At 48.1% G+C, this 72089-nt stretch overlaps 7 non-coding genes across 7 annotated transcripts; all 7 read right to left on the reverse strand.

Annotated features, from left to right (window-relative positions):
* Nucleotides 1–11185: 11185 nt before the first annotated feature.
* On the reverse strand, nt 11186–11268 carry trnaf-gaa (transfer RNA phenylalanine (anticodon GAA)). The gene has a single exon. It is a non-coding gene; the product is annotated as a tRNA-Phe (tRNA).
* A 6834-nt stretch (nt 11269–18102) lies between these two features.
* On the reverse strand, nt 18103–18186 carry trnal-uaa (transfer RNA leucine (anticodon UAA)). The gene has a single exon. It is a non-coding gene; the product is annotated as a tRNA-Leu (tRNA).
* Nucleotides 18187–23511: 5325 nt separating this feature from the next.
* trnas-aga (transfer RNA serine (anticodon AGA)) lies at nt 23512–23592 on the reverse strand. The gene has a single exon. It is a non-coding gene; the product is annotated as a tRNA-Ser (tRNA).
* Nucleotides 23593–25475: 1883 nt separating this feature from the next.
* Nucleotides 25476–25556, reverse strand: trnas-aga (transfer RNA serine (anticodon AGA)). The gene has a single exon. It is a non-coding gene; the product is annotated as a tRNA-Ser (tRNA).
* A 4960-nt stretch (nt 25557–30516) lies between these two features.
* trnas-uga (transfer RNA serine (anticodon UGA)) lies at nt 30517–30598 on the reverse strand. The gene has a single exon. It is a non-coding gene; the product is annotated as a tRNA-Ser (tRNA).
* Nucleotides 30599–33330: 2732 nt separating this feature from the next.
* On the reverse strand, nt 33331–33411 carry trnal-aag (transfer RNA leucine (anticodon AAG)). Its single transcript has one exon. It is a non-coding gene; the product is annotated as a tRNA-Leu (tRNA).
* Nucleotides 33412–35295: 1884 nt separating this feature from the next.
* On the reverse strand, nt 35296–35376 carry trnal-aag (transfer RNA leucine (anticodon AAG)). Its single transcript has one exon. It is a non-coding gene; the product is annotated as a tRNA-Leu (tRNA).
* Nucleotides 35377–72089: the final 36713 nt, after the last annotated feature.

A 72089-nucleotide genomic window follows, 5' to 3' on the forward strand; every position in this document is an offset into this window, starting at 1 on the left:
TGACTGATGTACCACGACACGCAGCTCCCATTGCACCTCCCCTTTTCCTAATCTGCCGCCATACAGATAACATTCTGCCTTCGTGTTTTTGCCACCAAAGTGGATAACCTCACAATTATCCACATTATATTGCATCTGCCATGCCTTCGCCCACTCAACTAACCTGTCCAAGCCACCCTGCAGCCTCTTAGCGTCCTCCTCACAGCTCACGCCGCCACCCTGTTTGTATCATCTGCAAACTTGAAGATATTACACTCAATTCCTTCATCTAAATCATTAATGTATATTGTAAATAGCTGGGGTCCCAGCACTGAGCCCTGTGGCACCCCACTAGTCACTGCCTGCTTTTCTGAAAAGGACCCGTTTATCCAGACTCTCTGCTTCCTGTCTGCCAACCAGTTCTCTATCCACGTCAGTACATTAACCCCAATACCATGTGCTTTAATTTTGCTCACCGATACGTGTGTGGGACCTTGTTGAAAGCCTTTTGAAAGTCCAAATACACCACATCCACTGGTTCCCCTTATCCACTATACTATTTACATCCTCAATAAATTCCAGAAGATTTGGCAAGCTTGATTTCCCTTTCATAAATTCATGCAGCTTGGACCTATCCTGTCACTGCTTTCCAAATGCACTGCTATTTAATCTTTAATAATTGATTCCTACATTTTCCCCACTACTGATGTCAAGCTAACCGGTCTATAATTATCCGTTTTCTATCTCCCTCCTTTTTTAAAATGTGGTGTTTCATTAACTAATCTCCAGTCCATACGAACTGATCTAGAGTCCATGGACTGTTGGACAATGATCACCAATAAATCCGCTATTTCTAGGGACACTTCCTTAAGTACTTTCCAATGCAGACTATCAGGCCCCGGGGATTTATCGGTCTTCAATCCCATCAATTTCCCTAACACAATTACCTGACTGATAAGGATTTCCTTCAGTTCCTCCTTCTCGCTAGATCCTCGGTGCCCTCGTATTTCTGGAAGGTTATGCGTGTCTTCCTTCGTGAAGACAGAACCAAAGTAATTGTTCAACTGGTCTACCATTTCTTTGTTCCCCATTATAAATTCACCTGAATCTGATTGCAAGGGACCTACGTTTGTCTTTTCTAATCTTTTCGTCTTCACATATCTATAGAACTTTATTATGTTTCCAACAAGCTTCCTCTCATAATCTATTTTCCCCCTCCTAATTTAACCCTTTGTCCTCCTCTTCTGAATTCTAAATGTCTACCAGTCATCAGGTTGTGGCTTTTTGTTGCCAAATGATATGCCTCTTCCTTGCATTTAACACTATCCTTAATTTCCCTTGTTAGCTACGGTTGAGCCACCTTCCCCGTTTTATTTTTACTCCAGACAGGGAAATACAATTGTTGAAGTTCGTCTATGTGATTTTTAAATGTGTGCCATGGCCTATCTACCTTCAACCCTTTAAGTATCATTCGCCAGTCTATTCTAGCCAATTCACGTCTCATACCATCAAAGTTACTTTTGCTTAAGTTCAGGACCCAAGTCTCTGAATTAAGTGTATCACTCGCCACCTTAATAAAGAATTCTATCTTATTATGGTCACTCTTTCCAAGCGGCCTCGCACAACAAGATTGCTAATTTGTCCTTTCTCATACACACCACCCAGTCTAGGGTGGCCAGCCCTCTAGATGGTCCCTCGACATATTGGTCGAGATAACCATCCCTAATACGCTCGAGGAAATCCTCCTCCACCGTATTGCTTCCTGTTTGGTTAGCCCAATCTAGATGTAAAGTAAGGTCGTCCTTGATAACTGCTGTATCTTTATGGCACGCATCCCTTATTTCTTGTTTGATGCTGTACCCAACCTCACTACTACTGTTTGCTGATCTGTACACAACTCCTCTAGCGTTTTCTTCCCTTTGGTATTCCGCAGCACCACCCAAACATGTTCCACATCATCCAAGCTAATGTCGTTCCTTACTATTGCCTTAATTTCCCCTTTAACCAGCAACGCTACCCCACCACCTTTTCATTTCTGTCTATGATTCCTGAATGTTGAATTCCCAGCCTTGGTCACCCTGGAGCTATGTCTCCGTCATTCCAATTATATCATATTCAGTAATTGCTGCTTGTGCAGTTAATTCATCTGCCTTATTACGAATACTTCTCGCAATGAGGCACAGAGCCTTCAGGCTTGTTATTTTAATACATTTTGACCCTTTAGAATTTTGCTGTAAAGTGGCCCTATTTGATTTTTGCTGTGGGTTTCTCTGCCCTCCACCTGTACTTTTAATCTTTCTTTCTGCGCCCATTCTACTTCCCTCTGTCTCCTGTCGCCCTGCCATATTACTTTAAACCCTCCCCAACAACGCTAGCAAATACTCCCCCTTGGACATTGTTTCTGGTCCTGCCCAGGTGCAGACCGTCCGATTTAGTTCTGGTCCCACCTCCCCCAGAAACCTTTACAAAGTCGCAGGAACTTGAATCCCTCCCATCTGCACCACATTTCAAGCCACGTATTCATCTGAGCTATCCTGCGATTCCTGCTCCGACTAGCAGGTGGCACTGTAGCAATACTAAGTTTGCGACCTTTGAGGTCCTACTTTTTTATTTAACTCCGAGCTCCCTGAATTCAGCTTGTAGGTCCTCAGACAGAGTGAGTCAGAGATTGACAGAGACTCAAACACATAAAGATATACAGGGCTCTCTAAAGGCAGAGAGTGAGAGGCACAGATACATTTCACGATCCCATTTCTTTGTCAGTTGAGAGTGTGACAGAGTTACAGATTCAACAGAAGGCATTCGGGTAACACTGAGCAGGATGGGAGAAAATCGGTGCAAAATTCAAGAGTTACGAGGAGTGGGGTTCGAACCCACGCGGGTATAAACCCATGCGATCCTAACTGCAATGACTTCAACACTTGGCCATTCTGGATTTGTGAATCTTCACATTCTGTCTCGATGAGAATCTGGGCTTGAGCTCCACCCTCACAGATACACGCATACACACAGGTTTTCAGTGAGCATTTCAGAATATTTATATAAAAGTGACACAGGGACAACTCACTACTCTTTTTCGAATAATGTTGTGGGAAATTTCACATTCACCGGAGAGAGCAGACGGAGCTTCAATTTAACATTCATCCAAAAGTCAACAGCTTCAACAATGTAAAATTCCGGAAGTACTGCACTTGAGTGTCAGCCAAGATTATATGCTCAAGTCTCAGGAGTGGGACTTGAAGTCGAAAATGCTGCTGCTGAACCAAAGCCGATATCAAATGTCACAACTGTATTATTTTCCCCAAGTCTTTTTAAAAGTTCCAGTACATACCAAATTCATGGTGATGATATCCACAGACAGTTGCACATACACAGTGACATACATACAGATAGACAGACACAGAGACACACACACACATAACCAAAAATATAGACGCACCAATGGACATACACAGAGTGCCTTAGACATAAAGAAGGATCGACAGGCTGAATCACTGTCGCTAATTTGGCTGATTTTTGCGATTTTCTATCCGCATGTATCGTGAATATTGAAAATTAATGAACATGAGAAAAAATGTCTGTGTTGAAAGGTGTGGGACGTTATTCCACCGAACTCAGGATCCGTTTTGCAGGGATCTGGTTAAATTGTGAAATGGAATGAAAAATGCTGAAATCAGTAGTCGGCAGGATCGAACCTGCGTGGTGAAACCCCAATGGGTTTTTTGGACCATCGTCTTAATCACCCAGGCACGACGACTGGGTTTCTGCCTCTTTAAATGTTACTCAGATAAAACTCAATCATCCATCTCTCTGCATCAGAACGCCACAGAGTCCTGAAAAAGTCTCCGTTTCCTAAAAATCTGGAAGAGCCAATCTCCTCTTGCTGTATTTTTACTCTTCTATGTTGCTCTGGAACTTTTAATATGAATCTATACTGAATAACAGAAGTACAATTCTACATTTCGAAAATGCTTCCTCCTGCGTGACAGGCGGGGATACTCACGACTATACTAATGAGGTACTGACGGGTGTAGATTTTGAGACAGCAGGAATCGAGCTGTGAAAAGAACTGGACACCATGAGAAAGAGACAGACACATTGAGAGACAGACACAAACAGAGAAACAGGGAGAGACAGACAACGAGCTAGAGAAATAGAGAGAGAGAGCAAGTGTGAGACTGAGAGGGATAGCCAGACTGAGTGAGACAAAGACTCAAACACACACATACACAGAGATGTGCGTGTGTGTGTGCTCCATAAAGAGAGGGAGGCAAATAGTAATGGAAAACCAGAGACAAAGACAAAGACATGGACAAATAAAGCGACAAAGAGAGAGAGAGAGATAGTGAGAGAGAAGATAGAGAGAGAGAGACAGAGATAAAAACAGAAAATGACGGAAATACTCAACAGGTTAGAGACAGGATTGAACAGAGAGAGACAAAGAGAGACAGGCAGGCAGAGACATAGACAGACAGTAATGATGAGAAAGAGAGAGACAGTCAGACAGAGAGACTGAGAGAATCCCATTGCAACAGAACTGGACACTGTGAGAAAGACACGGGCAGATTGAGACACCGAGACAAACAGAGAAACAGGGAGAGACAGAGTGAGTCAGAGCGAGGCAGAGTGAGGGAGAAAAAGACTCAAACACGCAAACACATGCACAGATCTCTAAAGAGACAGAGGTAGAGAGTGAGGCAGAGACTGAGAGACACAGATACATTTCACGATTCCATTTATTTATCGGTTCAGAATGTCATAGAATTACAGTAAAATGCAGATTCAACAGATTCTTACTGCAGTTGTACAGGGCCTTGGTGAGGCCTCACCTGGAATATTGTGTTTAGTTTTGGTCTCCTAATCTGAGGAAGGACGTTCTTGCTATTGAGGGAGTGCAGCGAAGGTTGACCAGATTGATTCCCGGGATGGCTGGACTGTCATATGAGGAGAGACTGGATCAACTGGGTTTTTATACAATGGAGTTTCGAAGGATGAGAGGGTATTTCATAGAAACATAAAGATTCTGGCCAGAAATATTGCTAAGCAGATATTTTTCGGAAGACCCAAATAAAAACTGTTAGTGAATATCTTAAGTGAAGTATGGATCCAAAATTAGAGCCGGCCAAACAATAAGCTTTGTTGATTGAAGAGAGACTTTTTTGAATGTCTGTCTTTGAATGAAAGTGCTTCTGTGATTTTTGACTGCGGAATATTTGAGGTGGGAATTAATGAATTTTTCAAGTGTCTGAAAGCCTGCTTCAGCAAGTGGTGGAGCTGTCTGTTGTTTTGGCCCCACCCACTTTTTCAAACAGAGTGAACGTTTTTTTTAACCCTTTACAGTGTTGTCCTGTATGAGGGAAGTTTTAAGAAAGTATGAACCGAGAATTGAATTACATTTTGATTTAGAAATCCAGGTGTGGATTTATTCGGATGATATGTTATGGAGTTAGGAAATGCAAAAAGGATAGGTTTGTTGAGCAAAAGATAAAAAATGCGAGGTCCCGTTGGTGTAAATGTTTTTTTTCGACACGCTCACTTGTCAAAAGAAAACACATATGCATTGATTACATTTGTTTGAAAGACAATACATTTAGTCTAGGAATGAAATAAAGAACGATGAAGGGAAATTGTAATGCCTTAAAAAAAGAAGCCTGCGTGGGTGTCTCAAGGCTGTGGGCTGGGGAAATACGCCCCCATATTCCTTTGTGTAAAATCTTGATGTGAAAGCTTCTAGCTCAGTAAAACGATTTTTAAATAAAAGATTAGCAATACAATATTTGAATTGGGACTTTGAGATATTTCAGGTGATTCTCCTTGACAAAAATTTTGGTTGTATTGGAAAATATTGTGTTTGGAAGCCTTTTAATAAAAGTAAACATACTGCGTCAGAAGCTGAAGCTTAAGAAGAGGTAATTTATGAGATACTGTATCACAAAATTGAAGTTACAGCGCAAAAGATTCGAGTTTTTGACGTTCAGCTTCTAAAACAGAAGATAGGCACATAATTATAAAACAAGTACTTTGCATTCTGTGATCTGTGAATCACGATAAGCCTAAATGAGAAGTCCGATTAAAAAACAGTTTTACCATACTTGACATTTCATAATCCAATAATAAATACAAATACTACAAAAGGGGAGCAGAAATTAGGATGGGAGCAGTGAAGAGTTAATGTTGTTGTGAAAATTTCAAGTACCACTCTTTAAGAAATTATACAACAAAATGAGTTACATTTAACATAAAAAGTTAAATCTGATCTCTTAAAAAAAAAAGAAATAAAACTATAATGTTTCGAAACAATGTAGAAATACCTTCCGGCATCAGGTCAAACTCCTGGGCAAGTGGGGAGCTATCTGTGAAAGTTAAAAGGAATTTTGAAAAAATTAAAATGTTAAAACGGCAGGCTTTAGCAGTTTAGAACAAAGGAAAATATAAGTTCAACTTGTGAGTTCAGATACGGTGGTTGAAGAACCACAGAAAGTGAGACATAAAGGCTTTGAAACTGGAACATTTGAGATAACGGAAAGCAGTTATCAAAGCCTACATGTTAGACTCTGTTCTAGTTACGGAAAATACATTTGAGATAACGGAAAGCAGGATTTAAAGTAAATCCCAAAAAGGCACAAATCGGACAAGCTGTGGTACAGTACCTGGGACACGAAATATCCCAAGGAACTCGGACCATGTCCAATGACAGGAAGGAGGACATTAGGATTATGCCCCGACTAAAACCAGCCTGAGGAGTGTGTAAGATATTGGGGTTCTTTAGCTATTGCAGGAATTTTGTGCCTAACCACAGCAATTGCAGAACCAAGACAGTGGCTAGTGAAAGGAAACTCCGGTTGAAATGGAAATGGTAAGACTCTAACTAAAACCTGGAATATCCAGGATGTGTTTTATCAACAGAATATAAACGTGATCATCACCGTGCTTTCGATTCTACAAGGACAAGCTGCAAGGCCGCCCCTTGGGGGCCCAGAAGCAATTTACCACACCGGAGGGTACAGCAACTACGTAAAGCAGCCTCTAGGGGGCGGCATCTAAGTGTCAGGAGCGTTTGTCTTGAAGCCATAAGATAAGTGTGTAAAAAATGTGACCTGAATATTGTAAACCAGGGGAATTAACCTTGGGAAATTGCGTGGTAGTTAAACCTGGAACAGAAGTAATGTTGTTATTGACAATGTCCAGCATGAAATGTGACCTGTGAGCATAAGTTGAACAGCCAGAAAAAAATAGCCACAAGACTAAAGTATTGTAAATACGATTGCTAGACACAATCCTGAGAATAGCTAGTGACACATCAGGAGCAAGGGAGTAACACAAGCAGCTGAGACACAAAGAAGGAAGACAGAGGAGATCTATAGCAAATGACGTATTAACTGTACAGGGACATCTCTCGTGGATACACCAGATATACAGGCGATCCAGGCAGTTGCAGATAGTTTGAGGGGAACAACGGAGTTACTAATCAGGAAACAGACCAGGATTGGGATAGAATCTTCACAGTTAGGATCCAAAACATCCAAAAAAATTCTACAGGGTGTATCCGTATTGGAAGGCCATGCACGAACAATTAACGAGCTAAATAAGCAGCAATTGAGAGGACGATGCCGAGGACAGGAAAAGAGACACATGTCATGCCAATGGAGATGGATGATTGGTCAGGTGAGACACAATATGGATCAGATAGAAACCGGGCGAGTTACAGATTCAATAAATAGCACCCAGTTGAAAGAAATGGCACAACACACTGGGCCATTAGATGCATGCACCCTGAAACATAGAAACATAGAAACATAGAAAAAGGTTGCAGGAATAGACCATTCGCCCCTTCGAGCCTGCACCAACATTCAATAAGATCATGGCTGATCATTCACCTCAATACTCTTTCCTGCTTTCGCTCCACACCCCTTGATCCCATGACCTTAAGGGCCATATCCAACTCCCTCTTGAATATATCTGATGAACTGGCATCAACAACGTTCTGCGGAAGAGAATTCCACAGGTTAACAACTCTATGAGTGAATAAGTTTCTCCTCATCTCGGTCCTAAATGGGTTATCACTTGTCCTCAGACTGTGACCACTGGTTCTGGACTTCCCCAACATCGGGAACATTCTTCGTGCATCTAATCTGCCCAGTCCAGTCAGAATGTTTCTGAGGTCCCCTCTCATTCTTCTAAACTCCAGTGAATACAGGCCCGGTCGATCCTATCTCTCCTCATATGTCAGTCCTGCCATACCGGAAATCAGTCTGGTGAACGTTTGCTGCACTCCCTCAATAGCATGAACGTCCTTCCTCAGATTAGAACAAAACTGAACACAGTATTCCAGGTGAGGCCTCACCAAGGCCCAGTACAGCTGCTATATTCAAATCCCCAAGATATGGGGCCAACATGCTATTTGCCTTCTTTCTGTCTGCTGCACCTGCATGCCAACCATCAATGACTGATGTGCCATGACACCCGGATTTCGTTGCACCTCCCCTTTTCCTCATCTGCCGCCATTCGAATAATATTCTGCCTTCGTGTTTCTGCCACCAGAGTGCATAACCTCACATTTATCCACATTACACTACATCTGCCATGCAAGTGCCCACTCAGCTAAGCTGTCCAAGTCACCCTGCAGCCTCTTAGCATCCTTATCACATTTCACACCGCCATCCAGCATAATGTCATCTGCAAACTTGGAGATATTATACAAAATTCCTTCATCCAAATCATTGATGTATATTGTAAATTGCTGGCGTCCCAGCACTGAGCCCTGCGGCACCCAACTAGTCACTGCCTGCCATTATGAAAAGAACTCGTTTATCTCTGCTTCCTGTCTGCCAACGAGTTCTCTATCCACGTCAATACATTACCCCCAATACCACGTGCTTTAATTTTGCACACCAACCTCTTGTGTGGGACCTTGTCAAAAGTATTTTGCAAGTCCCACTACACCATATCCACTGGTTCTCCCTTGTCGACTCTACTAGTTACATCCTCACACAATTCTAGAAGATTTGTCAAGCATGATTTTCCTTTCATAAATCCATGCTGACTTGGATCAATCCTGTCACTGCTTTCCAAATGGGCTGCTATTTCATCTTTAAAAATGTATTACAACATTTTCCCCACCACTGATGTCAGGCTAACTGGTCTATAATTACCAGTTTTCTCTCTACCTCCTTTTTCAAAATGTGGTGTTACATTTGCTACCCTCCAGTCCATACAAACTGATCGAGAATCGATGGACTGTTGGAAAATAATCACCAATGCATCCACTATTTCTAGGGCCACTTCCTTAAGTACTCTGGGATGCAGACCATCAGGCCCCGGGGATTTATCGGCCTTTCGTCCCATCAATTTCCCTAACACAATTTCCCACAAATAAGGATTTTCTTCAGTTCCTCCTTCTCACTAGCCCCTCGGTCACGTACCATTTCCAGAAGATTATGCGCATCTTCCTTCGTGAAGGCAGAACCAAAGTATTTGTTCCACTGGTCTACCATTTCTTTGTTCCCTATTATAAATTCACCTGAATCTGACCGCAAGGGACCTACGTTTGCCTTCACTACTCTTTTTCTCTTCACATATTTATAGAAGTGTTTATGTTCCCAGCCAGCTTCCTCTCATACTCTATTGTCCCCCTCCGAATTAAACCCTTTGTCCGCCTCTGCTGAATTCTAAATTTCTCCCCGTCCTCAGGTTGATGCTTTTTCTGACCAATTTATATGCCTCTTCCTTGGATTTAACGCTATCATTAATTTCCCTTGTTAGCCACGGTTGAGCCACCTTCCCCATTTTATTTTTACTCCAGACAGGGATGTCCAATTGTTGAAGTTCATCCATGTGATCTTTATATGTTTTCCATTGCCTATCTGCCGTCAACCCTTTAAGTATCATTTCCCAGTCTATTCTAGCCAATTCATGTCTCATACCATCGAAGTTACCTTTCCTTAAGTTCAGGACCCCAGTCTCAGAATTATTGTTTCACTCTCCACCTTAACAAAGAATTCTACCTTATTGTGGTTACTCTTCCCCAAGGGGCCTCGCACAACAAGATTGCTAATTAGTCCTTTCTCATTACACATCAAGCAGTCGAGGATGGCCAGCCCTCTAGATGGTCCCTCGACATATTGGTCGAGAAAACCATCTCTAATACACTCCAGCAAATCCTTCTCCACCGTATTACTACCAGTTTGGTTAGCCCAATCTATGTGTAGATTAAAGTCGCCCATGATAACTGATGTACCTTTATTGCACACATCCCTACTTTCTTGTTGGATGCTGTCAGCCAACTCACTACGATTGTTTGGTGGTACACAACTCCCACTAGCGTTTTTTTCCCTTTGATATTCCACAGATCCACCCACGTAGAATCCACGCGAATGTCCTTCCTGACTATTGCATTAATTTCCTCTTCAACCAGAAATGCCACCCCACCTCCTTTTCCTTTGTGTCTATCATTCCTGACTGGTGAAAACCCCTGGATGTTGCGTTGCCGGCCTTCGTCACCCTGGAGCCATTTCTCCGTGATGCCAATTGCATCATATTCATTAATTGCTGCCTGTGCAGTTAATTTGTCCACCTTATTACGAATACTCCTCGCATTGAGGCACAGTGCCTTCAGGCTTGTTATCTTAACACACCTTGTCCCTTTAGAAGTTTGCTGCAATGTGGCCCTTTTTAATTTTTTCCTTTGGTTTTCTCGGCCCTCCACCCTTACCTTTCTGCCCCCAAAGGTTCCCATCCCGCTGCCATACCAGTTTAACCCCTCCCCAACAATAGGAGCAAACTCTCCCTCGTGGACATTGGTTCTGCTGAGGTGCAGACCGTCCGATTTGCACAGGTCCCAGCTCCCACAGAACGGTTCCAATGTCCCAATAAATTGAATCCCTCCCTTCTGCAACACACAGTCATCTGAACTATCCTGCGATTCCTACTCTGAAAAGTGGTAGCTATCCCTGAGATTGCTACCTTTGAGGTCCGATTTGTTAATTTAGCTCCCAGCTCCCTAAATGCAGCTTCTAATTCCTCAGACACAGAGAGTCAGACTCAAACACATAAATAGCACTCTAAAGACAGAGAGTGAGAGGCACAGATACATTGCACAATCCCATTTGTTTGAATGTTACAAAGTTATCGACAAATGCAGATTCAACAAAATAGATTCGGGTGCAACTGAGCAGGATGGCAGGAAATCGGTTTGAATTTAAAGATTTACCAGGAGTGGGGTTCGAACCCATGCAGGTACAAACCCATTGGATTTTCCGTCCAACGCCTGAACAACTCGGCCATCCTGGTTTTGTCAGTATTCGGATTTTGTCTCTGTGAGAATCTGGGCTGCAGCTCCACTCTCACAGACACAGGTTTTCAATGAGCATTTTCGAATATTTATAGTAATATTGACACAGGGGCAACTCTCCTGTTCTTTTTCGAGTAATGCACTGGGAACGTTCACATCCACCCGAGGGTGCAGACGGAGCTTCAATTTAACATTTTATCCGAAAGTCAACAGCTTCAACAATGCAAAATCCCCCAAATACTGCATTTGAGTGTCAGCCAAGATTATATGCTCAAGTCTCAGGAGTGGGACTTACACACACAACCTCCTTATTCAGTCGAGAATGCTGCCACTGAACCAAAGCCGATACCAAAGTTCACATCCGTATTAATTTCCCCAAGTCTTTTTATCAAGTTTCAGGACATACTGAAGTAATATTCAACATTTTAAAAAAGCTTCATCCTCGTCGGGGAATTGAACGCCTACCTCGCGCGTGACAGAGAGGGATATTAACTAAGACACGAATGAGGAGCTGACGGGTGTGGATTCTGTCAGTGCAGGAATCGAGCTGAGAACAGAAATGGACACCATGAGAAGTAGACAGGCACATTGAGAGACAGAGACAAACCGACAAACAGGGAGAGACAGACAGCAAGATAGAGACAACGTGAGACAGAAAGTGTGAGACTGAGAAGGAGAGGCAGACTGAGTGAGAAAAAGACACAAACACACACACATACAGATATAAAGAGAGAGAGGGAAACAGTGAGAGAAAGACAGTGATAAAGACAGTAACAAGGAGAGAGACAGATGAAGAGTGAGCGACAGATAGAGAGATATACAGAGATATAAACAGAAAATGATGGAAATACTCAGCAGGTTAGAGACAGGAACTAACAGCGACAGGCAAATAGAGACAGTCAGGTCGAGACATAGACAGGTAGAGATGATGGGAATGAGAGAGACAGTCAGACAGAGAGACTGAGAGAATCCCACTGGAACAGAACTGGACATCGTGAGAAAGAGACAGACACGTTGAGAGACAGACAAAGAGGGAAACAGGGAGAGACAGACAGCGAGATAGAGGCAAAGAGAGACAGAAAGTTTGAGATTGAGAGGGAGGGTCAGTCTGAATGAGAAAACGACTCAAACACATACATACACAGAGATATGTTTGTGTGCTCCATAAAGAGAAGGAGGCAAATATGATGCAATGACAGAGACAAAGACAGGGACAATGAAAGAGACAAAGAGGGAGACAGATAGAGAGAAAGACAGATAGAGACAATAATTCGGTTCTGTCTTTACAAAGGAAGATACAAAAATCCTTCCGAATGTACGAGGGGACTGTGCATCTCGTGAGAATGAGGAACTGAGACTTATCCTTATTGGCGGGAAATTGTGTTGGAGAAATTGTTGGGATTTTCAGCCGATAAATCCCCGGCTCCTGATAGTCTGCATCCCAGAGTACTTAAGGAAGTGGCCCTAGAAATAGTGGATGCATTGGTGATCATTTTCCAACAATCCATCGACCCTGGATCAGTTCCTATGGACTAGAGGGTAGCTAATGTGATGGCACTTTTTAAAAAAGGAGGGAGAGAGAAAGCAGCTAATTATAGACCAGTTAGCCTGACATCAGTCGTTGGGAAAATATTGGAATCAATCATTAAGGATGAAATAGCAGCCCATTTGGAAAGCAGTGACAGGATCGGACCGAGTCAGCATGGATTATGAAAGTGAAATCACGCTTGACGAATCTTCTGGAATTTTTTGAGGATGTAATGAGTAGAGTGGACAAGGGAGAACCAGTGGATGTGGTGTATTTGGACTTTAAATAGGCTTTTGACAAGGTCCCGCACTAGAGATTGGTGCACAAAATCATAGCACATGGTATTGGGATTAATGTACTGACATGGATAGAGAACTGGTTGGCAGACAGGATGCAGAGAATCGGGATAAACGGGTCCTTTTCAAACTGGCAGGAAGTGACTAGTGGGGTGCCGCAGGGCTCAGTGCTGGGACTCCAGCTCTTTACAATATACATGAACGATTTGGTTGAAGGAATAGAGTGTAATATCTCCAAGTTTGCGGATGACACTAAACTGGGTGGCGGTCCGAGCTGTGAAGAGGATGCTAAGAGGCTACAGGGTGAATTGGACAGATTAGGTGAGTGGGCAAATACATGGCAGATGCAGTATAATGTGGATAAATGTGAGGTTATCCATTTTGGGGGCAACAACACGAAGGCAGAATATTATCTGAATGGCGGAAAACTAGAAAAAGGGGAGGTGCAGTGAGACCTTGGTGTTATGGTTCATCAGTCACTGAAAGTGGGCATGCAGGTACAGCAGGCGGTAAAGAAGGCAAATGGTATGTTGTCTTCGTAGCTAGAGGATTTGAATATAGGAGCCAGGAGATCTTACTGCAGTTGTACAAGGCCTTCGTGAGGACACACCGGGAATATCGTGTTCAGTTTTGGTCTCCTAGTCTGAGGAAGGACGTTCTTGCTGTTGAGGGAGCGCAGCGAAGGTAAACCAGACTGATTCCAGTGATGGCAGGACTGTCATATGAGGAGAGATTGGATCAACTAGGCCTTTAATCACTGGCGTTTAGAATGATGAGAGGGGATCTCATAGAATCATATAAGATTCTGACGGGACTGCACAGGTTAGATTCGGGAAGAATGTTCTCGATGTTGGGGAAGACAGAACCAGGGGACATAGTCTTAGGATAAGGGGTAGGCCATTTAGCAGTGAGATGAGTAGAAACTTCTTCACTCAGAGAGTTGTTGACCTGTGGAATTCCCTGCCACAGAGAGTTGTTGAAGCCAGTTCATTGGATATATTCAAGAGAGAGTTAGATATGGTCCTTACGGTTGAGTGGATGAAGTGGGATGGAGAGGAAAACAGGAAAGGGTAACTGAAAGAATGATCAGCCATGATAATATTGAATGGCGGTGCAGGCTCGAAGGGCCTAATGGCCTACTCCTGCAGTTATTTTCTATGTTTCTATGTTTCAAAAACAGAAAATGATGCAAATACTCATCAGATTAGAGACAGGGACAAAATGAGACAGACAAAGACATGGACAGGGAGGATGGGAAAGAGAGAGATTGTCATACAGAGAGTCTGAGAGAATCGCATTGGAACAGAACTGGACACCGTGAGAAAGAGACAGATTGAGAGACAGAGACAAACAGAGAACCAGGCACAGACAGTGTGAGTCAGAGAGAGGCAGACTGAGGGAGACAAAGGATCAAGCACACAAACACACACACAGCTCTCTAAAGAGAGAAAGGCAGAGACTGAGATACACAGAAACATTTCACAATTTCATTTCATGATCGGCTTCGAGTGTAACAGAGTTACAGAAAATTGCAGATTCAACAGATGAAAATCTTGTATCACTGGGCAGGATGGGAAAAATCTCTGTTAAATAAAAGAGATTCTAGGATTGGGGTTCGAATCCACGTGGGAAAAACCCATTGAATTTTACGGCCAACGCGGTAAACACTCGCCCATCCTGGTCTTTGTAGCGTTTGGATTCTGTCTCTGAGAATGTGGCCTTCAGCTCCACCCCCACAGCAACATACACACATACACATCGGGTTTCAGTGAGCATTTACGAACATTTTTAGTAATATTGTACGGGCGCAACTCTCCTATTCTTTTTCGTGTAATGCTCTGGGAACTTTCACATCCAGCCGAGGTTGGAGACGGAGCTTCAATTTAACATTTCAGCTGATGGTCAACAGCTTCAACAATGCAAAATTCCCCAAGTACTGCACTTGAGTGTCAGCAAAGATTATCTGCTCAAGTCTCAGGAGTGGGAGTTACACACACAACCTCCTGATTCAGTCGAGAATAAAGCCAATGAAACAAGGTCGATACCAAAGATCACAACCGTATTATTTTCCCCAAGTTTTTAAAAAATTTCCAGGACATACCACGTTCATGGTGATGATTTGCATCGACAGTTGCACATACACAGATACATACATACAGATAGACATACACAGACACACACACACACAATAACCAAAAATATACACGCGTCAACATAGAAACATAGAAACATAGAAATTAGTTGCAGGAGCAGGCCATTCGGCCCTGCGAGCCTGCACCACCATTCTTTAAGATCATGGCTGATCATTCAACCTCAGTATACATTTCCTGTTTTCTCTCCATACCCCTTGAACCCTTGAGTCGTAAGGGCCATATCTAACTCCCTCTTGAATATATCGAACTAACTGGCCTCAACAACTTTCTGCGGTAGAGAATTCCACAGGGTACTGACTCTCTGAGTGAAGACGTTTCTCCTCATCTCGGTCCTAAATGGCTTACCCCTTATTTTTAGACTGTGACCCCTGGTTCTCAAACTCCCCAGTAACGGAAACATTCTTCCTGCCTCTCACTTGTCAAATTTCGTCAGAATTTTATTTGTTTCTATGAGATCCCCTCTCATTCTTCTAAACTCCAGTGGATACCAGCCCAGTTGATCCAGTCTCTGCGCATATGTCAGTCCTGCCATCCCGGGAATCATGCTGGTGAACCTTCGCTGTACTCCCTCAAAAGCAAGGACGTCCTTCCTCAGATTCGGAGACCAAAGCTGATCACAATATTCCAGGAGTGGCCTCACCAAGGCCCTGTACAACTGCAGTAAGACCTCCCTGCTCCTATACTCAAATCCCCTAGCTATGAAGGCGAACATGCCATTTGCATTCTTCACCGCATGCTGCACCTGCAATCAATGACTGATTTACCATAACACCCAGATCAAGATATACACAGGTTTCCTTAGACAAATAGATGGATAGACAGGCAGGGTCACTGTCGCTACTTTGTCTGGCTTTTGCGTTTTTCAGTCGAGGATGCTGCCACTGAACCAAAGCTGATACCAAAGTTCACAACCGTATTATTTTCCCCAAGTCTTTTTGAAAAGTTCCAGGACATACCAAATTCATGGTGATGATTTCCACAGACAGTTGCACATACACAGAGACATATATACAGATAGACAGACACAGAGACACACACATACATACATAACCAAAAATATACATGCACCAACGGACATGCACAGATGCCTGCGACATCTCGAGGGATCGACAGGCTGAGTCTCTTTCGCGACTTTGGCTGATTTTTGCGTTTTTCTATCCGTATGTATCGTGAATATTGCAGATTAATAAAAATGAGAAATAGATGTCAGTGTTGAAAGGTGTAGGACGTTATTCCACCTATCTCAGGAGTAGTTTTGCAAAAACCTGGTTAAATTGTGAAGACAATTGCTGAGAATCGTATTTGGCAGGATTCGAACCTGAGCGCCGAAAACCCAAAGGATTTCAAGCCAATTGCATTAACCACTCGACCACAATTACTGCGGATCTAGCACTTTAAATGTTACTCAGAAAAAGCTCAGTCATCCATTTCTGTGCAGCAGACGGCCACAGAATCCTGAAAAAGACTCTGTTTGCAAAAAATCTGGAAGAGGCAATCGCCTCTGGCTGTATTTTTACTGTTCTATATTGTTCTGGAACTTTGTAATATGAATCTATACCAAGAAACAGAAGTAAAATTAGACATTTTCAAAAAACTGCTTTTCCGTCGGGGAATTGAACCCGGTTCGATTGCTTAACAGGGGAGCAAAATCACGACTCTCCGGACGAAGATACGGGCGATGTCAGAGCAGTAATCGAGCTGTGAACAGAAGTCGACAGACACATTGAGAGACAGAGACAAACCGACAATCAGGGAGAGATCGACAGCGATAGAGGGACAACGAGAGACAGAAAGGATGAGACTGAAAAGTCAGGCAGACTCTGAGAAAAAGACTCAAAAACCTACATATACAGAGATGTGTGTGTGTGATCAATAAAGAGAGAGAGGGAAAGAGTGAAAGAAAGACAGTGATAAAGACAGTGACAAGGAGAGAGACAGATCGAGAGAGAACGACAGGTCGAGAGAGAGACAAAGATATCAACAGAAAATGATGGAAATACTCAGCAGGTTAAGACAGGAACTACCAGCGACAGGCAAAGAGAGACAGATAGGCAGAAATATAGAGAGACAGAGATGATGGGAAAGAGTGAGACAGTCAGACAGAGAGACTGAGAGAATCCCATTCGAACAGAACTGGACACCGTGAGAAAGAGACAGACACATTGAGAATCAGAGACAAACAGGGAAACGGGGACAGACAGACAGCGAGATAGAGACAAAGAGAGACAGAAAGTTTGAGACTGAAAGGGAGGATCAGACTGAATGAGAAAAAGACTCAAACACATACATACACAGATATGTATTTGCGTGCTCCATAAAGAGAGGGAGGCAAATAGTGATGGAATGACAGAGAAAAGGACAGGGACAAAGAGAGAGTAAAAGAGGGCGACAGATAGAGAGAGATACAGATAGAGAGAGAGACATAGAGACAAAAACAGAACACAACGGAAATATTTATCAGGTTAGAGACAGGGATTAACAGAGACAGGCAAAGACATGGACAGACAGAGATAATGGGACAGAGATAGGCAGTCAGACTGAGAGTCTGAGAGAATCCCATTGCAACAGAACGAGACACCGTGAGAAAGAGACAGATTGAGAGACAGGGACAAACAGAGAAACAGGGACAGAGAGAGTGTGTCAGAGAGAGGCAGACTGAGAGAGACAATGACTCAAACACATTCACAGCTCTCTAAAGAGAGAAAGAGACAGAGACCGAGTAACACAGATACATTTCACAATTTCATTTCATCGTCGGCTCAGAATGTCACATCGTTGCAGAAAATTGGTGATTCAGCAGATGAAAATCGGGTATCACTCGGCAGGATGGGAAAAATCTCTGTTTAATTAAGGAATCACCAGGAGTGGGGTTTGAACCCACGCGAGTATACAACCCATTACATCTTAAATGTAACGCCTTTACCATTCGGTCATCCTGGTCCTGATCCTGTCAATGGTTGGACTCTGCCTCTGAGAATCTGGGCTTCAGCTCCATCCCCACAGACACACAGACACAGAGGATTTCAGGGAGCATTTTTCGTAATATTGACACGGGCGCAACTCTCCTATTCTTTTTCGACTAAGGCTCTGGGAACTTTCACATCCACCCGAGGGTGCAAATGGAGCTTCAATTTAAAATTTCAGCCGATGGTCAACAGCTTCAACAATGCAAAATTCCCCAAATACTGCATTTGAGTGTCATCCAAGATGATGTGTTCAAGTCTCAGGAGTGGGACTCACACACACAACCTCCTGATTCAGTCGAGAATGTAGCCACTGAACCAAAACCGATACCAAAGATCACAGCAGTATTATTTTCCCCAAGTGTTTTAAAAGTTCCGGGATGTACCAAATTCATGGTGATGATTTCCACAGACAGTTGCACATACACAGAGACATACATACATATAGACATACACAGACACACGCACACACAATAAAAAAAATATACATGCATCAATATAGAAACATAGAAATTAGTTGCAGGAATATGCCATTCGGCCTTTCGAGCCTGCACCACCATTCAATAAGATCATGGCTCATCATTCAACCTCAGTACCCCTTTCCTGCTTTCTCTCCATACCCCTTGATCTCTTTAGCCAAAAGGGCCATATCTAACTCCCTTTTGAATATATCGAATGAACTGGCCTCAACGACTTTCTGCGGTAGAAAATTTCACAGGTTAACCACTCTCTGAGTGAAGAAGTTTCTCCTCATCTCGGTCATAAATGGCTTACCCCTTATTTTTAGACTGTAATCCTTGGTCTCAAACTCCCCAGCAATGGGAACATTCTTCCAGCCTCCAATCTCGTCAGAATTTTATATGTTTCTGTGAGATCCCCTTTCATTCTTCTAAACTCCAGTGGATACCAGCTCAGTTGAGCCAGTCTCTCCTCAAATGTCAATCCTGCCATCCCGGGAATCATGCTGGTGAACCTTCGCTGTACTCCCTCAATAGCAAGGAAGTCCTTCCTCAGATTCGGGGACCAAAACTGAACACAATATTCCAGGTGTGACCTCACCAAGGCCCTGTACAACTGCAGTAATATCTTCCTGCTCCCATACTCAAATCCCCTAGCTATGAAGGCGAACATGCCATTTGTTTTCTTCACCGCCTGCTGCACCTACATGCCAACTTTCAATGACTGATGTACCATGACACCCAGATCAAGATATACACAGGTTGCCTTAGACAAATAGATGGATAGACAGGCAGTGTGACTGTCGCTACTTTGGCTGGTTTTTGCGTTTTTCTATCCGTATGTATCGTGAATACTGCAGATTAATGTAGAAAGAAAACAGCGGCTGCATCGAAAGATGTGGGACGTTGCTCTATCTATCTCAGAATCAGTTTTGCAGTAACGTGGTTAAATTGTGAAACAGAATGAAATATGCTGAGAAACATAGTCGGCAGAGTTCAAACCTGCGCAGAGAAACCCCGATGGATTTTTTGTCCATTGTCTTACACACTCGGCCACGACTACTGGCTCGCTGCATCATTCAATGTTACTCAGATAAAACTCAGTCATCCATCTCTGTGCAGCAGACGGCCACAGAATCCAGAAAAAGTCTCTGTTTGCTAAAAATCTGGAACAGGCAATCTCCTCTTCCTGTATTTGTACTGTTCTATATTGCTCTGGAACTTTTTAATATGAATCAACACCAAGAAACAAGTAAAATACTGCATTTTGCAAATGCTGCCACCGCGTCGGGAAGTAGAACCACGGTCTCCGGCGGAACAGGCGGGGATACTCACCACTATACTAACGAGCATGAGTTCTATCAGAGCAGGAAGCGAGCTGTGAATGGAACTGGACACGATGAGAAGACGACAGACACATTGCGAGACAGAGACAAACCGACAATCAGGGAGAGACTGACAACGAGATAGAGACAATGAGAGACAGAAAGTGTGAGACTGAGAAGGAGAGGCAGACTGAGTGAGAAAAAGACTCAAACACACACATATACAGAGATGTGTGTGTGTGATCTATAAAGAGAGAGGGAAAGAGTGAGAGAAAGAGAGTAATAAAGACAGTGACAAGGAGAGAGAGAGCGACAGATAGAAAGTGTCAGAGATAGAAACACTAATGCTGGAAATACTCAGCAGGTTAGAGACAGGAACTAACAGAGGCAGGCAGAGACATGGACAGACAGAAATGATGGCAAAGAGAGAGCCAGTCTGACAAAGAGTCTAAGAGAATCCCATTGGAACAGAACTGGACACCGTGGGAAAGAGACAGAGACACAGGAACAGACAGAGTGAGTCAGACTGAGAGTGAAAAACACACAAACACAAACACACCTCTCTAAAGAAAGAGACAGGCAGAGACCGAGCGACACCGATACATTTCACAATTTCATTTCATTATCGGCTCAGAGTGTCACAGAGTTGCACATTCAACAGATAAAAATCGGGTATTACTGATGAGAATGGGAGGAAATCGGTGTTAAATTAATGAAGTACCAGGTGTCAGCTACGCGAACACGTGGGAAACATCCCATTTAATTTTAAGGCCAACGCCTTAACCACTCGGCCATCCTGGTCTTGTCAGAATATGGATTCTGTCTCTGTGAGAAACTGGGCTTCAACCCCACCCCCACAGACACACATACATGGAGGCTTTCAGTGAGCATTTACGAACATTTTTAGTAATATTGACACGGGGGAAACTCTCCTATTCTTTTTCGAGTAAGGCTCTGGGACCTTTCACATACACCCGAGGGTACAGACTCAGCTTCAATTTAACATTTCATCCGAAAGTCAACAGCTTCAACATTGCAAAATTCCCCAAGTGAGGCACTTGAGTGTTAGCCAAGATGATATGCTCAAGTCTCAGGAGTGCGACTTGAACACACAAACTCCTGACTCAGTCGAGAATGCTGCCACTGAACCAAAGCCGATACAAACGTCCACAACCGTCTTATTTTCCCCAAGTCTTTTTTATAATTTCCAGGACATACCAAATTCATGGTGATGATTTCCACAGACAGTTGCACATACACAGAGACATATATACAGATCGATAGACACAGAGACACACCCACATACATAACCAATAATTTACACGCACCAACGGACCTACACAGATGCCTTCAACAGATAAAGGGATAGACAGGCTGACTCACTGACGCAACTTTGACTGATTTTTGTGGTTTCCTATCCGTATTTATCGTAAATATTGCAGATGAATAAAAATGAGAAAAAAATGTCAGTGTTGAAAGGTGTGGGACGTTATACCATCTATCTCAGGATCAGTTTTGCAAAGTTCTGGTTAAATTGTGAAATGGAATGAAAAAATGCCGAGAATCGTAGTGGACAGGCTTCAAAACTACGCAGGGAAAACCCAATGGATTTTTAATCCATCGTCTTAACCACTCGGCCACTTCGAATGCAACTCTGTCTTCTTAAACGTTAATCAGAAAAAACTCAGTCATCCATCTCCTTGCAGCAGACGGCCAAAGAATCCTGTAAAAGTCTCCGTTTACTAAAAATCTGGAAGAGGCAATCTCCTCTATGTGTATTTTTCCAGTTCTATATGGCTCTGGAACTTTTTAATATGAATCTCTACCAAGAAACAGAAGTAAAATTCTACATTTTGAAACACCTGGCTTCCAGTCGGTGAATTGAAACCCAGTCTCCCGCGTGACAAGCGGGGATACTCACCACTGTACTAACGAGGAACCTACAGGTAGCAGCACTGTCAGAGCAGGAATCGAGCAGTGCACAGAACTGGACACCAGGAGAAGTCGACAGACACATTGAGAGACAGAGACAAACCGACAAGCAGGGAGAGACAGACAGCGACTTAGAGACAACAAGATTCAGAAAGAGTAAGACTGAGAAGGAGAGGCAGACTTAGTGAGAAAAAGACACAAACGCATACATATACAGAGATGTGTGTATGTGTGATCTATTAAGAGAGAGAGGGTAAGAGTGAGAGAAAGAAAATGATAAAGACAGTGACAAGGAGAGGAACAGACAGAGAGAGAGAGATAGAGACTAAAACAGAAAATGATGGAAATACTTATGTTAAAGGCTGGACTAAAAGAGACAGGCAAAGACATGGACAGACCGAAATGATGGGAAAGAGAGAGCCAGTCAGACAAAGAGTCTGAGAGAATCCCATTGGAACAGACGTGGGCACCGTGAGAAAGAGACAGATTGAGAGACAGAGACAAACAGAGAAACAGGGACAGACAGAGTGAGTCAGACTGAGAGAGACAAAGGATCAAGCATACAAATCTATCTGAAGAGAGAGAGAAAGGCAGAGACCGAGCGACACAGATACATTTCACAATTTCATTGCATTATCGGTTCAGAGTGTCACATCGTTGCAGAAAATTGCTGATTCAACGGATGAAAATCCGGTACACTGATCAGAATGGGAGGACATACGCGTTAAATTGAAGAGATAACATGAGTGGGGTACGAACCCACGCGGGAAAAAAACCAATTGAATTTTAAGGCCTACACCTTAACCACTCGGCTATCCTGTTTCTGTGAGAACCTCGATTCTGTCTCTGTGAGAAACTGGGCTTCAACCCCAACCCCACATATAAAAAACAGACATATCAGCTTTCAGTGAGCATTTACGAACATTTTTAGCAATATTGACATGGGGGCAACTCTCCTATTATTTTTCGAATAATGCTCTGGGACTTTTCATATCCACCCGAGGGTACAGACGGAGCTTCACTTTAACATTTAATCCGAAAGTGAAAGCTTCAACAATGCAAAATTCCCCAATTGGTGCACTCGAGTGTTAGCCAAGATTATATGCTCAAGTCTCAGGAGTGCGACTTGAACACACAAACTCCAGATTCAGTCGAGAATGCTGCCACTGAACCAAAGCCGATACAAAAGATCACAACCGTATTATTTTCCCTAAGTCTTTTTTATAAGTTCCAGGACTTGCCAAATTCATGGTGATGATTTGCACAGACAGTTGCACATACACAGAGACAGATATAGAGATAGAAACACAAAGAGACACACACACATACATAACTAAAAATTTACACGCACCAACGGGCATGCACAGATGCCTTAGACATCTCGAGGGATAGACAGGCTGAATCACTGTCGCAACTTTGACTGATTTTTCCATTTTCTTATCCGGACGTATTGCGAATATTGCAGGTTAATAAAAATGAGAAAAAAATGTCAGTGTTGAAAGGTGTGGGACATTATTCCATCTATCTCAGGATCAGTTTGGCAGTGAAGCGGTTAAATTGTGAAATGGAATGAAAAATGCTGAGAATCGCAGTCGGCAGGATTCGAACCTGCGCGGGATAACCCAATGGATTTCTAGTCCATCGCCTTAACCACTCGGCCACGACTACTGTGTCGCTGCCTTTTTAAACGTTACTCATAAAAAACTCAGTCATCCATCTCTGTGCAGCAGACGGCCAAAGACTCATGAAAAATTCTCCGTTTGCTAAAAATCTGGACGAGGCAATCTCCTCCACCTGTATTTTTATAGTTCCATATTGCTCTGGAACTTTTTAATATGAATCTCTTCCAAGAAACAGAAGTAAAATTCGACGATTTGAAACAACTGGCTCCCCGTCGGGGAATTGAACCCCGGTCTCCAGCGAGACTGGCGGGGATACTCACCACTGCTCACGAAGAACTGACGTGTACCAATTCTGTCACAACAGAAATCGAGCCACTGTGAACAGAACTGGACACCATGAGAAGTCGACAGACACATTGAGAGACAGAGACAAACCGACAAACAGGGAGAGACAGACAGCGAGATAGAGACAACGAGAGACAGAAAGTGTGAGACTGAGAAGGAGAGGCAGACTGAGTGAGAAAAAGACTCAAACATATATATATACAGAGATGTGTGTGTGTGATCTATTAAGAGAGAGAGGGAAAGAGTGATAGAAAGATAATGATAAAGACAGTTACAAGGAGCGAGACAGATGGAGAGAGAGCGATAGAGACTAAAACAGAAAATGATGGAAATATTTCTCAGCTTACAGGCAGGGACTCACAGAGACAGGCAAAGACATGGACAGACCGAAATGATGGGAAAGAGAGAGCCAGTCAGACAAAGAGTCTGAGAGAATCCCATTGGAACAGACGTGGCACCGTGAGAAAGAGACAGATTGAGAGACAGAGACAAACAGAGAAACAGGGACAGACAGAGTGAGTCAGACTGAGAGAGACAAAGACTCAAACACACAATCAAATACACAACTCTCTGAAGAGAGAGAGAGCGGTAGAGACCGAGCGACGCAGATGCATTTCACAATTTCATTTCATTATCGGTTCAGAGTGTCACATTGTTGCAGAAAATTGCTGATTCAACCGATGAAAATCCGGTCTCACTGATCAGAATGGGAGGAAATCCGTGTTAAATTAACGAGATACCAGGAGCGGGGTCCGAACCCACGTGGGAAAAAAACCATTAAAATTCAAGGCCAACGCCTCAACCACTGGGCTATCCTGGTCCTGTGAAAACCTGCATTCTGTCTCTGTGAGAGTCTGGGCTTCAACGCCAACCCCACATACAAACACAGACACATCGGCTTTCAGTGAGCATTTACGAACATTTTTAGTGATATTGAGACGGGGGCAACTCTCCTATTCTTTTTCGAGTAATGCACTGGGAACTTTCATATCCACCCGAGGGTGCAGACGGAGCTTCAATTTAACATTTCATCCGAAAGTCAACAGCTTCAACATTGCAAAATTCCCCAAGTGCTGCACTTGAGTGTTAGCCAAGATGATAATGCTCAAGTCTCAGAAGTGCGACTTGAACACACAAACTCCCGATTCAGTCGAGAATGCTGCCACTGAACCAAAGCCGATACAAAAGTTCACAACCTTATTATTTCCCCCAAGTCTGTTTTATAAGTTCCAGGACATACCAAATTCATGGTGATGATTTCCACAGACAGTTGCACATACACAGAGACATATATAGAGATAGACAGACACAGAGACACACACACACAAAACCAAAAATTTACACGCACCAACGGGCATGCACAGATGCCTCAGACATCTCGAGGGATAGACAGGCTGAATCGCTGTCGCAACTTTGACTGATGTTTTCGATTTTTGAAACGGATGTATCGTGAATATTGCAGATTAATAAAAATGAGAAAAAAATGTCAGTGTTGAAAGCTGTGGGACGTTATTCCATCTATCTCAGGATTTGTTTGGCAGAGAACCGGTTAAATTGTGAAATGGAATGAAAAATGCTGAGAATCGTAGTCGGCAGGATTCGAACCTACGCGGGATAACCCAATGGATTTCTAGTCCATCGCCTTAACCACTCGGCCACGACTACTGTGTTGCTACCTTTTTTAACGTCACTCAGAAAAAACTCAGTCATCCATCTCTGTGCAGCAGACGGCCAAAGACTCCTGAAAAATTCTCCGTTTGCTAAAAATCTGGACGAGGCAATCTCCTCTACCTGTATTTTTACAGTTCGATATTGATCTGGAACTTTTTAACATGAATCTCTTCCAAGAAACAGAAGTAAAATTCTACGATTTGAAATAACTGCCTCTCCGTCGGGGAATTGAACACCGGTTTCCCGCCTGACAGGGGTGGATACTCACCACTATACTAACGAGGAACTGACATGTACCAATTCTGTCAGAGCAGTAATCGAGCCACTGTGAACAGAACTGGGCACCATGAGAAGTCGACAGACACATTGAGAGACAGAGACAAACCGACAAACAGGGAGAGACAGACAGCGAGATAGAGACAACGAGAGACAGAAAGTGTGAGACTGAGAAGGAGAGGCAGACTGAGTGAGAAAAAGACTCAAACATATACATATACAGAGATGTGTGTGTGTGATCTATTAAGAGAGAGAGGGAAAGAGTGATAGAAAGATAATGATAAAGACAGTTACAAGGAGCGAGACAGATGGAGAGAGAGCGATAGAGACTAAAACAGAAAATGATGGAAATATTTCTCAGCTTACAGGCAGGGACTCACAGAGACAGGCAAAGACATGGACAGACCGAAATGATGGGAAAGAGAGAGCCAGTCAGACAAAGAGTCTGAGAGAATCCCATTGGAACAGACGTGGCACCGTGAGAAAGAGACAGATTGAGAGAAAGAGACAAACAGAGAAACAGGGACAGACAGAGTGAGTCAGACTGAGAGAGACAAAGACTCAAACACACAAACAAATACACAACTCTCTGAAGAGAGAGAGAGCGGTAGAGACCGAGCGACGCAGATGCATTTCACAATTTCATTTCATTATCGGTTCAGAGTGTCACATTGTTGCAGAAAATTGCTGATTCAACCGATGAAAATCCGGTCTCACTGATCAGAATGGGAGGAAATCCGTGTTAAATTAACGAGATACCAGGAGCGGGGTCCGAACCCACGTGGGAAAAAAACCATTAAAATTCAAAGCCAACGCCTCAACCACTCGGCTATCCTGGTCCTGTGAAAACCTGCATTCTGTCTCTGTGAGAGTCTGGGCTCCAACGCCAACCCCACATCCAAACACAGGCACATCGGCTTTCAGTGAGCATTTACGAACATTTTTAGTGATATTGAGACGGGGGCAACTCTCCTATTCTTTTTCGAGTAATGCACTGGGAACTTTCATATCCACCCGAGGGTGCAGACGGAGCTTCAATTTAACATTTCATCCGAAAGTCAACAGCTTCAACATTGCAAAATTCCCCAAGTGCTGCACTTGAGTGTTAGCCAAGATGATAATGCTCAAGTCTCAGAAGTGCGACTTGAACATACAAACTCCCGATTCAGTCGAGAATGCTGCCACTGAACCAAAGCCGATACAAAAGTTCACAACCTTATTATTTCCCCCAAGTCTGTTTTATAAGTTCCAGGACATACCAAATTCATGGTGATGATTTCCACAGACAGTTGCACATACACAGAGACATATATAGAGATAGACAGACACAGAGACACACACACACAAAACCAAAAATTTACACGCACCAACGGGCATGCACAGATGCCTCAGACATCTCGAGGGATAGACAGGCTGAATCGCTGTCGCAACTTTGACTGATGTTTTCGATTTTTGAAACGGATGTATCGTGAATATTGCAGATTAATAAAAATGAGAAAAAAATGTCAGTGTTGAAAGCTGTGGGACGTTATTCCATCTATCTCAGGATTTGTTTGGCAGAGAACCGGTTAAATTGTGAAATGGAATGAAAAATGCTGAGAATCGTAGTCGGCAGGATTCGCACCTACGCGGGATAACCCAATGGATTTCTAGTCCATCGCCTTAACCACTCGGCCACGACTACTGTGTTGCTGCCTTTTTTAACGTCACTCAGAAAAAACTCAGTCATCCATCTCTGTGCAGCAGACGGCCAAAGACTCCTGAAAAATTCTCCGTTTGCTAAAAATCTGGACGAGGCAATCTCCTCTACCTGTATTTTTACAGTTCGATATTGATCTGGAACTTTTTAACATGAATCTCTTCCAAGAAACAGAAGTAAAATTCTACGATTTGAAATAACTCCCTCTCCGTCGGGGAATTGAACCCCGGTTTCCCGCCTGACAGGGGTGGATACTCACCACTATACTAACGAGGAACTGACATGTACCAATTCTGTCAGAGCAGTAATCGAGCCACTGTGAACAGAACTGGGCACCATGAGAAGTCGACAGACACATTGAGAGACAGAGACAAACCGACAAACAGGGAGAGACAGACAGCGAGATAGAGACAACGAGAGACAGAAAGTGTGAGACTGAGAAGGAGAGGCAGACTGAGTGAGAAAAAGACTCAAACATATACATATACAGAGATGTGTGTGTGTGATCTATTAAGAGAGAGAGAGGGAAAGAGTGATAGAAAGACGATGATAAAGACAGTTACAAGGAGAGAGACAGATGGAGAGAGAGCGATAGAGACTAAAACAGAAAATGCTGGAAATACTTCTCAGCTTACAGGCAGGGACTCACAGAGACAGGCAAAGACATTGACAGACCGAAATGATGGGAAAGAGAGAGCCAGTCAGACAAAGAGTCTGAGAGAATCCCATTGGAACAGACGTGGCACCGTGAGAAAGAGACAGATTGAGAGACAGAGACAAACAGAGAAACAGGGACAGAGAGAGTGAGTCAGACTGAGAGAGACAAAGACTCAAACATACAAAAACATACACAACTCTCTGAAGAGAGGGAGAGACCGAGCGACGCAGATATATTTCACAATTTCATTTCATTATCGGTTCAGGGTGTCACATTGTTACAGAAAATTGCTGATTCAACCGATGAAAATCCGGTCTCACTGATCAGAATGGGAGGAAATCCGTGTTAAATCAACGAGATACCAGGAGCGGGGTCCGAACCCACATGGGAAAAAAACATTAAAATTCTAGGCCAACGCGTCAACCACTCGGCTATCCTGGTCCGGTGAAAACCTGCATTCTGTCCCTGTGAGATTCTGGGCTTCAACGCCAACCCCACATACAAACACAGACACATCGGCTTTCAGTGAGCATTTACGAACATTTTTAGTGATATTGAGACGGGGGCAACTCTCCTATTCTTTTTCGAGTAATGCACTGGGAACTTTCATATCCACCCGAGGGTGCAGACGGAGCTTCAATTTAACATTTCATCCGAAAGTCAACAGCTTCAACATTGCAAAATTCCCCAAGTGCTGCACTTGAGTGTCAGCCAAGATGATAATGCTCAAGTCTCAGAAGTGCGACTTGAACACACAAACTCCCGATTCAATCGAGAATGCTGCCACTGAACCAAAGCCGATACAAAAGCTCACAAACTTATTATTTCCCCCAAGTCTGTTTTATAAGTTCCAGGACATACCAAATTCATGGTGATGATTTCCACAGACAGTTGCACATACACAGAGACATATATAGAGATAGACAGACACAGACACACACACACACAAAACCAAAAATTTACACGCACCAACGGGCATGCACAGATGCCTCAGACATCTCGAGGGATAGACAGGCTGAATCACTGTCGCATCTTTGACTGATGTTTTCGATTTTTGAAACGGATGTATCTTGAATATTGCAGATTAATAAAAATGAGAAAAAAATGTCAGTGTTGAAAGCTGTGGGACGTTATTCCATCTATCTCAGGATTTGTTTGGCAGAGAACCGGTTAAATTGTGAAATGGAATGAAAAATGCTGAGAATCGTAGTCGGCGGGATTCGAACCTGCGCGTGATAACACAATGGATTTCTAGGGCATTGCCTTAACCACTCGGCCACGACTACTGTGTCGCTGCCTTTTTAAACGTTACTCATAAAAAACTCAGTCATCCATCTCTGTGCAGCAGACGGCCAAAGACTCATGAAAAATTCTCCGAATGCTAAAAATCTGGACGAGGCAATCTCCTCTACCTGTATTTTTACAGTTCGATATTGCTCTGGAACTTTTTAAGATGAATCTCTTCCAAGAAACAGAAGTAAAATTCGACGATTTGAAACAACTGCCTCCTCGTCGGGAATTGAACCCCGGTCTCCCGCGAAACTGGCGGGGATACTCAGCACTGCTCACGAAGAACTGACGGGTACCAATTCTGTCACAGGAGGAACCGAGCCACTGTGAACAGAACTGGACACCATGAGAAGTCGACAGACACATTGAGAGACAGAGACAAACCGACAAACAGGGAGAGACAGACAGCGAGATAGAGACAACGAGAGACAGAAAGTGTGAGACTGAGAAGGAGAGGCAGACTGAGTGAGAAAAAGACTCAAACATATACATATACAGAGATGTGTGTGTGTGACCTATTAAGAGAGAGAGGGAAAGAGTGATAGAAAGATAATGATAAAGACAGTTACAAGGAGCGAGACAGATGGAGAATGAGCGATAGAGACAAAAACAGAAAATTATGGAAATACTTCTCAGCTTACAGGCAGGGACTCACAGAGACAGGCAAAGATATGGACAGACCGAAATGATGGAAAAGAGAGAGCCAGTCAGACAAAGAGTCTGAGAGAATCCCATTGGAACAGACGTGGCACCGTGAGAAAGAGACAGATTGAGAGACAGAGACAAACAGAGAAACAGGGACAGACAGAGTGAGTCAGACTGAGAGAGACAAAGACTCAAACACACAAACACATACACAACTCTCTGAAGAGAGAGAGAGAGGTAGAGACCGAGCGATGCAGATGCATTTCACAATTTCATTTCATTATCGGTTCAGAGTGTCACATTGTTGCAGAAAATTGCTGATTCAACCGATGAAAATCCGGTCTCACTGATCAGAATGGGAGGAAATCCGTGTTAAATTAAAGAGATACCAGGAGTGGGGTACGAACCCACGCGGTAAAAAACCATTAAAATTCAAGGCCAACGCCTTAACCACTCGGCTATCCTGGTCCTGTGAGAACCTGCATTCTGTCTCTGTGAGAATCTGGGCTTCAACCCCAACCCCACATACAAACACAGACACATCGGCTTTCAGTGAGCATTTACGAACATTTTTAGTGATATTGAGACGGGGGCAACTCTCCTATTCTTTTTCGAGTAATGCACTGGGAACTTTCATATCCACCCGAGGGTGCAGACGGAGCTTTATTTAACATTTCATCCGAAAGTCAACAGCTTCAACATTGCAAAATTCCCCAAGTGCTGCACTTGAGTGTTTGCCAAGATGATAATGCTCAAGTCTCAGAAGTGCGAGTTGAACACACAAACTCCCGATTCAGTCGAGAATGCTGCCACTGAAACAAAGCCGATACAAAAGTTCACAACCTTATTATTTGCCCCAAGTCTGTTTTATAAGTTCCAGGACATACCAAATTCATGGTGATGATTTCCACAGACAGTTGCACATATACAGAGACAAATATAGAGATAGACAGACACAGAGACACACACATACATAACCAAAAATTTGCACGCACCAACGGGCATGCACAGATGCCTCAGACATCTCGAGGGATAGACAGGCTGAATCACTGTCGCAACTTTGACTGATGTTTGCGATTTTTGAAACGGAAGTATCGTGAATATTGCAGATTAATAAAAATGAGAAAAAAATGTCAGTGTTGAAAGGTGTGGGACGTTATTCCATCCATCTCAGGATCAGTTTGGCAGAGAACAGGTTAAATTGTGAAATGGAATGAAAAATGCTGAGAATCGAAGTCGGCAGGATTCGAACCTGTGCGGGATAACCCAATGGATTTCTAGTCCATCGCCTTAACCACTCGGCCACGACTACTGTGTCGCTGCCTTTTTTAACGTCACTCAGAAAAAACTCAGTCATCCATCTCTGTGCAGCAGACGGCCAAAGACGCCTGAAAAATTCTCCGTTTGCTAAAAATCTGGACGAGGCAATCTCCTCCACCTGTATTTTTACAGTTCGATATTGCTCTGGAACTTTTTAATATGAATCTCTTCCAAGAAACAGAAGTAAAGTTCTACGATTTGAAATAACTGCCTCTCCGTCGGGGAATTGAACCCCGGTCTCCCGCCTGAAAGGGGGGGGGGATACTCACCACTATACTAACGAGGGACTGACATGTACCAATTCTGTCAGAGCAGTAATCGAGCCACTGTGAACAGAACTGGGCACCATGAGAAGTCGACAGACACATTGAGAGACAGAGACAAACCGACAAACAGGGAGAGACAGACAGCGAGATAGAGACAACGAGAGACAGAAAGTGTGAGACTGAGAAGGAGAGGCAGACTGAGTGAGAAAAAGACTCAAACATATACATATACAGAGATGTGTGTGTGTGATCTATTAAGAGAGAGAGAGGGAAAGAGTGATAGAAAGACAATGATAAAGACAGTGACAAGGAGAGAGAAAGATGGAGAGAGAGCGATAGAGACTAAAACAGAAAATGATGGAAATACATCTCAGCTTACAGGCAGGGACTCACAGAGACAGGCAAAGACATGGACAGACCGAAATGATGGGAAAGAGAGAGCCAGTCAGACAAAGAGTCTGAGAGAATCCCATTGGAACAGACGTGGCACCGTGAGAAAGAGACAGATTGAGAGACAGAGACAAACAGAGAAACAGGGACAGAGAGAGTGAGTCAGACTGAGAGAGACAAAGACTCAAACACACAAACACATGCACAACTCTCTGAAGAGAGAGAGAGAGGTAGAGACCGAGCGACGCAGATGCATTTCACAATTTCATTTCATCATCGGTTCAGAGTGTCACATTGTTACAGAAATTTGCTGATTCAACCGATGAAAATCCGGTCTCACTGATCAGAATGGGAGGAAATCCGTGTTAAATTAAAGAGATATCAGGAGTGGGGTACGAACCCACGCGGGAAAAAACAATTAAAATTCAAGGCCAACGCCTCAACCACTCGGCTATCCTGGTCCTGTAAGAGCCTGCATTCTGTCTCTGTGAGAATCTGGGCTTCAACACCAACCCCACATACAAATACATGCACATCGGCTTTCAGTGAGCATTTACGAACATTTTTAGTGATATTGAGACGGGGGCAACTCTCCTACTCTGTTTCGAGTAATGCTCTGGGAACTTTCATATCCACCCGAGGGTGCAGACGGAGCTTCAATTGAACATTTCATCCGAAAGTCAACAGCTTCAACTTTGCAAAATTCCCCAAGTGCTGCACTTGAGTGTTAGCCAAGATGATATGCTCAAGTCTCAGAAGTGCGAGTTGAACACACAAACTCCCGATTCAGTCGAGAGTGCTGCCACTGAACCAAAGCCGATACAAAAGTTCACAACATTATTACTTCCCCCAAGTCTTTTTTATAAGTTCCAGGACATACCAAATTCATGGTGATGATTTCCACAGACAGTTGCACATACACAGAGGCATATATAGAGATAGACAGACACAGAGACACGCACACACATAACCAAAAATGTGCACGCACCAATGGGCATGCACAGATGCGTTCGTCATCTCGAGGGATAGACAGGCTGAATCACTGTCGCAACTTTGACTGATGTTTGCGATTTTTGAAACGGATGTATCGTGAATATTGCAGATTAATAAAAATGAGAAAAAAATGTCAGTGTTGAAAGGTGTGGGACGTTATTCCATCGATCTCAGGATCAGTTTGGCAGAGAACAGGTTAAATTGTGAAATGGAATGCAAAATGCTGAGAATGGTACTCGGCAGGATTCGAACATGCGCGGGATAACCCAATGGATTCTTAGTCCATCGCCTTAACCACTCGGCCACGACTACTGTGTCGCTGCCTTTTTAAACGTGACTCAGAAAAAACTCAGTCATCCATCTCTGTGCAGCAGACGGCCAAAGACGCCTGAAAAATTCTCCGTTTGCTAAAAATCTGGACGAGGCAATCTCCTCTATCTGTATTTTTACAGTTCGATATTGCTCTGGAACTTTTTAACATGAATCTCTTCCAAGAAACAGAAGTAAAATTCTGTATTTTGAAACAACTGCCTCCCCGTCGGGGAATTGAACCCCGGTCTCCCGCGTGACAGGCGGGGATACTCACCTCTATACAAACGAGGAACTGACGTGTACCAGTTCTGCCAGAGCAGTAATCGAGCCACTGTGAACAGAACTGGACACCATGAGAAGTCGACAGACACATTGAGAGACAGAGACAAACCGACAAACAGGGAAAGACAGACAGCGAGATAGAGACAACGAGAGACAGCAAGTGTGAGACTGAGAAGGAGAGGCAGACTGAGTGAGAAAAAGACTCAAACATATACAAATACAGAGATGTGTGTGTGTGATCTATTAAGAGAGAGAGGGAAAGAGTGATAGAAAGATAATGATAAAGACAGTTACAATAAGCGAGACAGATGGAGAGTGAGCGATAGAGACAAAAACAGAAAATGATGGAAATACTTCTCAGCTTACAGGCAGGGACTCACAGAGACATGCAAAGACATGGACAGACCGAAATGATGGGAAAGAGAGAGCCAGTTAGACAAAGAGTCTGAGAGAATCCCATTGGAACAGACGTGGCACCGTGAGAAAGAGACAGATTGAGAGAAAGAGACAAACAGAGAAACAGGGACTGACAGAGTGAGTCAGACTGAGAGAGACAAAGACTCAAACACACAAACACGTACACAACTCTCTGAAGAGAGAGAGAGAGGTAGAGACCGAGCGACGCAGATGCATTTCACAATTTCATTTCATTATCGGTTCAGAGTGTCACATTGTTACAGAAAATTGCTGATTCAACCGATGAAAATCCGGTCTCACTGATCAGAATGGGAGGAAATCCATGTTAAATTAAAGAGATAGCAGGAGTGGGGTACGAACCCACGCGGTAAAAAACCATTAAAATTCAAGGCCAACGCCTCAACCACTCGGCTATCCTGGTCCTGTGAGAACCTGCATTCTGTCTCTGTGAGAATCTGGGCTTCAACACCAACCCCACATACAAACACATACACATCGGCTTTCAGTGAGCATTTACGAACATTTTTAGTGATATTGAGACGGGGGCAACTCTCCTATTCTTTTTCGAGTAATGCACTGGGAACTTTCATATCCACCCGAGGGTGCAGACGGAGCTTCAATTTAACATTTCAGCCGAAAGTCAACAGCTTCAACTTTGCAAAATTCCCCAAGTGCTGCACTTGAGTGTTAGCCAAGATGATAATGCTCAAGTCTCAGAAGTGCGAGTTGAACACACAAACTCCCGATTCAGTCGAGAGTGCTGCCACTGAACCAAAGCCGATACAAAAGTTCACAACCTTATTATTTCCCCCAAGTCTGTTTTATAAGTTCCAGGACATACCAAATTCATGGTGATGATTTCCACAGACAGTTGCACATACACAGAGGCATATATAGAGATAGACAGACACAGAGACACGCACACACATAACCAAAAATGTGCACGCACCAATGGGCATGCACAGATGCCTTCGTCATCTCGAGGGATAGACAGGCTGAATCACTGTCGCAACTTTGACTGATGTTTGCGATTTTTGAAACGGATGTATCGTGAATATTGCAGATTAATAAAAATGAGAAAAAAATGTCAGTGTTGAAACGTGTGGGACGTCATTCCATCGATCTCAGGATCAGTTTGGCAGAGAACAGGTTAAATTGTGAAATGGAATGCAAAATGCTGAGAATGGTAGTCGGCAGGATTCGAACATGCTCGGGATAACCCAATGGATTCTTAGTCCATCGCCTTAACCACTCGGCCACGACTACTGTGTCGCTGCCTTTTTAAACGTGACTCAGAAAAAACTCAGTCATCCATCTCTGTGCAGCAGACGGCCAAAGACGCCTGAAAAATTCTCCGTTTGCTAAAAATCTGGACGAGGCAATCTCCTCTATCTGTATTTTTACAGTTCGATATTGCTCTGGAACTTTTTAACATGAATCTCTTCCAAGAAACAGAAGTAAAATTCTGTATTTTGAAACAACTGCCTCCCCGTCGGGGAATTGAACCCCGGTCTCCCGCGTGACAGGCGGGGATACTCAACTCTATACTAACGAGGAACTGATGTGTACCAGTTCTGCCAGAGCAGTAATCGAGCCACTGTGAACAGAACTGGACACCATGAGAAGTCGACAGACACATTGAGAGACAGAGACAAACCGACAAACAGGGAGAGACAGACAGCGAGATAGAGACAACGAGAGACAGCAAGTGTGAGACTGAGAAGGAGAGGCAGACTGAGTGAGAAAAAGACTCAAACATATACATATACAGAGATGTGTGTGTGTTTGATCTATTAAGAGAGAGAGAGGGAAAGAGTGATAGAAAGACAATGATAAAGACAGTTACAAGGAAAGAGACAGATGGAGAGAGAGCGATAGAGACTGAAACAGAAAATGATGGAAATACTTCTCAGCTTACAGGCAGGGACTAACAGAGACAGGCAAAGACATGGACAGACCGAAATGATGGGAAAGAGAGAGCCAGTAAGACAAAGAATCTGAGAGAATCCCATTGGAACAGACGTGGCACCGTGAGAAAGAGACAGATTGAGAGACAGAGACAAACAGAGAAACAGGGACAGCCAGAGTGAATCAGACTGAGAGAGACAAAGACTCAAACATACAAACACATACACAACTCTCTGAAGAGAGAGAGAGGGAGAGACCGAGCGACGCAGATACGTTTCACAATTTCATTTCATTATCGGTTCAGAGTGTCACATTGTTACAGAAAATTGCTGATTCAACCGATGAAAATCCGGTCTCACTGATCAGAATGGGAGGAAATCCGTGTTAAATTAAAGAGATGCCAGGAGTGGTGTGCAAACCCACGCGCGAAAAATCCATTAAAATTCAAGGCCAACGCCTCAACCACTCGGCGATCCTCGTCCTGTGAGAGCCTGCATTCCGTCTCTGTGAGAATCTGGGCTTCAACCCCGACCCCACATACAAACACATACATATCGGCTTTCAGTGAGCATTTAGGAACATTTTTAGGAATATTGAGACGGGGGCAACTCTCCTATTCTTTTTCGAGTAATGCACTGGGAACTTTCATATCCACCCGAGGGTGCAGACGGAGATTCAATTTAACATTTCATCCGAAAGTCAACAGCTTCAACATTGCAAAATTCCCCAAGTGCTGCACTTGAGTGTTTGCCAGGATGATAATGCTCAAGTCTCAGAAGTGCGACTTGAACACACAAACTCCCGATTCAGTCGAGAGTGCTGCCACTGAACCAAAGCCGATAAAAAAGTTCACAACCTTATTATTTCCCCCAAATCTTTTTTATAAGTTCCAGGACATACCAAATTCATGGTGATGATTTCCACAGACAGTTGCACATACACAGAGGCATATATAGAGATAGACAGACACAGAGACACGCACACACATAACCAAAAATGTGCACGCACCAACGGGCATGCACAGATGCCTTCGTCATCTCGAGGGATAGAAAGGCTGAATCACTGTCGCAACTTTGACTGATGTTTGCGATTTTTGAAACGGATGTATCGTGACTATTGCAGATTAATAAAAATGAGAAAAAAATTTTATTGTTGAAAGGTGTGGGACGTTATTCCATCCATCTCAGGATCAGTTTGGCACAGAACCGGTTAAATTGTGAAATGGAATGAAAAATGCTGACAATCGTAGTCTGCAGGTTTCGAACCTATGCGGGATAACCCAATGCATTGCTGGTCCATCACCTTAACCACTCGGCCACGATTACTGTCTTTTTCAGGTACAGACAGAGTGATTCAGACTGAGAGAGACAAAGACTCAAACATTTGAACAATGCACTGTTCTCTGAAGAGAGAGAGAGAGAGGCAGAGACCGAGCGACACGGATACAGATCATTATCGGTTCAGATTGTCACATTGTTACAGAAAATTGCTGATTCAAACGATGAAAATCCAGTTTTACTGATCAGAATGGGAGGAAATCCGTATCAAATGAAAGAGATACCAGGAGTGGGGTCCGAACCCACGCGGGAAAAAAAACAATTGAATTTTAAAGCCAACGCCATTAGCACTCGGCTATTCTGGTTCTATGAGAACCTGGTGAGTACTTGGTAGAGATTAACTCAGAAAAAACTCAGTCATCAATCTCTGTGCAGCAGACGGCCAAAGAATCGTGAAAAAGTCTCCGTTTCCGAAAAATCTGGAAGAGGCTCTATCCTCCACGTGTATTTTTACAGTTCTTTATTGCTATGGAACTTTTTAATATGAAACTCTTCCAAGAAACAGAAGTAAAATTCTCCATTTTGAATTGAACCCCGGTCTCCCGCGTGACAGGCGGGGACACTCACCACTATACTAACGAGGAGCTGACAGGTAATGCAGCTGTCAGAGCAGGAATCGAGCTGAACAGAACTGGACACCATGAGAAGTCGACAGACACAATGAGAGACAGAACCAAACCGAAAAACAGGGAGAGAAAGACAACGAGATCGAGGCAACAAGAGACATAAAGTCGAGACTGAGAAGAAGAGGAAGACTGAGTGAGAAAAAGACTCAAACACTTACATATACAGAGATATGTGTGTGTGTCTGATCTCTAAAGAGAGAGAGGGAAAGAGTGAGAGAAAGACCGTGATAAAGGCAGTGACAAGGAGAGAGACAGATAGAGAGAGAGCGACAGAGCGAGAGAGAGACAAAGATATAAACAGAAAATGATGTCAATTCCCAGCAGGTTAGATACAGGAACTACCAGCCACAGGCAAAGAGAGACAGACTGGCAAAGACATAGACAGACAGAGATGATGGGACAATCAGAAGAGAGACTGAGACAATCCCATTGGAACAGAACTGATCACCGTGAGAATGAGACAGACACATTGAGAAACAGAGACAAACAGTGAAACAGGGAGAGGCAGACAGCGAGATAGAGACAGAGAGAGACAGAAAGCTTGAGACTGAGAGGGAGGGTCAGACTGAGCGAGACAAAGACTCAAATGCATACATACACAGAGATATGTTTGCGTGCTCCATAAAGAGAGTGAGGCAAATTGTGATGGAATGACAAGAAAAAGACAGGAACAAAAAGAGAGACAGATAGAGAGAAAGTCAGATAGAGAGAGAGACATAGAAATGATGGGAAAGAGAGAGCCAGTCAGACAAAGAGTCTGAGAGAATCCGATGGGAACAGAACTGGACACCGTGAGAGAGACAGATTGAGAGACAGAGACAAACAGAGAAACAGGGACAGACAGAGTGAGTCAGACTGAGAGAGACAAAGACTCAAACATACAAACACATACACAACTCTCTGAAGAGAGAGAGAGGGAGAGACCGAGCGACGCAGATACATTTCACAATTTCATTTCATTATCGGTTCAGAGTGTCACATTGTTACAGAAAATTGCTGATTCACCGATGCAGGAGTAGGCCATTCGGGCTTTCGAATCTGCACCACCATTCAATAAGATCATGGCTGATCATTCAGCTCAGTACCCCTTTCCTGCTTTATCTCCAAACCTCTTGATGCCTTTAGCCATAATGGCCATATCTAACTCCCTCTTGAATATAGCCAATTAATTGGCATCAACAACTCTCTGCGATAGGGAATTCCACAGGTTAACAACTCTCTGAGTGAAGAGGTTTCTCCTCATCTCGGTCCTAAATGACCTGCCCCTTATCATTAGACTGTGTCCCCTAATTCTGGACTTCCCCAACATCGGGAATTTTCTTGCTGCATCTAACCTGTTAAGTCCCGTCAGAATTGTTCATGTTTCGATGAGATCCCCTCTCATGTTTCTTAACTCCAGTGACTACAAGCCACTGTCGATCCAGTCTCTCCTCATATGTCAGTCCTGTCATCCCGGGAATCAGTCTGGTGAACCTTCGCTGCACTCCCTCAATAGCAAGAAAGTCCATCCTCAGATTACGAGACCAAAACTGAACACAATATTCCAGGTGAGGTCTCACAAAGGCCGTGTACAACTGCAGTAAGACGTCCGTACTCCTATACCCAAAACCCCTAGCTATAAAGGCCAAAATACCATTTGCCTTCTTCACCGCCTGCTGTAACTGCATGCCAACTTTCAATGACTGATGTACCACGACACGCAGCTCCCATTGCACCTCCCCTTTTCCTAATCTGCCGCCATACAGAAAGTATTCTACCTTCGTGTTTTTGCCACCAAAGTGGATAACATCACATTTATTCACATTATACTGCATCTGCCATGCATTTGCCCACTCACCTAACCTGTCCAAGTCACCCTGCAGCCTCTTAGCGTCCTCCTCACAGCTCGCACCGCCACCCTGTTAGTATCATCTGCAAACTTGAAGATATTACACTCAATTCCTTCATCTAAATCATTAATGTATATTGTAAATAGCTGGTGTCCCAGCACTGAGCCCTGTGGCACCCCACTAGTCACTGACTGCTTTTCTGAAAAGGACCCGTTTATCCCGACTCTCTGCTTCCTGTCTGCCAACCAGTTCTCTATCCACGTCAGTACATTACCACCAATACCATGTGCTTTAATTTTGCACACCAATACGTGTGTGGGACCTTATTGAAAGTCTTTTGAAAGTCCAAATATACCACATCCACTGGTTCCCCTTGTCCACTATACCAGTTACATCCTCAATAAATTCCAGAAGATTTGTCAAGCTTGATTTCCCTTTCATAAATTCATGCAGCTTGGACCGATTCTGTCACTGCTTTCCAAATGCACTGCTATTTCATCTTTAATAATTGATTCCTACATTTTCCCCACTACTGATGTCAGGCTAACCGGTCTATAATTATCCGTTTTTTATCTCCCTCCTTTTTTAAAATGTGGTGTTACATTAGTTACTCTCCAGTCCATACGAACTGATCTGGAGTCCATAGACTGTTGGAAAATGATCACCAATGAATCCGCTATTTCTAGGGTCACTTCCTCAAGTACTTTCCAATGCAGACTATCAGGCCCCGGGGATTTATCGGTCTTCAATCCCATCAATTTCCCTAACACAATGTCCTGACTGATAAGGATTTCCTTCAGTTCCTCCTTCTCGCTAGATCATTGGTGCCCTAGTATTTTGTAAGGCTATGCGTGTCTTCCTTCGTGAAGACAGAAACAAAGTAATTGTTCAACTGGTCTACCATTTCTTTGTTCCCCATTATAAATTCACCTGAATCTGACTGCAAGGGACCTACGTTTGTCTTCTCTAATCTTTTTGTCTTCGCATATCTTTCGAACTTTATTATGTTTCCAACAAGCTTCCTCTCATAATCTATTTTCCCCTTCCTAATTAAACCCATTGTCCTCCTCTGCTGAATTCTAAATTTCTCCCAGTCCTCAGGTTGCGGCTTTTTCTGGCCAATTTATATGTCTCTTCCTTGCATTTAACACTATCCTTAATTTCCCTTGTTAGCTACGGTTGAACCACCTTCCCCGTTTTATTTTTACTCCAGACAGGGAAATACAATTGTTGAAGTTCATCCATGTGATCTTTAAATGTTTGCCATGGCCTATCCACCGTCAACCCTTTAAGTATCATTTGCCAGTCTATTCTCGCCAATTCACGTCTCATACCATCGAAGTTACCTTTCCTTAAGTTCAGCATCCTAGTCTCTTAATTAACTGTGTCACTTGCCACCTTAATAAAGAATTCTACCTTGTTATGGTCACTCTTCCCCAAGGGGGACTCGCACAACAAGATTGCTAATTAGTCCTTTCTCATTACACATCACCCAGTCTAGGGTGGCCAGCCCTCTAGATGGTCCCTCGACATCCTCCTCCACCGTATTGCTTCCTGTTTGGTTCGTCCAATCTACATGTAGAGTACCGTCTTGATAACTGCTGTATCTTTATGGCACACATCCCTCATTTCTTGTTGAATGCTGTCCCCAACTTCACTTCTACTGTTTACTGATCTTACTCCTCTAGCGTTTTCTTCCCTTTGGTATTCCGCAACTCCACCCATACATGTTCCACATCATCCAAGCTAATGTCGTTCCTTACTATTGCCTTAATTTCCTCTTTAACCAGCAACGCTACCCAGCCACCTTTTCATTTCTGTCTGCGCTTCCTGAATGTTGAATTCCCAGCCTTGGTCACCCTGGAGCTATGTCTCCATCATGCCAATTATACCATATTCAGTAATTGCTGCTGGGCAGTTAATTCGTCCACTTTATTACGAATACTCCTCGTAATGAGGCACAGAGCCTTCAGGCTTGTTATTTTAGTACATTTTGACCCTTTATAATTTTGCTGTAAAGTGGCCCGATTTGGTTTCTGCTCTCCACCTTTACTTTTATTTTTTCGCTTCTGCGCCCCTTCTACTTCCCTCTGTCTCCCGTCGCCCTGCCATATTATTTTAAACATGCCCCAACACTAGCAAACAATCTCTTTTGGACTTTGTTTCTGGTCCTGTCCAGGTGCAGATCTTCTGGTTTAGTTCTGGTCCCACCTCCCCCCCAGAACCAGTTCCAAAGTCCCAGGAATTGAATCCCTCCCATCTGCACCACATTTCAAGCCACGTATTCACGTGAGCTATCCTGTGATTCCTGCTCCGACTAGCAGGTGGCACTGGTAGCAATCCTGAGTTTGCGACCTTTGAGGTCCTACTTTTTAATTTAACTCCGAGCTCCCTGAATTCAGCTTGTAGGTCCTCAGACAGAGTTAGTCAGAGAGTGACAGAGACTGAAACACATAAAGATATACAGGGCTCTCTAAAGACAGAGAGTGAGAGGCACAGATACATTTCACGATTCCATTTCTTTGTCAGTTGAGAGTGTGACAGGGTTACAAATTCAACGGAAGCCATTCGGGTAACACTGAGCAGGATGGTAGAAAATCGGTGTTAAATTCAAGAGTTACCAGGAGTGGGGTTCGACACCACGTGGGTATAAACCCATTAGATCTTAAATGCAACGACTTATACACTCGGCCATTCAGGACTTGTGAACCTTCACATTCTGTCTCTGTGAGAATCTGGGCTTGAGCTCCACCCTCACAGTCACACGCATACACACAGGTTTTCAGTGAGCATTTCAGAATATGTATATAAAAGTGACACGGGGCAACTCACTACTCTTTATCGAATAATGCTGTTGGAACTTTAACATTCACCCGAGAGAGCAGACAGAGCTTCAATTTAAAATTTCATCCGAAAGTCAACAGCTTCGACAATGCAAAATTCTGCAAGTACTGCACTCGAGTGTTAGCCAAGATTATATGCTCAAGTCTCAGGAGTGGGACTTGAAGTTGAAAATACTGCCGCTGAACCAAAGCCGATATCAAATGTCACAACCGTGTTATTTTCCCCAAGTCTTTTTAACAAGTTCCAGTACATACCAAATTCATGGTGATGATATCCACAGATAGTTGCACATACACAGTGACATACATACAGATAGGCACACATAGAGACCTTTGAGGTCCTACTTTTTAATTAACTCCGAGCTCCCTGACCCCTCTGTGAAGGGAAATAGGTCCTTCCTATCCACTCTATCTAGGCTCCTCATAATTTTATACACCTCATTAACGTCTGCCCTCAGCCTCCTCTGTTCCAAAGAAAACAAACCATTAAGTGGGTTGATGGGCTGGTGGAGATTACAGAGATAGGGAAGGGTGAGACCCTGGAGAGATTTGAACACTAGAATGCGTATTTTAAAGACTGATGCCACCAGCCATCACGCCCAGCATAGAATGTGACTCACTACCAACAGGAAGGATGTTACGTTAACTACTACAAATACATAATGAGAGGAAATCAATCTCTGTCCCTTTAATTAACAGCAACATGGAAAGAGGGAAATGAATGACCTTTAAATACTGGTCCACTTGGCACTGAAGTGTCTGAAACTCATAATAGGAACTCATAAATGGAAATAAAATACTGACAGATGTTAAACTGTTTTGTTGACAAAAGAAATCTCGATTTAACTTTTAAAAGATAAATAGTTTAACAGGGGTTGACACATACTCACCCGATAGGCCTACTCAGGATCCACGCCTCAAGAACCGCGATTGGTTGCAGAACACGCTGCTCCCTTGGCCCTCCGGCCTCTGATCTCTCTTCCTGTTGGTTCCCAGGGCAATCAATCACCATTCGCCAACATCCCACTGCCAGATTAAGTTGAGGGGCTCGGAGGAAGAAATAAAATGAGGCCGTGAATCTGAGTTAAGAAGTAAAATCAGAAAAAACATGATTAAATGAACGAGGAGAGACAATATAAACTAAAGGGTACAATCCTAAAGGGGATGCATGAACATTGAGACCTGCGGGTATATGTGGACAAATCGCTGAAGGTGGCAGGACAGGTTCGGAAAGCAGTTAAAAAAGCTTGCAGGATCCTGGGCATTATAGAGTACAAAAGCAAGGAGGTTATGATGAACCTTTGTAAAACACTGGTTCGGCCTCAAGTGGAGCATTGTGTCCAATTCTGAGCACCGCCCATTGGGATGGGATACCCTTAGAGAGGGTGCAGAAGAGATTGACAAGAATGATTCACTAAATGAGGGACTTCAGTTTTGTGACTTGACTGGAGAAGCTGGGGTTGTTCTCTTTGGAGCAGAGAACGTTGAGAGGAGAATTGATAGAAATGTTCAAAATCATGAGGGTCCCGACAGAGAAGATCGAGAGATACTATTCCCATTGGCGGAAGGGTCAAGAACCAGAGGAGACGGATTTAAGGTGGATGAGCAGAAGAACCAAAGGCGATGTAAGAAAAATCTATTTCATGCTACGAATCGTCAGGATCTGGAATTCACGGCCTCAAAGGATGGTGGAGGCAGACTCAATCACAGCTTTCAAAAGGGAATTGGATAATATCTGAAAGAAAACATTTGCAGGGCCGGGGGGAAAAGGCGGGGCAGTGGGACCAGCTCAGAGCCGGCAAGGGCTCGACGGGCCGAATGGCCTTCCGTGCTGTAACCATTCTCTCATTGCGTGAGCAGAACCACTCTGTTCCCTGACACAATCTAAAGCCTTCCTGTTTGTGAGCACCTCTGTTAAACCTCTTTATCTCCGCCTTAAATATATTCAATGATCCAGCCTCCACAGCTCTCTGGCAGAGAATTCCACAGATTTGCAAGAAGAAATTCCTATTCATCTCATTTTTAAATGGTCTGAGGAGAAAGGCTGCATTTGTAAATAGAACAGGATTTACTCGGATTGCTTTGGGCACTGAACCATGTTCATTCTGGCAGCTCTTGTTTGTTTCTGATTATTTTAATAACCCCTATATATGGGCTGGAGATTAATATCTTGTATAAATGTTGAACAAATTATCTTCGTTTCGAACACAGTGTGTCGAATATTTGATTCCTCCATGATCAGAGGAGACTAATTGATGTTCTGTTACCGACTTTTCCATTTTAGTGCTTTTTCTTAATCTCACTTACATCACTTCTCACCTAGTTCACCTTCTATTATATCAAACCCCAAACTTGTCCCGTTTGAGTACATGAGTTGCAATTGTAGTAGACTTAACTGCAGTGTCTTAATTTAAACTCAGCTGAAATCCTTTGAACCACCCCTTTATTGAACTGCCTTGCAAAAGATTTGAAATCCGTTACTTTCTGTAACCTGGTTTTGGAACCGATTGAATTGTAAAATGCATCCACACATTTTGCACGTGATAGCCTGTGAAATATTCTGATATTTGTAATTGTCATTGCCACAAACTCAGCTCTCTAGCCACCGATTCAATCCCTCTCCCCAACTTGTGTCTGTACCTGAACCGGACTGTTTGCAACCTTGGTGCCATATTTAACCCTGAAGTATGATTTTGACCACATATCCACAGCATAATTAAGAATGCATATTTCCACCCGTGTAACATCGCCCTTACCTCAGCTCACCCGCTGCTGACCCCTCATCCCTGCCTTTCTTACTTCTGGATTTGACTATTACAACACACTCCTGCCACATTCTCACCTGCATAAACTAGAGTTGATCCAAAATTCGGTTGCCCGTGCCCTAACTCTCACCAAGTCCAGCTTACCCATCAGCCCTGTGCTCGTTGAACGACATTGGCTTCTGGTTCAGCAACGCCTTGATTTCAAAATTCTAATACTTATTTTCAAAACTCTCCATGGCCTCACCCCTCCCGAGCTCTGTAAACTCCTCCAGCCCCAACCAGCACCACACCGCCACCTCCCCCCCGCCCCGACCCCCCGCCGCCCACCCATGAGATATCTATCTTCCTGAGCATCCCTGATTATAATTGGTGGCTGTGCCTTCTGTTGTCCAGGCCCCAAGTTCTTGAGAACCCAGCCTAAACCTTTCTGTCTAACCTGTGCAGTACCTGCCTTGGCAGTTCCTGATGGGATACTGCAGAGCAAGCTTTTCTCTCTTATCTAATCCATGCTGCATCTTTCCACGGAGTGTTTGATAGCAGAGTGTAGGGTGAACTTTACTCAGTATCTAACCCGTGTTGTTCCTCCTCTGGGTGTGTTTGATGGGATGGTGTAGAGGGAGATTTACTCTGTATCTAACCCGTGCTTTACCTGTCCTGGAAGTGTTTGATGGACAGTGTCGGGGGAGCTTTACAGTGTATGTAACCTGTGCTGTACCTGCGCTGGGAGTGTTTGATAGGACAATGTCGCAGGAGTTGTACTCTATATCTAACCCATGCCGTAACTCTGATGGGAGTGTTTGATGGATCAGTCTATAGGAGCTTTACACTCTGACTAACCCATGTGCCTATTGTGCGAGTGGTTGATGGGACAGTGTAGAGGGAGATTAACTCTGTATCTAACCAATGCTGTACCTACCCTGGGACTGTTTGGGACAGGCTGGAGGGTGGTTTAACTTTCAATATCCAAGGCTGTATCTACCTGAGAATGTCTGGTGAGACATTGCAGAGGGAGCTTTACTCTGTATCTAACCTGTGTTGTCATCATCATCATCATCATCATAGGTAGTCCCTCGAAATCGAGGAAGACTTGCTTGCACTCCTGAAGTGAGTTATTTGGTGGCTGAACCGTCTAATACGAGAGCCACAGACTCTGTCACAGGTGGAACAGATAGTCGTTGAAGGAAGGGGTGGTTGGGTGCAGCACGCTCTTTCCACTACCTGCACTTGTTTTCTGCATGCCCTTGGCGATGAGACTCCCGGATGCACTTCCTCCACTTAGGGTGGTCTTTGGCCAGGGACTCCCAGATGTCAGTGGGTATCTCGCACTTTATCAGGGAGGCTTTAAGGGTGTCCTTGTAACGTTTCCGCTGCCCACCTTTGGCTCATTTTCCGTGAAGAAGCTCCGCATAGAGCACTTGCTTTGGGAGTCTCATGGCTGGCATGCGAACTATGTGGTCTGCGTAGCGGAGCTAATCGAGTGTGGTCAGTGCTTCAATGCTGGGGACGTTAGCCTGGACGAGGACGCTGATGTTGGTGTGCCTGTACTGCCAGGTGATTTGTAGGATTTTGCAGAGACATCGTTGGTGATATATCTCCAGCGAGAAAAATTGTCTACTGTACATTGTCCATGCCTCTGAGCCATACAGGAGGGCGGGTATTACTACAGCCCTGGAGACCATGAGTTTGGTTGTACCTGCCCAGGGAAAGGTTAATGGGACAGTGCAGAGGAAACTTTACTCTGTCTCTAACCCGTGTTGTGTCTGTCTTGGGAGTGTTTGATGGGACAGTGTAGAGGGAGCTTTACTCTGTATCTCACCCGTGCTGCACCTGCCACGCGAATATCCGCTGGAATAGTACAGAGGGAGATTTTCTCTATATCTAACAGGTGCTGTATCTGCCCTGGAATGGCTGGGACAAGTTAGAGGGAGATGTAGTCTGTGTCTAACCTGTGCTGTACTTGCACTGGAAACGTTTGGTAGAACAGTATAGAGGGAGCTTTATTCTATATTTAACCTGTTAAGTCCAGAAAAAGTAATGTGATTGAGTACTGTAGACGTGAGTAAGTGTGACCTGTCTCTTTATTCTAACTTCAGAGTGCACGTACAAAATGGAAGGTCTGCTTATATACAGTGCTCCCAAGGGACGCTGGGATCCCTTGGGACTCCAACAGATACGCCCTGTGGTGGTGGTAGAATTCTGGTTACATAGAGTTATATACATCACATCACTCCCTCCTAAAGTCAAAGTACACTTATTTGCAAGTTGAGACGATCTGGGGCTTTTCACTCCCGAGTCGATCGTCTCGGTACAAATACAGGTGCAGGAGAGTTGGTTGGTTCTTCGCTGGGCTGCTGTGCAGCTGACCTGACTGGGCTGCTGGGGATGATGAGTTCAATTTCGTGGTCAACCATGATGTTGGTTGCCACTTGTGTGTGTGTCAGAGGGTCGAAGTTGGTTGCTTGTGGCTGTCTGTGAATCGAAGTTTGGTTTGGTCCAAATGCTTTCTGCAAGTTAATCCATTTGCGAGTTTGACCTGAAACACCCTCCTCCCTTCTTTGTCTATGACAGTGCCAGCAAGCTATTTGGGACCATGTCCATAGTTGAGTACAAATACAGGGTCATTGACTTCAATATTGCGTGACAAATCTGTGCGATCACGGTACATGCTTTGTTGATACCGCCTGCCCTCGGCTTGATCATGGAGATCAGGGTGAACAAGAGAAAGCCTTGTTTTGAGCATCCTTTTCAGGAGCAGCTCAGTTGGGGTACCCCGGTGAGAGCATGGTGTCTGGTGCAGTGGCTGAGCAGGACTCGGGACAGGTGGGTCTGCAGGGAGCCTTTTGACATGTGTTTTAAGCTTTGCTTGATGGTTTGGACTGCACGTTCTGTCTGGTCATTGGATGCGGGCTTGAACGGGGCAGATGAGATGTGCTTGATCCCATTACGTGTCATTAAATGCTTGAATTCAGCGCTGGTGAAGTATGCACGGCCCGTTGTCGCTAAAAAGACATCAGGTTTAGGTTCGTAGGTTTTCGAGGAATGCAGTGGACGTGCTTACAGACATTATTACAGACTCAATCCAGTTAGAATAAACATCCACAAGAACGAAGAACATTTTGCCTAAAATGGGCCGGCAAAGTCAACGTGGATCCTAGACCACGGTTTGGAGGGCCATGACCACAAACTTGGGTGCCCTGGGTGCATTGCTCAGTTGCGAGCAAGTGGTACATTGGCGCACGCAAGACTCCAAATCTGAGTCGATATCGGGCCACCACACATGGGGTCTGACTATAGCTTTCATCATTACTATGCCTGGGTCGGCACAGTGTAGGTAACGTTTGAACATTTACCTCGCTTTCTTGGGCAAAACCACGTGATTACCCCACAAAAGACAGTCCGTCTGTCTGGACATTTCGTCTTTACGCTGCTGGAATAGCTTGATCTCTTCATGCATTTCTGCTGGGACGCTGGACCAACTCCCATGGAGGACACAGTTTTTACAAGGGACAGTAAAGGATCCTGGCTGGTCCAGATCCTCATCTGGCGGCCGTAACGGGTGACTTTTCATTTTCAAATGCATCCATCACCAAGAGCAAGTCTGCAGGCTGTGCCATTTCCATCCCGGTGGTGGGAAATGTAGCCGACTGAGGGCATCAGTGCAGTTCTCTGTGCCTCGCCAGTGGTGAATTACATACTTATATGCATACAGCGTGAGCGCCCATCTTTGGATGCGAGCAGAAGCATTGGTATTCATACCTTTGCTCTCTGTGAATAGCGATACGAGCGGCTTATGGTGAGTTTCTAACTCGAACTAAAGCCCAAACAGGTACTGGTGCATTTTTTCACCCCGTACACGCATGCGAGCGCTTCTTTTTCAATCATGCTGTAGGTCCTTTCGGCCTTGGACGAACTCCTGGTCGCATGGGCGACCGGTTGCAATGTTCCCAATTCGTTTGCATATTGTAACACACGCTCGAGCTCATACAAAGATGCATCGCAAGCTAGCACTAAACGTTTACATGGATCATTACAGGACAAGCAGTTTGTTGGAACATAACAGATTTCGGGCTTCCTCAAAATCAATCTCTTTTGATTTTCCCCATGCCTAATAATCTCCCTTGCACAGCCACATGTGTAGAGGTTCTAGCAAGGTGCTCAACCCGGGTAGGAGATTACCAAAATAATTGAGGAGCCCCAGGAAGGACCACAGCTCCGTCACGTTCTGTGGTCTCGGCGCATTCTTGATGGCCTCTGTCTTGGTGTCAGTGGGTCTGATGCCATCTGCCACGATTCTTCTCCCTAAAAACTCGACCTTTGGCGCCAGGAAAACATACTTCGAGCGTTTCAACCTGAGTCCCACATGATCTAGCCGACTTAGAACTCTTCCGCGTTCTGCAAGTGCTCGATGGTGTCCCGACCTGTGACCAGTATATCATCCTGGAAAACCACGATGTGCAGCACAGACTTTAGCAGACTCTCCATGTCCCTTTGAAAAATAGCCACGGTCGATCAAATTCCAAACGGGCATCTAATGTCGATGAACAGACCTTTGTGCTTGTTGATGCAGGTGAGGCCTTTTTAAGATTCCGCCAGCTCCTGCGTCTTGTGGGCCGAGGTCAGGTCCAACTTGGTGAATGCCTTTCCTCCTCCCAGTGTCGCAAATAGTTCATCTGCCTTGGGTTGCGGGTACTGGTCCTGCAGCGAAAAATGGTTAATCATTACTTTATAGTCCCTGCAAATTCTGACCATGACATCACCCTTGAGAACCAGAACAATCTGACTGGGCCACTCGTTGAACTCCACCAGTGCGATGATGCCCTCTCGTTGCAGCCTGTCTAACTCGATCTCCACTTTCTCTCGCATCATATATGCCACTGCCCGTGCCTTGTGATGGATGGGTCATGTACCGGGAATCAAGTGGACCTGCACCTTCACCCTCAAGAAACTTCCGATCCCTAGCTCAAACAATGACGGAAACTTGCTCAGAACCTGGGCACATGAGGCGTCATCGATGGATGAAAGCGCTCGGATGTCATCCCAGTTCCAACGTATTTTTCTCAGCCAGCTTCTGCCGAACAGTGTGTGGCCATCTCCTGACACTATCCTGAGTGGTAGTTCGTGTACTGTTCCATTATAAGAGACTTTTAATACTGTGCTGTCAATTACTGGGATCAGCTCTTTCGTGTAAGTTTTCAATTTTGTGTGAATGGGGCTCAGCTTGGGCCTGTCGAAGGCCCTTTTCTCATGATGGACTGACTCGCACCCATGTCCAATTCCACAGATACTGGAATTCCGTTCAGTTCAACATTTAACATGATTGGTGGACATTCCGTGGTGAAGTGTGTACGCTGTACACTTCTGCCTCCTCGGTTTGAGTCTCTGGTTCAGTTTGATCCACCATGGATCGGTCTACCACTGCAATGTGGTGCTTTGCAGTGTTTGCAGCTCATCTGCACATTCGCTGGAGGTGTCCCATTGTTCCACAGCCTTTGAACGCATAGTGTTTGAAGCTGCATTAATGGGCTCGATGATCACCTCCGCAGTGCCAACAAGCTGTTAACTGCCTCGCATTAACGCTTGATGGCAGACTCTGAGTCATCTGAGATCATGCAGCTGCAGGCGTGTACATTCTGCCATGTGCATTCCTGCCTGGAAACGATGTTACTTTGTGTACAGTACTTGCCGAAACATCTGTATGCTGCGAAATTTGTTTGGCTGGTGGACATAAATGCCTAGGCTATCGTTATGGCTTTGCTCAGGTGCGGTGTTTCAACAGTCAATAGTTTGCGAAGGTTATCCTCATGGCCAATGCCAAGCTCAAAAAATCTCTTCGCATTTACTCCAGGTGTCCATCAAATTCGCAATGTCATGCAAGGTGCCTTATTTCGTCGACGTAGCTCGCCACTTCCTGGCCTTCAGACCGTTGACATCTGTAAAATTGATACCTTACCATCAGAATGCTCTCCTTCGGATGTAGGTGCTCCTGGATCAGCGCACACAGTTCTTCATACGATTTGGTTGTTGCTTTCACCGGAGACCATATTCTTCATGAGACCATAGGTTGTTGCCCTGCAGAGAGTGAGGAGGATCGCCCTTTGTTTGGCATCATTCACATTCCCTGCCAGCTCGTTGGCCATGAAGTATTAATCGAGTCGCTGCATGAAGACCTCCCAATCGTTCCCTTCTGAGAATTTCTCCAGGATATCAAGAGTTCTCTGCATTTTCACATGATGTTTCATTATCTCGTCGCTAATTGTTATGTCCAGAATAAAGTAATGTGATTGAGTACTGTAGACATGAGTAAGTGTGACCTTGGTCTCTTTTTTCTAACTCCGGAGTGCACGTACAGCATGGGAGGCCTGCTTATATACAGTGCTCCCAAGAGATACTGGGATCCCTTGGGACTCCAACAGATATGCCCTCTGATGGCGGTATATTGCTGGTTACATAGGGTTGCATACATAACATAACCCATGTTGTACTTGCCCTGGGAATGTCTGATGGGACAGTGTAGAGAGAGCATTAATCTGTATGTACTCCATGTCCGTTGTACTCCGTAGAGGACGAAATCCTCATTGTGACTCCAGGAGAAGCTCCTCAGCCACAGGGGAAGACGGTTGAGGAGGATTCTAGTGATGATTTTCCCAGTGGCTGGTAACAGAGAGACTCATCTGTAATTGCCGCAGTCGGACTTGTCCCCTTTGTTATAGATGGTCATGATTACTGCATCTCTGAGATCTCCAGGCATGCTCTCCTCCTTCCAGATGAGAGAGATGAGGTCATGCATGCATGCCAATATTGCCTCTCCAACATACTTTAGTGCCTCAGCGGGGATTCCATCCGCTCCCATTGCCTTGTTGTTCTTGAGCTGGCGGATGGCCTTTTCTATCTTGTGCAGGGCTGAGGTTTTGCTGAGATGTTGGCGGATAGCATGCTGCAGGATGGAGTCGAGGACACTCAAGTCAAAGGCAGAGTCTCGGTTAAGGACATCTTCGAAGTGCTCCTTCCAGCGGGTCCTGACTGCCTCAGTGTCCTTGATGAGTGTTTCCCCATTCTTGGCCAGCATTGGGGCGGTGCCTTGGGTGCTTGGGCCATAGGTGGCCTTGACTGCGATGAAGAATCCTCGCACATCATGGCTGCCGGCCAGCTGCTGAAACTCCTGTGATTTCTCCACCCACCATTTATGCTTTATGTCACAGGTTTTTTCTTGGACCTCGGCCTTAAGCCATCTGTAATGCTGCTTTGCTGCTCCCGAGTTGGGTTGTTGTTTTAGGTTCAGAATTGCCCTGTGCTGAGATTAATTAGCTCTTGCATCTCCTGGTCATTCTCATCAAACTAGTCCTGGTGTTTCCTCGATCAGGCCAACATCCCCAGCATCGAAGCACTGACCACACTCGACCAGCTGCGTTGGGTTGGCCACATTGTTCACAACTATTTTAAGTAGAACAATAATCAAGTTCCCCCTGATTAAAGGGTGGAGGGGGGTCACACTCCAGAAACTTTCATTAAAGTGCCCCCTTGTTTTTTTTAAGGAACCAAAAACACAACTTAACAATTCAACATAAAGGTAACTTTTGTCAAATCAAATCAAATGAATTAAAATTACAATTCTGTTCCCTCTTGAATGATGCACTCCAGTCTCTCTGGTGCTCACTTCTCATGGAAGGCCACGAATCTACCAGTGGACACTTCATGCTCAATCTCCAGGGATACCATGGCTCGACACATTGTTCACAAGACTCCCAAAGCAAGGCTCTACTCGGAACTCCTACATAGAAAGCGAGCCTACAGTGGGCAGAGGAAACCTTTCACCGACACCCTCAAAGCCTCCTTGATGAAATTCACCAACCCCCCGATACCTAGGAGTCCCTGAAAAAAGTCCGCCCTAAATTGAGGAAGTGCATCTGGGAGGGCACTGAGCACCTCGAGTCTCATCGCTGAGTGCATGCAGAAACCAAGCATAGGAGCATGTGGCAAACCAGTCCCACCCACTCATTCGTTCAACGACTCTCTGTCCCACCTGTGACAGAGACTGTCATTCCCATACTGGAATGTTTCGTCACCTCAGAACTCATCTTTAGAGTGTAAGCAAGTCTTTCTCGATTTAGACGGACTGCCTGTGATAATGATGATGTGTATCTCACCTGTGTTGTGCCTGTCCTGTGCATTTTTGGATTGGCTGTTTAGAGAGATGTTTACCCTGCATTTAATTATGCTGCACTTGCCCTGGGAGTGTTTGATGGGACAGTATAGAGGGAGCTTCACTCTGTATCTAACCTATGCTGTACCTGCACTGGGAGTGTTTAATGGGACAGGGTAGAGGGAGCTTTACTCCATATCTAACCGATACTGTACCTGACCTGGGAGTGTTTCATTCTTCACTGTAGATGGAGCTTTATTCTGTATCTAACATGTGCTGTACGTGCCCTGGGAGTGTTTGATGGGACAGTGTAGAGGGAGCTTTACTCTGTATCTAACCCGTGCTGTACCTGCCCTGGGAGTGTTTGGTAGGTCACTGTAGAGGGAGCTTTACTCTGTATCTAACATGTGCTGTACCTGCCACAAGTACGCTTGCAGCCTTCTGCAAGAGGTCGGCACCGGAGTGACTGGAGTGCATCATCACCTCCAGCAACCAAATTTTAATTTGATTTAAGTTTACCGTCCAAAGTTTAATTGGTTTATTTTGCCGATTATAGTGTTCCCTCCCCCCTTTAATCAGGGTGCATTTGATTTACAGATCAACAACAAAATAGTTGTGCTGTACCTGCCCTGTGATTTTTTCTTGGGACAAGAGAGAGGGAGCTTTATTCTGTATCTAACCTGTGCTGTGCATACCCTGGGAATACCTGGTGGGACAGTGCAGATGGATCCTTACTGTGTATTTAATATGTGCTGCACCTGCCCTGGGAGTGTTTGATGGGTCAGCGTGCAGCAAGCTTTAAATTGTAACTAACCCGTGCTGTACCTGCCCTGGGAGTGTTTGATGGGTCAGCGTACAGCAAGCTCTAAATTGTAACTAACCCGTGCTGTACCTGCCCTGGGAGTGTTTGATGGGTCAGCGTGCAGCAAGCTTTAAATTGTAACTAACCCGTGCTGTACCTGCCCTGGGAGTGTTTGATGGGTCAGCGTATAGCAAGCTTTAAATTGTAACTAACCCGTGCTGTACCTGCCCTGGGAGTGTTTGATGGGTCAGCGTACAGTAAGCTTTAAATTGTAACTAACCCGTGCTGTACCTGCCCTGGGAGTGTTTAGGACAGTACAGAGGGAGCTTTACTCTGTATATAACCGTGCAGTATCTGGCCCACTCCTGCACCGATTTCACAAGGTCTTATGTACCCAGCATGCCCCGCGGGGTAGAATGTGCTGCACGCAGACGACAGCAGCTCAGTGCGCAGGCGCATGCCTTGCCTGGTTTGGAGCATGCGCGAGGCTAATAATGGCGGTGAAGACATGTTTTGGACAGGCTCCTTAGAAGTGTCATTTTCAGCGGACCGGAGCGGGGTAAGGGACCAGCGGGGAGGTGGGGAGGCTTCACAAACAACCGGTGCTCGCCGGAAGCCCGGAATAATAACCGGAATATCGGCGGTTGCAACTTCGGGTCTTTCTCCCGGTCACAGGCCCAGGATAACGGCGGCCATCTTGGTAAAGGATGGTAGATTCCGCGTTCCTCCATTTTGATTCAGTGAGTAGCACAGCGCATGTGCGGCCATCTTGGTGCAGGAACAAAGTGAAATGTCAGTGGAACAACCCAGCCAGAGTCAGTACCTTCAGGGGAGGGGAACCAGTGAGTGCAGAACTGAACCCAGCCAGAGTCAGTACCTTCACGGGAGGGGAACCAGTGAGTGTAGAACTGAACCCAGCCAGAGTCAGTACCTTCAGGGGAGGGAAACCAGTGAGTGTAGAACTGAACCCAGCCAGAGTCAGTACCTTCAGGGGAGGGGAACCAGTGAGTGTAGAACTGAACCCAGCCAGAGTCAGTACCTTCAGGGGAGGGGAACCAGTGAGTGTAGAACTGAACCCAGCCAGAGTCAGTACCTTCAGGGGAGGGGAACCAGTGAGTGTAGAACTGAACCCAGCCAGAGTCAGTACCTTCAGGGGAGGGGAACCAGTGAGTGTAGAACTGAACCCAGCCAGAGTCAGTACCTTCAGGGGAGGGGGACCAGTGAGTGTGGAACTGAACCCAGCCAGAGTCAGTATCTTCAGGGGAGGGGAACCAGTGAGTGTAGAACTGAACCCAGCCAGAGTCAGTACCTTCAGGGGAGGGGGACCAGTGAGTGTGGAACTGAACCCAGCCAGAGTCAGTACCTTCAGGGGAGGAACATAGGAATTAGGAACAGGAGTAGGCCATTTAGCCCTTCGAGCCTGCTCCGCCATTCAATAAGATCATGGCTGATCTGGTCATGGACTCAGCTCCACTTACCCACCCTCTCCCCGTAAACCTTATTGCTTTAAAATCTATCTATCTTTGACTTGAAAACATTCAATGAGCCAGCCTCAACTGCTTCCTTGGGCAGAGAATTTCACAGATTCACAACCCTCTGGGAGAAGAAATTATTTCTCAACTTGGTTTTAAATTGGCTGCTCCGTATTTTGAGGCTGTGCCCCCTAGTTCTAGTCTTCCCCCATCAATGGAAACAACCTCTCTGCCTCTATCTTGTCTATCCCTTTCACGATTTTAAATATTTCTATAAGATCACCCCTCATCCTTCTGAACTCCAAGGAGTAAAGACCCAGTCTACTCTATCTATCATCATAAGATAACCCCTCATTTCTCGAATCAGCCTAGTGAATCGTCTCTGTACCCCTTCCAAAGTTAGTATATCCTTCCTTAAGTAAGGTGACCAAAACTGCACGCAGTACTCCAGGTACGGCCTTAACAATACCTTATACAGTTGCAGCAACATCTCCCTGCTTTTGTACTCCATCCCTCTCGCAATGAAGGCCAGCATTCCATTTGCCTTCCTGATTACCTGCTGCACCTGCAAACTAACCTTTTGGGATTCATGCACAAGGAACCAATGGTAGAGCAGTAGAGGCGTGTCCTGCTCAGTAGGAGCTGTGAGCAGTGAGAGAAGCAGCGAGCAACTTTTGCTCCTGCCTGGAGAGCCCTGAGACCAGCCCAGGAAGAGAAGGAAGGAAGGGGTTTCAACACCAACTTTTATCCAGAGGGAGAGGAGGAGAACAGAAAACTTTGAACATCTTTTACCATTCTGCAAGGAGTTGGAGAGAGGGGGAAAAACCAACAACATCCAGTGTGGAAGGAGGGAGACCCAACATTCTACAGGTGGGTGTGGGTGCATTTCCCCAAACAGACTTTGTTGTGTCGGTGGGGGGAGGAAAGAAGACCACTGAGGGCCGGAACATCGCGGGGGGTGTGTGTGTGTGTGGTAGTGCGCGTGGGGGCCGTGCTTACAACTAGGCCCCCCCCACAATTGGAACCCCCCCCACCCCCCCCCCAATTGCCTAGCCTGGGATAGCTGGAGCTACCAGGCTGAAGATTGTTGTTTTTCTTAATCACCCAATTAAAGATCGTTAGGAGTGCCTGGTGGCTCCAGCTACCCCAGGTGAAGACATCTTCTCCCCCCACCTGAAGACCACCCCAAAGACTTTTGTGTTTTGCCATCTGGGGAGTGCACCCACCCACAGCTGCGAGGGGAGACCTGCCCTCGCAGTCCCCCCCCGCTTCCCACCCCCCTCTCTCTTTCTCTGCTACTCTGTTTCTCCCCTCTCTCTCTGAGGCCTCTTCCTTCCAAATTTACAAAAAAAAAAAAAAACAATTTAGACAACTGAGCAGAGGGAGCAAGGCCTCTCCCCAATTGTCAACGAGGGGAGAGGTGCCTCGTTAAGGGCTCCTCTGCTCAGTTAAATACACGAGGCCATTAAAGACCATTAAGGCCTGTGACTTTGGGGTGGGTGTAGCCCTTAAAGGGACCCCGTGATGGCGACCCCATCCACGCCGGTGGCAGGGCCAGCGAAGACATATGCGCAGGTGGCAACCGCTTCCACGGCCCCTCCTGCGCCACCCGCTGCCCTGCCACCTTTCAGACTCATTACTAAAAAACACGGGGTCAAGAGCTACACTCACCCCACAATGACCATCGAGGAGTGCGTGCGGGCGATGGCTGGGGTAGTCGGCCCCTCGGCCATTGTCGCAGCCTCCAAGATGTCTGGGAAGGCCGTGTTCTTCCTGGGGTCGGAGCGGGCGGTGTCCCTGGCCCTCGAAAAGGGACTCACGGTGGGCGGGACGTTCCTGCCGGTGGACCCTCTCGAGGCCACCGCGCAGAGGGTCATCATTTCAAACGTCCCGCCCTTTGTTCCCGCTGAGCTCCTCCTCCCTCACCTACAACAACTGGGGGAGGTAAGGTCGGGGATTAACCCCATACCGCTCGGCCTCAGGGAGAACAGCCTGCGCCACGTGTTCTCCTTCCGCCGCCAGCTCTTTGTCCGGCTGGCGCGGTAGGACACGACGGAGGGGAATTTTAATGTGGTGCACGAGGGGACTGCCTACCGCGTCTTCTGGACGTCGGACGGCGTGCGGTGCCATGCCTGCAGGGAGGTGGGGCATGTTCGTAAGAACTGCCCCGCCTCCAAGGCCGCCAAACCACCGAAGGCGGCCAAGGCTGGCGCCGCCGCCACCCCTCCCCCTAGTTGCGTCCGTGTGCCGAGAGCCATGGGTGCGCGGGCATCGTCGGAGGCCTTTGTTTTCAGGGCCTCCGGCGGGGGGGAGGGAGAGCGTTCGACCGGAAAGAAGGCGCGGAAGAAGGCAAAACATCTAGAGGCGGGTCCCCTCGGTGCGCCAGATAATTTGACCACCGCGCTCAGCCCAACCCAGTCACCGGCGAGCGCGTGGTGCCCCGAGCCCGTGCCCGAGCCCTTGAATAACACCACAGAGGGGCCCGGGCGGGGGAAAGGAAAGGAAAAGGGGGGGGCGGAGCGGGAGGCCTCGGCAGACATGGGGGTCTCCCTGCCTCCGCGCACCCCCAGGAACAAAAGGAGGCGCGGCTCCGATGAGGCGGAGGGGGAACAACATCCCTCCGCGGAGGAGTCGGTGCCCGCCGCGTGTCCCGCGTCCCCCACCAGCGCTCCCAAATTGCGCTGCAGGCGCGAAGAGTCTGTCCCCGGGGAGGGTGAGGCAGTCGAGGCTGCCCAGCCGCTGCCTCCTGGGGATGGAGTGGAAGATCTGCCTGTCGTGGGGGGCGTGGGGCCAGCGGAAGAATGCATTGCCGCCGGGCCGGGCGTCCCGAGGACTGAGGCGGGCGGGGCCGAAAAGGCCGAACCTGAGCCCGCCCAGCCAATACCCAACTTCCCCCGGGAGTCGCTCGACCCGGCAGAAACACAAACTAATTTTTATGAAACTGTAGATGCTGGGCCGGGGGGTGGCAGCGGGGAGGGGGAGGAACACCCACCCTCGCCTCTTACTTTGGAGCTGGAGCACTTGGGGAGCCTGGGGATCTCCTATGGCCGGGTCTCTCCTTGTTCTCCGGTTCCTGGGGCGGAGGGGGAACCCCTTCCGCTGTCATTTCCCGACCCAGCACCATTTTTAAAAGAGCCCAGTGGGGACTCCTCTGCCGACGATCCTGGGGGTGGGATCGGGGCAGTGCCAGGGCCGGTTGGAGCGGCCGGTTCATTTGCCGTACCTTGTGCGGTCGATGGGCCGGCTGCTGGCGGCCACCTCCCGGAGGAGGACGGGGACTCGGTGGGGGACGCGGGTGAAGACCTAGAGACCACCGCCAGTGAGGCGGTGGATCTGCTCGCGGCCGCCGCTGAGGCCCTCCTCATTCCTGCAAAGGAACTCCGGGACTTTTTGGCCCAGAGCCGGGGTCGCCGCGACCAAGCCCGACTGGCCCTGGAAAAATGGTCCGAGCCGGAGCTGATCAAGGGGTCCGTCCGCGCCGCCGTTAAAACCTTGGCCGCGGGCGGGCCCTTGACAAAGGAGCAGCACCTTGAGCTGCGCGAGCTCGAGGGACTCCTCGCTGGGCTGCGGAGGGAGCGGAGTTCAACAAAAGACTCCGCTCCCTCCCCCACAATAGGTTAAGGTAGAGGTTGCACTATGCTTTTGCCATGAAGATAACCATAGCCAGCCTCAACATCAACGGCGGCAGAGGGGCACGCCGTAGATTTGACAATTTTTCGCTCCTGCGGGAGGGGAAATATGCGGTGTGCTTCCTGCAAGAAACCCACACCGTTCCGGGAGACGAAGCCACGTGGCTCCTGGAATGGCAAGGAGAGGTCCGCATGAGCCACCTCACTGCCATTTCTAGTGGGGTGGCCATCTTGCTGGGCCCGCATTTTCAGCCGGAGATCTTGGGGGTCGAGGAGCCCGTGCCAGGCCGCTTGCTGCACGTAACGGTTCGCCTGGGGGACGTGCCGCTCCATCTCCTGAACGTGTACGCCCCTCATCCCGGCCCGCAGCAGACGCGCTTCTTTGAAGAGGTGTCCGCTCTTCTTGGCTCCGTCGACGTCGGCGACTGCATTGTCCTCGGGGGGGATTTTAACTGCACCCTCGAGGCAAGGGACCGCTCCGGTGCCCCGCAGTGCATGACGGCGATGGAGAAGTTGAGGGACCTGGTCGGGTCCTTCGACTTGGTGGACGTCTGGCGAAATCTCCACCCCGACTCCAGCGCCTTTACTTGGGTGAGGCCTGGAGTTGGATGGTCTAGAGTCGACCGCCTTTACGTGTCTCGGGCGTACGTTTCCTGCGTCCCGGCGGCCTCCATGCGGCCGGTGCCGTGTTCGGACCACCACCTGGTGTGGGCGGAGCTCGCTTCGCTCCGCGCGAGGACGGGGTCCGCGTACTGGCACTTTAACAACCGGCTGCTGGAGGACGTGCGGTTCCAGGACTCGTTCCGTCGATTCTGGTCCGACTGGAGAAGGAAGCAGGGGGGCTTCCCCTATTTGAGGCTATGGTGGGACGTGGGCAAGGCTCACGTCCGCGTCTTCTGTCAAGAGTACGCGAGGGGGTCGACCAAGAGGCGGGCGGCCAGAGTCGGGCGCCTAGAAAAAGAGGTGCTCGACCTGGAAGCCCGTCTCGGTCAAGTCGTCCAGGGCCCGGCCCTGCGGACGGTGTACGAAGCGAAGAAGGCCGCGCTGAAGGACCTGCAGCTCGTCGGGTCCCAAGGCGCGTTCGTGAGGTCGCGGATCCGGTTCCTGCGGGATCTGGACCGCGGCTCCCCCTTCTTCTACTCGCTGGAAAAAAGGCAGAGTGTCCGTAAGCAGCTCTTGACGCTGCTGGCCGACGACGGCTCTCTCGTCTCGGATCCGGAGGGCGTCAACAACAGGGTCCGTGAATATTACGGGGCTCTGTTCACTCCGGATCCGTCCAGCGAGGAAGCGCGTAGAGTTTTGTGGGAGGACCTGCCGAAGGTCGGCCCGGAGGGCGCCGAAAATCTGGAAGCTCCGCTAAGCCTGGCGGAGCTGACCGGTGCCCTCGCCCGGCTCTCGAGGGGAAAATCCCCGGGGCTGGACGGGCTGACCGTGGAGTTCCACAGGGCGTTCTGGGACGTCCTGGGGAGCGACTACGCGCGGGTCCTGGGGGAAAGTCTGGCGACCGGGGAGATGCCCCTCTCTTGGCGCAGGGCAGTCATCGTCCTGCTGCCTAAGAAGGGCGATCTCCGCCTCCTTAAGAACTGGCGCCCGGTCTCCCTCCTCAGCACGGACTACAAAATTTTCGCCAGGGCGATGTCTGCTCGCCTTGGTGCCGTGCTGGACCACATGATCCACCCCGACCAGTCATACACGGTCCCGGGCCGGACAATCCACGACAACATCCATCTGGTCCGGGACCTCATCCATTGTTCCCAGGAGGCTGGTCTGTCGGTCGCCTTCCTATCCCTCGACCAAGAGAAGGCGTTCGACAGGGTGGATCACGACTATCTGCTCGGAACTCTGCGCGCTTTCGGGTTCGGGACGCATTTCGTCGCCCGGATCCGACTTTTGTACGCCGCCGCGGAGTGTCTGATTAAGGTTAACGGGTCCTTGACGGCGCCCCTTCGCTTTAGGAGAGGGGTGCGCCAGGGATGCCCCATGTCCGGCCAGTTATATGCCGTTTGCGTGGAGCCTTTCCTGCGCCTCTTGCGGACGAGGTTGACGGGACTGGCTCTGCAAGGGCCGGGCGTGGAGGTCGTCCTCTCGGCTTACGCTGATGACGTGCTCCTCGCGGTAGAGGATCCCGCTGACCTGCGGAGGATGCGTGAGTGCCAGGAGATTTACTCGGCCGCGTCCTCCGCCAGGATCAACTGGGAGAAATGTTCCGGACTCCTGGTGGGTCAGTGGCGGGTGGACTCCCTGCCGGAGGAGCTCAGGCCTTTTGCCTGGAGCACGACCCATCTCCTCTATCTGGGAGTCTACCTTAGCCCCGACGAGGGAGCCTGGCCGGCGAACTGGCAGGAGCTGGAGGCCAAGGTCGCCGCTCGCCTAGGGCGCTGGACAGGACTGCTCCGAGTGCTGTCCTACAGGGGTCGAGCGCTAGTCATAAACCAGCTGGTGGCCGCAATGCTGTGGTACCGGCTGGTCACTTTGACCCCTTCCCCTGCGTTTGTCGCCAAGATACAGAAGAAGCTGGTGGACTTCTTCTGGAACAACAGGAAGCACTGGGTCTCTGCCGCGGTCTTGAGTCTCCCGCTTGAGGAGGGCGGTCAGTCGTTGGTGTGCATCAGCGCCCAGCTCGCGACTTTCCGTCTTCAGACCCTGCAGAGATACCTTTACGTCGAGCCCCCTCCTAGGTGGTGTGCTCTGGCGAGGTATTTCTTCCGCCAGCAGCTCGACCTCAATTATGACACGCAGCTCCTGTTTGTGAACTTGGGGGGTGCCAGGACCGCCCTCCGGGAGCTGCCTGTCTTTTACAGGGAACTCATCAGGGTCTGGAACAAAGTCTCCACCAAGCGCAGCTCTCCGCCGGCTGGAGTGGCGGCCGTCCTGCAGGAACCGCTGCTCGGGAATCCGTACCTCCACGGCCGAGGCTTTATGTGGCGGTCGGAAGAGAGGGCTGTGGCTGGTGAGGTGACCAGGTTCAGGGACCTGCTCGATGGCGGAGGAGCGGGCTGGATGGCGCCAGACACGCTGGCGCGGCGCCTAAATTCTGCCAACGTCCGCCACGCGGCCGATGCCATCGAGTCGCTAAAAACAGCTCTGGGCCCTGACTCCGTTAGGTGCATCGAGGAGGCTCAAGCACGTGGGGAGATCCCGTCCGAACTGACCCCCGTCCGGACGGAATTCCTCATCGGCGCCAAACCCCGGAACCTCCCTCGGGGGCCGACGCCTCACAACTTGAGCCGCCTCGGGGAAATCCCCTCCGTGCCTTTCAGTTCCGCGCGGAGGGGTTTCCTGTACGGGCTGCTCCTGCACACCCTCAACTTTGCCATCCTCGCCGGCCGTCCTGACATGCCATGGCGTACCATCTTGCCGTCCGGAGGAGGCGGGGGTCCCCGATGGAGGGCACTCTACGCAGGGGTCCTCCCACTATTCATCGGGGACTTGGCCTGGAGGGTGGTGCACGGAGCAGTGACGTGCAACAAATTTTTAAGCCGGTTCACGGACTCCCAGGCCGCCTGCAATTTCTGCGGTCTGGAGGAGTCCGTGTTCCATGTTTTTATGGAGTGCACAAGGTTGCAGCCCCTGTTCCACTATTTGAAGGGGCTGCTCCTGAAATTCTGGCTGCACTTCAGTCCCACTCTCCTGATCTTTGGGCACCCTGTGCGGAGGGGAGCGGGTAGGTCCGAAGGCCTCCTCGTAGGACTGCTCCTGGGCACGGCCAAGGGTGCCATCAGCCGGTCCAGGCAGCGGGCGGTCGAGGGGGTCGTTCAACCTGACTGCCTGCCTCTCTTCCGCTCTTACATCCGGTCCAGGGTGTCCTTGGAGATGGAGCACGCGGTGTCCACTGGTACGCTCGCGGCCTTCCGCGAGAGGTGGGCACCGGAGGGACTGGAGTGCATCATCACGCCCGGCAACCAAATTTTAATTTGATTTTACGTTTTAAAGTTTAATTTGTTTTAATTGCCGGTGCTTTTAGTGTCCCCTTCCCTTTTATAGGGGGCACCGGAGAAATTGTGATTTTAGTGCCCAAAAAAAACAACAAAAAAAACAAAAAAACAAAAAACACAAAAAAAAAAACCAAAAAAAGGAAAAAAAGGGCCTTGTAAATGTCTGGTGTGTCACCCAGGTCGGGTGGCACAGTTTAATGTTTATGTTTTGCAGGTAGACTCTAAAAGAGTTTCATGCACAAGGACCAATCGTGGAGCAGTGGAGGCGTGTCCTGCTCAGTTGGAGCTGTGAGCAGTGAGTGGAGCTGCTAGCAACTTGAGCTCCTGCCTGGAGAGCCCTGAGAACAGCCCAGGAAGAGGAGGAAGGAAGGGGTTTCACCATCACTTTCACCCAGAGGGAGAGGAGGAGAACAGAAAACTCTTTTAACATCTTTCACCATTCTGCAAGGAGTTGGAGAGAGGGAGAAAAGACAAACAACATCCAGTGTGGAAGGAGGGAGACTCTACATTCTACAGGTGGGTGTGGGTGCATTTCCCAAAAAGACTTTGTTGTATCGGTGGGGGGAGGAAAGAAGACCACTGAGGGCCGGAACATCGCGGGGGGTGTGTGTGTGTGTGGTAGTGTGTGTGGGGGCCTTGCTTACAACTAGGCCCCCCCCACAATTGGAAACCCCCCCACCCCCCACATTTGCCTAGCCTGGGATAGCTGGAGCTACCAGGCTGAAGATTCTTTAAATCACCCTATTGAAGATCGTTTGGGATTGTGTGCCTGGTGGCTCTAGCTACCCCAGGTGAAGACGTCTTCTCCCCCCACCTGAAGACCAACCCAAAGACTGTGTTTTTTGTGTGTTTTGCCATCTGGGGAGTGCACCCACCCACAGCTGCGAGGGGAGACCTGCCCTCGCAGCCCCCCCCCCTTCCCACCCCCCTCTCTCTTTCTCCGTTACCCTCTGTTTCTCCCCTCTCTCTCTGAGAGCCCTTTTCTTCCGAATTTTTTTTAAAAAAAAACCCAATTAAGACAACTGAGCAGAGGGAGCAAGGCCTCTCCCCAATTGTCAACGAGGGGAGAGGTGCCTCGTTAAGGGCTCCTCTGCTCAGTTAACATACGAGGCCATTAAAGACCATTAAGGCCTGTGACTTTGGGGTGGGTGTAGCCCTTAAAGGGACCCCGTGATGGCGACCCCATCCACGCCGGTGGCAGGGCCAGCAAGGACGTATGCGCAGGCGGTGTCCACATCCACGGCACCTCCTGCGCCACCCGCTGCCCTGCCACCATTCAGACTTATAACCAGGAAACACGGGGTCAAGAGCTACACTCACCCCACAATGAGCATTGAGGAGTGCGTGCGGGCGATGGCTGGGGTAGTCGGCCCCTCGGCCATTGTCGCAGCCTCCAAGATGTCTGGGAAGGCCGTGTTCTTCCTGGGGTCGGAGCGGGCGGTGTCCCTGGCCCTTGAAAAGGGGCTCACGGTGGGCGGGACGTTCCTGCCGGTGGACCCTCTAGAGGCCACCGCGCAGAGGGTCATCATTTCAAACGTCCCGCCCTTTGTTTCCGCTGAGCTCCTCCTCCCTCACCTACAACAACTGGGGGAGGTAAGGTCAGGGATCAACCCCATACCGCTCGGCCTCAGGGAGAACAGCCTGCGCCACGTGTTCTCCTTCCGCCGCCAGCTCTTTGTCCGGCTGGCGCGGGAGGAGACGACGGAGGGATCTTTTAATGTGGTGCACGAGGGGACTGCCTACCGCGTCTTCTGGACGTCGGACGGCGTGCGGTGCCATGCCTGCAAGGAGGTGGGGCACGTTCGCAAGAACTGCCCCGCCTCCAAGGCCGCCAAACCACCGAAGGTGGCCAAGGCTGGCGCCGCCGCCACCCCTCCCCCTAGCTGCGTCCGCGTGCCGGGAGCCATGGGTGCGCGGGCATCGTCGGAGACCTTTGTTTTCAGGGCCTCCGGCGGGGGGGTGGGAGAGCGTCCGGCCGGAAGGAAGGCGCGGAAGAAGACAAAAAATCCAGAGGCGGGTCCCCTCGGTGCGCCAGACAATTTGACCACCGCGCTCAGCCCAACCCAGTCACCGGCGAGCGCGGGGTGCCCCGAGCCCGTGCCCGGGCCCTTGAATAACACCACAGAGGGGCCCAGGCGCGGGCAAGAAAAGGAAAAGGGGGGGGCGGTGCGGGAGGCCTAGGCAGACATGGGGGTCTCCCTGCCTCCGCGCGCCCCCAGGAACAAAAGGAGGCGCGGCTCCGATGAGGCGGAGGGGGAACAACATCCCTCCGCGGAGGAGTCGGTGCCCGCCGCGTGTCCCGCGTCCCCCACCAGCGCTCCCAAATTGCGCTGCAGGCGCGAAGAGTCTGTCCCCGGGGAGGGTGAGGCAGTCGAGGCTGCCCAGCCGCTGCCTCCTGGGGATGGCATGGAAGATCTGCCTGTCGTGGGGGGCGTGGGGCCAGCGGAGGAATGCATAGCCGCCGGGCCGGGCGTCCCGGGGACTGAGGCGGGCGAGGCCGAAAAGGCCGAACCTGAGCCCGCCCGGCCAATACCCAACTTCCCCCGGGAGTCGCTCGACCCGGCAGAAACACAAACTGATTTTAATGGAACTGTAGATGCTGGGCCGGTGGGTGGCAGCGGGGAGGGGGAGGAACACCCACCCTCGCCTCTTACTTTGGAGCTGGAGCACTTGGGGAGCCTGGGGATCTCCTATGGCCGGGTCTCTCCTTGTTCTCCGGTTCCTGGGGCGGAGGGGGAACCCCTTCCGCTGTCATTTCCCGACCCAGCACCATTTTTAAAAGAGCCCAGTGGGGACTCCTCTGCCGACGATCCTGGGGGTGGGATCGGGGCAGTGCCAGGGCCGGTTGGAGCGGCCGGTTCATTTGCCGTACCTTGTGCGGTCGATGGGCTGGCTGCTGGCGGCCACCTCCCGGAGGAGGACGGGGACTCGGTGGGGGACGCGAGTGAAGACCTAGAGACCACCGCCAGTGAGGCGGTGGATCTGCTCGCGGCCGCCGCTGAGGCCCTCCTCATTCCTGCAAAGGAACTCCGGGACTTTTTGGCCCAGAGCCGGGGTCGCCGCGACCAAGCCCGACTGGCCCTGGAAAAATGGTCCGAGCCGGAGCTGATCAAGGGGTCCGTCCGCGCCGCCGTTAAAACCTTGGCCGCGGGCGGGCCCTTGACAAAGGAGCAGCACCTTGAGCTGCGCGAGCTCGAGGGACTCCTCGCTGGGCTGCGGAGGGAGCGGAGTTCTACAAAAGACTCCGCTCCCTCCCCCACAATAGGTTAAGGTAGAGGTTGCACTATGCTTTTGCCATGAAGATAACCATAGCCAGCCTCAACATCAACGGCGGCAGAGGGGCACGCCGTAGATTTGACAATTTTTCGCTCCTGCGGGAGGGGAAATATGCGGTGTGCTTCCTGCAAGAAACCCACACCGTTCCGGGAGACGAAGCCACGTGGCTCCTGGAATGGCAAGGAGAGGTCCGCATGAGCCACCTCACCGCCATTTCTAGTGGGGTGGCCATCTTGCTGGGCCCGCATTTTCAGCCGGAGATCTTGGGGGTCGAGGAGCCCGTGCCAGGCCGCTTGCTGCACGTAACGGTTCGCCTGGGGGACGTGCCGCTCCATCTCGTGAACGTGTACGCCCCTCATCCCGGCCCGCAGCAAACGCGCTTCTTTGAAGAGGTGTCCGCTCTTCTTGGCTCCGTCGACGTCGGCGACTGCATTGTCCTCGGGGGGGATTTTAACTGCACCCTCGAGGCGAGGGACCGCTCCGGTGCCCCGCAGTGCATGACGGCGATGGAGAAGTTGAGGGACCTGGTCGGGTCCTTCGACTTGGTGGACGTCTGGCGAAATCTCCACCCCGACTCCAGCGCCTTTACTTGGGTGAGGCCTGGAGTTGGATGGTCTAGAGTCGACCGCCTTTACGTGTCTCGGGCGTACGTTTCCTGCGTCCCGGCGGCCTCCATGCGGCCGGTGCCGTGTTCGGACCACCACCTGGTGTGGGCGGAGCTCGCTTCGCTCCGCGCGAGGACGGGGTCCGCATAGTGGTATTTTATCAACCAGCTGCTGGAGGACGTGCGGTTCCAGGACTCGTTCCGTCGATTCTCGTCCGACTGGAGAAGGAAGCAGGGGGGCTTCCCCTCCTTGAGGCTATGGTGGGACGTGGGCAAGGCTCACGTCCGCGTCTTCTGTCAAGAGTACGCGAGGGGGTCGACCAAGAGGCGGGCGGCCAGAGTCGGGCGCCTAGAAAAAGAGGTGCTCGACCTGGAAGCCCGTCTCGGTCAAGTCGTCCAGGGCCCGGCCCTGCGGACGGTGTACGAAGCGAAGAAGGCCGCGCTGAAGGACCTGCAGCTCGTCGGGTCCCGAGGCGCGTTCGTGAGGTCGCGGATCCGGTTCCTGCGGGATCTGGACCGCGGCTCCCCCTTCTTCTACTCGCTGGAAAAAAGGCAGAGTGTCCGTAAGCAGCTCTTGACGCTGCTGGCCGACGACGGCTCTCTCGTCTCGGATCCGGAGGGCGTCAACAACAGGGTCCGTGAATATTACGGGGCTCTGTTCACTCCGGATCCGTCCAGCGAGGAAGCGCATAGAGTTTTGTGGGAGGACCTGCCGAAGGTCGGCCCGGAGGGCGCCGAAAATCTGGAAGCTCCGCTAAGCCTGGCGGAGCTGACCGGTGCCCTCGCCCGGCTCTCGAGGGGAAAATCCCCGGGGCTGGACGGGCTGACCATGGAGTTCCACAGGGCGTTCTGGGACGTCCTGGGGAGCGACTACGCGCGGGTCCTGGGGGAAAGTCTGGCGACCGGGGAGATGCCCCTCTCTTGGCGCAGGGCAGTCATCGTCCTGCTGCCTAAGAATGGCAATCTCCGCCTCCTTAAGAACTGGCGCCCGGTCTCCCTCCTCAGCACGGACTACAAAATTTTCGCCAGGGCGATGTCTGCTCGCCTTGGTGCCGTGCTGGACCACATGATCCACCCCGACCAGTCATACACGGTCCCGGGCCGGACAATCCACGACAACATCCATCTGGTCCGGGACCTCATCCATTGTTCCCAGGAGGCTGGTCTGTCGGTCGCCTTCCTATCCCTCGACCAAGAGAAGGCGTTCGACAGGGTGGATCACGACTATCTGCTCGGAACTCTGCGCGCTTTCGGGTTCGGGACGCATTTCGTCGCCCGGATCCGACTTTTGTACGCCGCCGCGGAGTGTCTGATTAAGGTTAACGGGTCCTTGACGGCGCCCCTTCGCTTTAGGAGAGGGGTGCGCCAGGGATGCCCCATGTCCGGCCAGTTATATGCCGTTTGCCTGGAGCCTTTCCTGCGCCTCTTGCGGACGAGGTTGACGGGACTGGCTCTGCAAGGGCCGGGCGTGGAGGTCGTCCTCTCGGCTTACGCTGATGACGTGCTCCTCGCGGTAGAGGATCCCGCTGACCTGCGGAGGATGCGTGAGTGCCAGGAGATTTACTCGGCCGCGTCCTCCGCCAGGATCAACTGGGAGAAATGTTCCGGACTCCTGGTGGGTCAGTGGCGGGTGGACTCCCTGCCGGAGGAGCTCAGGCCTTTTGCCTGGAGCACGACCCATCTCCTCTATCTGGGAGTCTACCTTAGCCCCGACGAGGGAGCCTGGCCGGCGAACTGGCAGGAGCTGGAGGCCAAGGTCGCCGCTCGCCTAGGGCGCTGGACAGGACTGCTCCGAGTGCTGTCCTACAGGGGTCGAGCGCTAGTCATAAACCAGCTGGTGGCCGCAATGCTGTGGTACCGGCTGGTCACTTTGACCCCTTCCCCTGCGTTTGTCGCCAAGATACAGAAGAAGCTGGTGGACTTCTTCTGGAACAACAGGAAGCACTGGGTCTCTGCCGCGGTCTTGAGTCTCCCGCTTGAGGAGGGCGGTCAGTCGTTGGTGTGCATCAGCGCCCAGCTCGCGACTTTCCGTCTTCAGACCCTGCAGAGATACCTTTACGTCGAGCCCCCTCCTAGGTGGTGTGCTCTGGCGAGGTATTTCTTCCGCCAGCAGCTCGACCTCAATTATGACACGCAGCTCCTGTTTGTGAACTTGGGGGGTGCCAGGACCGCCCTCCGGGAGCTGCCTGTCTTTTACAGGGAACTCATCAGGGTCTGGAACAAAGTCTCCACCAAGCGCAGCTCTCCGCCGGCTGGAGTGGCGGCCGTCCTGCAGGAACCGCTGCTCGGGAATCCGTACCTCCACGGCCGAGGCTTTATGTGGCGGTCGGAAGAGAGGGCTGTGGCTGGTGAGGTGACCAGGGTCAGGGACCTGCTCGATGGCGGAGGAGCGGGCTGGATGGCGCCAGACACGCTGGCGCGGCGCCTAAATTCTGCCAACGTCCGCCACGCGGCCGATGCCATCGAGTCGCTAAAAACAGCTCTGGGCCCTGACTCCGTTAGGTGCATCGAGGAGGCTCAAGCACGTGGGGAGATCCCGTCCGAACTGACCCCCGTCCGGACGGAATTCCTCATCGGCGCCAAACCCCGGAACCTCCCTCGGGGGCCGACGCCTCACAACTTGAGCCGCCTCGGGGAAATCCCCTCCGTGCCTTTCAGTTCCGCGCGGAGGGGTTTCCTGTACGGGCTGCTCCTGCACACCCTCAACTTTGCCATCCTCGCCGGCCGTCCTGACATGCCATGGCGTACCATCTTGCCGTCCGGAGGAGGCGGGGGTCCCCGATGGAGGGCACTCTACGCAGGGGTCCTCCCACTATTCATCGGGGACTTGGACTGGAGGGTGGTGCACGGAGCAGTGCCGTGCAACAAATTTTTAAGCCGGTTCACGGACTCCCAGGCCGCCTGCAATTTCTGCGGTCTGGAGGAGTCCGTGTTCCATGTTTTTATGGAGTGCACAAGGTTGCAGCCCCTGTTCCACTATTTGAAGGGGCTGCTCCTGAAATTCTGGCTGCACTTCAGTCCCACTCTCCTGATCTTTGGGCACCCTGTGCGGAGGGGAGCGGGTAGGTCCGAAGGCCTCCTCGTAGGACTGCTCCTGGGCACGGCCAAGGGTGCCATCAGCCGGTCCAGGCAGCGGGCGGTCGAGGGGGTCGTTCAACCTGACTGCCTGCCTCTCTTCCGCTCTTACATCCGGTCCAGGGTGTCCTTGGAGATGGAGCACGCGGTGTCCACTGGTACGCTCGCGGCCTTCCGCGAGAGGTGGGCACCGGAGGGACTGGAGTGCATCATCACGCCCGGCAACCAAATTTTAATTTGATTTTACGTTTTAAAGTTTAATTTGTTTTAATTGCCGGTGCTTTTAGTGTCCCCTTCCCTTTTATAGGGGGCACCGGAGAAATTGTGATTTTAGTGCCCAAAAAAAACAACAAAAAAAACAAAAAAACAAAAAACACAAAAAAAAAAACCAAAAAAAGGAAAAAAGGGCCTTGTAAATGTCTGGTGTGTCACCCAGGTCGGGTGGCACAGTTTAATGTTTATGTTTTGCAGGTAGACTCTAAAAGAGTTTCATGCACAAGGACCAATCGTGGAGCAGTGGAGGCGTGTCCTGCTCAGTTGGAGCTGTGAGCAGTGAGTGGAGCTGCTAGCAACTTGAGCTCCTGCCTGGAGAGCCCTGAGAACAGCCCAGGAAGAGGAGGAAGGAAGGGGTTTCACCATCACTTTCACCCAGAGGGAGAGGAGGAGAACAGAAAACTCTTTTAACATCTTTCACCATTCTGCAAGGAGTTGGAGAGAGGGGGAAAAGACAAACAACATCCAGTGTGGAAGGAGGGAGACTCTACATTCTACAGGTGGGTGTGGGTGCATTTCCCAAAAAGACTTTGTTGTATCGGTGGGGGGAGGAAAGAAGACCACTGAGGGCCGGAACATCGCGGGGGGTGTGTGTGTGTGTGGTAGTGTGTGTGGGGGCCTTGCTTACAACTAGGCCCCCCCCACAATTGGAAACCCCCCCACCCCCCACATTTGCCTAGCCTGGGATAGCTGGAGCTACCAGGCTGAAGATTCTTTAAATCACCCTATTGAAGATCGTTTGGGATTGTGTGCCTGGTGGCTCTAGCTACCCCAGGTGAAGACGTCTTCTCCCCCCACCTGAAGACCAACCCAAAGACTGTGTTTTTTGTGTGTTTTGCCATCTGGGGAGTGCACCCACCCACAGCTGCGAGGGGAGACCTGCCCTCGCAGCCCCCCCCCTTCCCACCCCCCTCTCTCTTTCTCCGTTACCCTCTGTTTCTCCCCTCTCTCTCTGAGAGCCCTTTTCTTCCGAATTTTTTTTTTAAAAAAACCCAATTAAGACAACTGAGCAGAGGGAGCAAGGCCTCTCCCCAATTGTCAACGAGGGGAGAGGTGCCTCGTTAAGGGCTCCTCTGCTCAGTTAACATACGAGGCCATTAAAGACCATTAAGGCCTGTGACTTTGGGGTGGGTGTAGCCCTTAAAGGGACCCCGTGATGGCGACCCCATCCACGCCGGTGGCAGGGCCAGCAAGGACGTATGCGCAGGCGGTGTCCACATCCACGGCACCTCCTGCGCCACCCGCTGCCCTGCCACCATTCAGACTTATAACCAGGAAACACGGGGTCAAGAGCTACACTCACCCCACAATGAGCATTGAGGAGTGCGTGCGGGCGATGGCTGGGGTAGTCGGCCCCTCGGCCATTGTCGCAGCCTCCAAGATGTCTGGGAAGGCCGTGTTCTTCCTGGGGTCGGAGCGGGCGGTGTCCCTGGCCCTTGAAAAGGGGCTCACGGTGGGCGGGACG

This window comes from Pristiophorus japonicus, chromosome 23 (genome assembly GCF_044704955.1).
Source record: "Pristiophorus japonicus isolate sPriJap1 chromosome 23, sPriJap1.hap1, whole genome shotgun sequence".
Taxonomy (NCBI): Eukaryota; Metazoa; Chordata; class Chondrichthyes; family Pristiophoridae; genus Pristiophorus; species Pristiophorus japonicus.